The following is a 57,516-nucleotide window of genomic DNA, read 5'->3' on the forward strand; positions in this document are numbered from 1 at the left end:
ATTCATACATTCAGCTGAGAAACATACTGCGAAATATTTCATATTTCAATGGGGGACTACGTGGCCGAGTGGTTAAGGTTGTGACTTCAAATCACTTGCCCCTCACCGATGTAAGTTTGAGCGTCACTTGAGGCGTTGAATTCTTCATGTAAGGAAGCCATCCAGGTGGCTTACGGAAGATTGGTGGTTCTACCCAGATGCCCACCCGTTACGTAATAATGCATGGAGGGGCACCTGGGGTCTTCCTCCTCCACCAAAGTTGGAAAGTTGCCACATGATCTATAATTGTGTCGATGCGACAATAAATCCAACAAAAACAAAAAGCATAGTTACTATCAGATGGGAAAAAAATGAATAGAAATACCATTTTTCATGGTGAATTAATACATTAATCCCCATTTAACTTGCTCCATGATTTTATCAATAAACTTGGAGTATATACGCTGGGGAACAGTAAATATGTTCATGATTGCCTCGATTGAAGAATACATTTGGTTTGATCGGGCAATGTAGCTGGACAGATATATGACCAATTACACCATGTTCATTTGATGTGCTCCTACTGATTATAACGAGTTATACTTGTAGGTCCTCTCGGAGAATTTCACAGACCAATTCTAAATCATGGCATGCAAGTTGGTCGACTTTAAAAGTTCCACTCGATGTTTTGTATAAAATGTCCTTCATAAATGTGATTCACACATTCAGCTGATAAACATACTGTGAAAACTTCTATATTTTAACGGGGGACTAATTTCTGTGCATTTCATGGTTGCGCCAATCCATGAAAGGAACAAGCGAAGTTTCCATTCTTTTATGTCCACAAATGCATATCACGACAAGTTGGTCATTTTGAGTTACCGTAAAACAACAAAATTTTATATCCGCGAAATTAAATAATTTTTCAAAGTATATATGAAATATCCCTTTAATATTAGTTTGCATAGAGTTTTATATATAACAGTTACTGATTCTTGTCTATTGCTGAAATTGTTTGATTCCTTAATTAGTTGTCAGTCAATCAGATTTCTTTTCCAACATGGTGGTTGACGCAGCATACGCAGTGAGGACGTCAGATGGTAAAGGGGGTTACAGATATCCAATCAAGGCAGTGAATATACTCAAAGCACACGGACAGAGTTCCAGTGAAAGTGTTCTTGTCAAGGGTTACGCTCTTAATTGTACAGTTGCATCACAAGGTAAATATTTTAACAATGTTATTCATTTCATTTTATGCCAGACAGGAAGTTCCAGTGTATTCATTATTCATAGGTATGCCCACTTAGCTCAATAGGGAGAGCTGAGATCTATGGAAAGCGGGGTCATGAGTTCGAACCCTGGGATGGGCATGTGTTTACCGTGACAATTTGATGAAAGACATTGTATCTGAAATCATTCGCCCTCCACCTCTGATTCCTGTTGGGAAGTGGGTAGTTACTTGCGGAGAATGGGTTTATACTGGTACTGAATCCAGGAACACTGGTTAGGTTAACTGCCCGCCGTTACATAACTGAAATACTGTTGGAAAAACAGCATTAAACCCAAAACAAACAAAAAAACAACAAAGCTAGTTTGATAGTTACGGTGAAGTTGTTTGCATTGATTTGTTTTCAGCTCTACCAAAGAAAATAACTGGAGCGAAAATAGCATGTTTAGACTTCAGCTTACAGAAGGCCAAGATGAAGATGGGGGTGCAGGTGTTGATAGAAGATCCAAATCAGTTAGAATTAGTTAGACAGAGGTACGTTTCCATCATCTATTTCCGGATGTAAACAGTGCTGTAAGAAACTGAGACAAAAACGATGATCAGTTCTGTGGAAAAATAATTAATACTTCTTACACCAAAACATACAAGTTACGGTCAAATTATTATCCCCCGACGAAAGTCGGATGGATATAGTTTTGGCGTTGTCTGTCCATCCGTCTTTCCGTCCGTCCGTCCATCCGTCCGTCTGTCCGGAGCCATATCTAGGAAATGGTTGGGAACATTTATTTAAAACTTCATATACGTGTTCACCACTATGAGTTCTTGCGGCCCGTCAAGTTTCAGTCAGATTGCCCAAGTAACACCAGAGTTATGGCCCTTAGAAGTTTCTAGTGTTAACCATATAGGGTACTATAAATATGGCAATTTCTGCATCATAACTTTCGATATATTTGACCTTGAACTATGAAACTTTAACAGAATTTAGAGCGCTATAATGTGGTTGTGCACACACAATTTCGTGTGGATTTCTTTTGTAACTGCAGAGTTATTGCCCTTTAATTGTCTAAAAATCCACATATTTGTACATGTATAACAAACTTGCCATTTGGCAGAATTTCATTAAATTTCTTTCATTCTTTTCTGTGAACATTTATTATAAACATGTGAAGTTGCGCACCCACACCTGGTCGCCCACTTGCCTTGGTCACCCCGGGGTCAAAATTGACCCCGCCCCAGGGGTCACTTGATTTTACATAGGAAAATCTTCAAAAATCTTCTTCTCAAAAACCAGAAGCCCTAGAGCTTAGATATTTGACTTGTAGCATTGCTTAGTGGACCTCTACTAAAGTTGTTCAAATCATGACCCCGGGGTCAAAATTGACCCCGCCCCATGGGTCACTTGATTTTACATAGGAAAATCTTCAAAAATTTTATAAAAATAAACCAGAAGGCCTAGAGCTTAGATATTTCACATGTAGCATTGCCTAGTAGACCTCTACAAAATTTGTTCAAATCATGACCCCAGGGTCAAAGTTGACCCTGCCCCAGGGGTCACTTGATTTTACATAGGAAAATCTTCAAAAATTTTCTAAAAATAAACAAGAAGGCCTAGAGCTTAGATATTTCACATGTAGCATTGCCTAGTGGACCTCTACAAAATTTGTTCAAATCATGACCCCCGGGGTCAAAATTGACCCCACTTAAGGGGGCACTTGATTTTACATAGGAAAATCTTCAAAAAATTTCTAAAAATAAACCAGAAGGCCTAGATCTTAGTTATTTGACATGTAGCATTGCCTAATAGACTTCTATAAAATTTGTTCAAATCATGACCCCCGGGGTCAAAATTGACCCCGCCCCATGGGTCACTTGATTTTACATAGGAAAATCTTCAAAAATTTTCTAAAAATAAACCAGAAGGCCTAGAGCTTAGATATTTCACATGTAGCATTGCCTAGTGGACCTCTACAAAATTTGTTCAAATCGTGACCCCTGGGGTCAAAATTGACCCAGCCCCAGGGGTCACTTGATTTTACTTAGGAAAATCATTAAAAATTTTCTTAAAATAAACCAGAAGGCCTAGAGCTTAGATATTTCACATGTAGCATTGCCTAGTGGACATCTACAAAATTTATTCAAATCATGAGCCCTGGGTCAAAATTGACCCCGCTCCAGGGGTCACTTGATTTTACATAGGAAAATCTTCAAAAAATTTCTAAAAATAAACTAGAAGGCCTAGATCTTAGATATTTGACATGTAGCATTGCCTAGTAGACTTCTACAAAATTTGTTCAAATCATGACCCCCGGGGTCAAATTGACCCCGCCCCTTGGGGTTACTTGATTGTACATAGAAAAATCTTCAAAATTTTCTAAAAATAAACCAGAAGGCCTAGAGCTTAGATATTTGACATGTAGCATTGCCTAGTGGACCTCTACAAAATTTGTTCAAATCATGACCCCTGGGGTCAAAATTGACCCCGCCCCAGGGGTCACTTGATTTTACTTAGGAAAATCATTAAAAATTTTCTTAAATTAAACCAGAAGGCCTAGAGCTTAGATATTGCACATGTAGCATTGCCTAATGGACATCTACAAAATTTATTCAAATCATGACCCCTGGGTCAAAATTGACCCCGCTCCAGGGGTCACTTGATTTTACATAGGAAAATCTTCAAAAAATTTCTAAAAATAAACTAGAAGGCCTAGATCTTAGATATTTGACATGTAGCATTGCCTAGTAGACTTCTACAAAATTTGTTCAAATCATGACCCCCGGGGTCAAATTGACCCCGCCCCTTGGGGTTACTTGATTGTACATAGAAAAATCTTCAAAATTTTCTAAAAATAAACCAGAAGGCCTAGAGCTTAGATATTTGACATGTAGCATTGCCTAGTGGACCTCTACAAAATTGGTTCAAATCTTAACCCCCCAGGGTAAAATTGACCCAGCCCCAGGGGTTACTTGATTGTACATAGGGAAATCTTCATAAATTTGCTAAAAATAAACCAGAAGGCCTAGAGCTTAGATATTTGATATGTAACATTTCCTAGTAGACTTCTACAAATTTATTCAAATCATGACCCCCGGGGTAAAATTGGCCCCGCCCCAGGGGTTACTTGATTGTACATCGGAAAATCTTCCAAGAAATTTCTAAAAATCATCAGTTTGACATTAGAAACATGTAGCTCATATTACTCTGGTGAGCGATCCAGGGTCATCATGACCCTCTTGTTTTTCATTTTTTAGCTCATCTGATTTTTTGAAAAAAAATGATGAGTTGTTGTCATCACTTGAGCGGTTGTCGGCGTCGGCGTCGGTGTCAGCGTCGGCGTCGGCGTTGCCTGGTTAAGTTTTATGTTTAGGTCAGCTTTTCTCCTAAACTATCAAAGCTATTGCTTTGAAACTTGGAAGACTTGTTCACCATCATAAGCTGACCCTGTATAGCAAGAAACATAACTCCATCTTGCTTTTTGCAAGATTTATGGCCCCTTTTGTACTTAGAAAATATCAGATTTCTTGGTTAAGTTTTATGTTTAGGTCAACTTTTCTCCTAAACTATCAAAGCTATTGCTTTGAAACTTGGAATACTTGTTCACCATCATTAGCAGACCCTGTACATCAAGAAACATAACTCCATCTTGCTTTTTGCAAGAATTATTGCCCCTTTTGGACTTAGAAAATCAGTTTTCTTGGTTAAGTTTTATGTTTAGGTCAGCTTTTTTCCTAAACTATCAAAGCTATTGCTTTAAAACTTGCAACACTTGTTCACCATCATAAGCTGACCCTGTACAGCAAGAAACATAACTCCATCCTGCTTTTTGCAAGATTTATGGCCCCTTTTGGACTTAGAAAATATCAGATTTCTTGGTTAAGTTTTATGTTTAGGTCAACTTTTTCTCTTAAACTATCAAAGCTATTGCTTTGAAACTTGCAACACTTGTTCACCATCATAAGCTGACCCTGTACAGCAAGCAACATAACTCCATCCTGCTTTTTGCAATAATTATTGCCCCTTTTGGACTTAGAAAATCATTTTCTTGGTTGAGTATTATGTTTAAGGCAACTTTTCTCATAAACTATCAAAGCTATTGCTTTAAAACTTGCAACAGTTTTTCACAATCATAAGTGGACACTGTACATCAAGAAACATAACTCTATCCTGCTTTTTGCAAGAATGATGGCCCTTTTTAGACTTAGAAAATCATGGGTAGGACAATATTTCTATTATACAAAAAAAATCAGATGAGCGTCAGCACCCGCAAGGCGGTGCTCTTGTTAATTTTCCATCAATATTTATAATCAACATGTGAAATTTTGTTTCCTCTCCCGTTCCCCCGCACCCCCACACCCTTAAAAAATAAATATATATACATATATATATTTCCATTCCTTTTTTTTTTTTTTTTTTTTAATGTTCAAACCTTCAACATGTTAAGTTGTGACTGCACAAGCCTTGCCCTCAGTCATGTTCAAGATATCTTACCAGTGTTCTCATAAGGACATCTGTTTTTTTAAGTTCAAATGTACATGTTAAACAACAACACCTGGTGCCAAACCACTCAAAGACAATATTTCGTTCCAGTTAAACTTCAAGCTCATATTTCAATTAACTGCATTTAATTTTAAAAGCTAAGCTTATTACAGTAAGCATATCCCATTCAAAATAAATTCTTTAGTCAGGATCAAAGTATCATACATTTATTATGTACTCTTTAATTAAACATTTGTTTTCTGTTAAATTGATTTTGACCAATGAAATTATTTGCTTCTTATTAACATCCTTAACTTTTTGCCGGATATATTTTTTTGCCATTCCTCATCACAAACCCTTTCGGCGGGGGATACCAATTCATCGAATTTGCTTGTTTTAACAAAATTTCAGAACTACTGCTTGCAGTTGCCAAGGTTGATTGTTTACATCCACAGATTTTTTTGACGCATGGGAAAACAGACAAAAATACTATACTTCCAATTGTACGTTCTGAAAATAGGTTTCGGTACTCCATGAAAAATATGGAATTATAAAGAAAACAAAGTGGAATTTAAAGTCTGAAACTGTAAATAAAAGATATTAAATGCTTGCAATATCATGAAAGGTAACTTTCAGAAGAATGGAACCCAAATTGATTTTGCCGTAAGTGGATAAAAGAAATACTAGCTGTATCTAGCCCTTATCATGCTGGACACGATTGATTCTGCCTTTGTGACCAGTGCAGATCATGATCTGCACTGTTTTCCATTCAGTCAGTATCTTTTTGGTATGCACCCCTTTTAACAGATAATGGTACTGTCCAAACTGAAAGATGGACAAGTTCATTATTGAAATTTAGCTGGGTAAAGGGCTAGAGTTCTGTATTTACCGAGGCTTTTGTTATCTGTGCACTTAGTGTATTCATTTTACTGCATTTTTCAGGGAATCTGATATCACAAAGGAAAGGATAGAGAAAATTTTATCGACAGGAGCAAATGTAATTCTGACCACAGGAGGGATAGATGATTTATGTCTGAAGTATTTTGTTGAAGCAGGTGCAATGGCAGTAAGAAGATGTAAGAAGATTGATCTGAAGAGAATTGCTAAGGCAACAGGAGGTGAGTTGAATTATTTTTTGAGAGGTGTTGGGATGCAGCCAGTGTGGTCCGCTGACTTCAGATGACTTGCACCGCATCACCTCGTGTAGAATTCTGTCTTACGATGAAGCCATTCAGCTGCCTTGTCAGAGTTTGGTGGTTTTGCCCAGGTGCTGGCCCATGCCCATATTACCTGGACATGCATTTAAGGTCTTATGGAAGTCATCCAGCTGGCTAGCGAAAGACCAGTGATTCTACCCAGGTGTCCGCCCAAGATGAAACATTGCTTTGAGGGGCACATTTTAAGAATCTTTTACTTGTTGAAGGTGTGGATGGAAATATCTGGCTCGAGGATAACTGTTTAGGTGGTAACGAGGCTCTACAATCGCCTTAAACTTTTTCCTTGCATGCCATATTCTGCGATATGATCTATAATTTTGTCAGTTTTATCTTGAACCAAACAAAATGAATAAATAAATAAATTGTTACTATGTGTCCGTCTGTTCGTCCTGAATTAGTGTCTGGTCAGTAACTTGGTTGTCCATCAAGGGATTTTAATATATACTGTAAAATCATTAAATTTCGTGGTTTTGGTTAAAATGGCAATTTTGTGGAGATATGAATTCGTGGATTTCAACTTTTGAACATAAAATGAATGTGAATTTTACTTGTTTGTTGGGATTAAATTTTGTGGATTGACTCAACCACGAAATCTACGAAAATTAGTCCCCCACGAATATTAATGATTTCACAGTAACTTGCTACAACTGTTCCCCATAATGAGACGATGTGTCATGCGCAAGACCTGGATCGCTAAAAGGTCAAGGTTACACATAGGGTTCAACAGGGCTTTTTTCTGTCGGGTCCATAACTCTTGTCACTTTTTAAGGCATTCTAATATATGGCACAAATGTATCCCATACTGGAGTGACATGTTATGCGTGATGCCAAGACCCCTAGCCAAAAGGTCAAGGTTTTTTTCCTGTATGGCCCATTTGTCATCCATCAAAAGATTTTAATATCACTTAACACAAATGTTCCCCTCGATGAAACAGTGTGTTGTGTGCAACCCAGATCCCTACCTCAAAGGTCAAGGTCACACAGTTCAGATTTCAATACTGTATAGTGAGTTATATTCACGGTGCCAAATGTTCACGTTTTTTGAAGAGTTTTGAATTTGCAGTGTCTTAATTTCGTGGAAACTACTTCGTCCCCGAATTATAAACAATGGTTGTAAACAACAGAAAGAGACGTCTCTATTCCTAGAAATGCAAATAGTGATAAATACGTAAATTTTGAGGTAGATTGAAAACGAAAGTAGGATTTACATCGACACCTCCTTTGCGGAGAGTGGAATCGGTCTCTGTGAACTATCAATTTTTGTTTTCTTGGCAGTAAAACCAATAAAACATAGTTCTGTTTGATGTTTCGTTTTTAAAATTTAAATATTTTTATGTTTGTATAGAAAGCAAATTGCTTTAAGCAATTTATAATATCGGAATGGCATTTTTCAAAATGACATCAACTTCTCAATTCAAACCGATAACAAATGGTGTGATTGTCCTTTGTTAAACTTTATAGATGAAATGGCCAGTAATTATCGGCAATCTGCGTGACGCCTCCTGTTAGTTTTCTTGTTCAGTTTTATCACAGGTTAAAGATAAAAGCCAACCTTTATTAGCATTATAACATTTAGGATTTTTAGCTCGACTATTCGAAGAATAAGTAGAGCTATCCTACTCACCATGGAGTCGGTGTCATACCTTGGTTAAGTTTTTCGTACCAGTCCACTTTTTGACAGTCTTTTGAGATAAAGCTTTGAAACTTTCAACACTTGTTTACCATCACCATGTCCAGTTTTAGGCAAGGGTACATAACTTCATCAAGGATTTTGGCTGAATTATGGCCCCTTTTAACTTAGAATTCTTGGTTAAGTTTTTCGCACCAGTTCACATTTTGTGTAAAGTGTTTGACATATGACTTTGAAACTTTTATCACTTGTTTATTATAACAGTCTCTATCTGTAGGCAAGAGTACATAACTCTGTCAACTATTTTGGCTGAATTATGACCCTTTTTGGACTTGGAAATTGGTACAATTTTTGTACAAGTCCATGTTTTGTCAAAACTATTTGACATGTGGCTTTGGAAGTTTGAACAATTGTTTATCATCATGATTTACATTTGTAGGCAAGAGTACATAACTCTGTCAACTATTTTGGCTGAACTATGGCCCTTTTTTACTTAGAAATTGGTTCAGTTTTCGCACAAGTCCATGCTTTGTCATAACTATTTGACGTGTGGCTTTGAAACTTTGAACACTTGCTTATTATCATGATTTCCATCTGTAGGCAAAAGTACATAACTCTGTCAACTATTTTGGCTGAATTATGGCTCTTTTTGGACTTGGAAATTTGTTCAGTTTTCATACAAGTCTACGTTTTGTCAAAGCTATTTGACATGTGGCTTTGAAACTTTTAACACTTGTTTATCATCATGATTCCCATCTGTAGATCAGAGTACATAACTCTGACAACTATTTTGGCTAAATTATGGCCCCTTTTGGGCTTTGAAATCAGTGAAGTTTTTCGTATGAGTCTGTATTTTGCCTAACCTGTTTGTCATATGGCTTTGAAACTTTGACCACTTGTTTACCTTCATAGTCTACTTACCTAGGACAAGGACTTTAGCTCAGTTATAACCCTTGTTTGGACATAGAAATTAGTTAGGTTTTGCATACCATTCGATATTTTATCTATAAACTGTTTGATATATGGCTTTGAAACTTCTTACGAACATGGTCACACATTGCCATATAGTGCAAGACTTATCCAAATCCACAAATACAGGTACATTGTTTGTCTTACCTGTTCCTTTCCTTTTGTCTGAAAATCTCAGGTAATATTTTGACCCTATACTTCTATCAATGCTTCGAATAGTCGAGCGCGCTGTCAACAGACAGCTCTTGTTCATATCGCGGTGTTTAGATTTGCGCTGTCAATGTCAACCACGAATATAGCGAAAATTAAACCTCCGTGAATATATCCTACTATACAGTAGTTTTTTTCCTGAGCAGTCCATAAATCTGCCATCCATCAAAAGATTTTAATATTTGACACAAATATTTCCCAGAATGAAACAGCTTGTCATGTTAAACACCATGACCCCCAGTTCAAAGATCATGTTCATACTCTGAGGCCAAAGGTCAATAAGGGTTTTTCTCTGTCTGGTCCATAACATACAGGTTATAAAAATTTGACCAAACATTTACCCAGATATTACATATCAGTTACCACTTCCATTCAGATGAAGCAGTATAGGGGGGCATGCTGTTTTTCAAAAGTAGTTTGTTGTTGAATATTAAGATTAGTAAACAGTTTTGGTTTTGTGGGTATCATAGTATTGTTATTTGATATTTCATATGTCATCTTTTCTTTAGCACTATTTTGCTTTCTTTCAGCTGTTCTCGTGACGACACTGGCTAACCTGGAAGGTGAAGAGACCTATGAAGCGTCGTATCTAGGTCAAGCCGAGGAGGTTGTACAGGATAGAATCTGCGATGATGAACTCATTCTCATTAAAGGGTAAGTCCCTTATAACATTGGAGTTTGGTCTGAAATCGAATTCTTTTCTGTGACAGGCTTTTTCAGATTTGAAATTGGCTTAAAATCAGACCTTGGACTTTTTCAATACTGGTCCATATATATTTCAGGTTCTGGTTGCGAAAATTTTCCTATGTAACGGTTTTGAAAAAGGGATATTTTGGGATTCGAAAAGTAGAATTTCAAGCTTTTTATTTTGAAGTGAATCAGTGTCCTGTTTAAAATCCCCGACATTTACAGCCCCGACAGGGAATGTTTGTAGCAGGAGAGTGTCAAATAACAGTGCTACACTAGGCTGTTATTCAATATCATAAAAACTGGATTTAGTGATTCATTAGCAAAACGTGAACTATGGTCTTTGTAAGCCGAAGCAAGAGAAGTATCGTCTGAACTTCGTATTTTATTAGTCCCAATCTTTTTTATTTGCTGAATTTTCTAGGTATATTTTGAAGTTTTGAAAAATCAGAGTTAAATCAAATTCTACATTGTAGAAAAAAAAAAATTGATCCAAACGTGCAGAACTACCTTAATGACAACTAAGCTGTGAAATTTCTAGTATCAAGTACACTTACTTATTTCTGCCACTGCCAACAGGCCCATAATGGCATTATTGCTTTTAGATAATCTTAGTAGCAATTGTAGAAATATAAACTTATAAGGAAAAAAAAACATACAAATTAGAAACAGCCAAATGTTGGCTGATGGTAAGTTTATGAAAATGAATAGTAGTTTGGCAACTTGTCACGGGAAACTTAGGCTCGTATTTATCCAAGTTTGTAAGTATGAAACCTAGACATCAGAAGGCTAAATTTTTCTTTTTAGCTCACCTGTCACATAGTGACAAGGTGTGCTTTTGTGATCACCCTTCGTCCGTCGTCCGTCCGTCCGTCTGTCAACAATTTCTTGTCTGCACGATAGTGGTTTCATTTATGATTTTATTTTAACCAAACTTGCACACAACTTGTATCACCATAAGATCTCGGTTCCTTTCTTGAACTGGCCAGATCCCATTATGGGTTTCAGAGTTATGGCCCCTGAAAGGGCCAAAATCAGCTATTTTGACCTTGTCTGCACAATAGCAGCTTTATTTATGATTTGATTTTTACCAAACTGGCACACAATTTGTATTACCATACGATCTTGGTTCCTTTCTTGAACTGGCCAGATTCCTTTATGGGTTCCAGAGTTATGGCCCCTGAAAGGGCCAGAATTAGCTATTTTGACCTTGTCTGCACAATAGCAACTTCATTTATGATTTTATTTTAATCAAACTTGCACACAACTTGTATCACTATAAGACCTTGGTTCCTTTCTTGAACTGGCAAGATTCCTTTATGGGTTCCAGAGTTATGGCCCCTGAAAGGGCCAGAATTAGCTATTTTGACCTTGTCTGCACAATAGCAGCTTCATTTATGATTTGAATTTAATCAAACTTGCACAAAACTTGTGTCACCATAAGATCTCAGTTCCTTTCTTGAACCGGCCAGATCCCATAATGGGTTCCAGAGTTATGGCCCCTGAAAGGGCCAAAATTAGCTATTTTGACCTTGTCTGCACAATAGCAACTTCATTTATGATTTGATTTTAACCAAACTTGCACACAACTTGTATCACCACAAGATCTTGGTTCCTTTCTTGAACTGGCCAGATTCCATCATGGGTTCCAGAGTTATGGCCCCTTAAAGGTCCAAAATTGGCTATTTTGGCTTTTGCAGCCATATAGAGACTTCATTTATGGTTTTATTTGATACAAACTTCCAAAATATCTTCAACAACAATAAATCTTGGATTCCATGACAAATCAGATCCAATTGTAGGTTCCAGAGTTATTTTATATCTGATTACCTCCCCTGATTGTAGTCAAAATGGATTTATATCAGTAAGTACTTATAGGACTTGATTGAAATTTCATTATTGTCATTAGTTGGACTGAGCCAATCAGGGTAGATAACTATAGACTGATTTTATGTCAAATTACCTCCCTTTATTTCAAATTAAAATGGGTATATCTCCGTAACTAATGAAGATACTGATCTGAAATTTCATTTATGTCAACAGATTTATTTGGCAGATCCTTCTTTTGTACATTTTCTTTTTAATTACTTCCCTTTTACGTTACTATAAACAGCTTATTTACTAAAACTTTTTTATTATTGGCCGTAGGGAAAAACCGAAACCACTTTTCTGTGGTACAACATGGATGGTACCTCCAATTTTTAGGTGTATTTTGACATATCTGTACCTTGTAAGAATTTTTTTTTCTTTTTGGTTAAATTTCTTTCCTTTGTTGTTCCTGTCCTTTGGACTTAGATATTTTTTCTGAGGACCTTCTTGTCCTCAAGTGCAATGATAACAGGTGAGCGATATAGGGCCATCATGGCCCTCTTGTTTGTTCTGTGAACACAGATTGTTAACTAAAAACTAGAGCTCGACAAAATTTCAATAGTGTATCTTAGCCGTCAAGAAATTATGTCAAATTAAATCTTTGCAGTTTTCAAGTCTAAATCAAGTTTCATACTTTTCAATGATGATGAATCTGGGGCCCTGCAGCTTAGTTCTGCACATCATCTGAAGTGGGGATCAACCTTCCTTTTTGCTTGTATTGCGATAACGTGAGCGTCTCAAGAACGAAGAGTTTGAGTGACAGCATCCATATGAATTGAATGAATTGTGCTGATCTTTCAGTGATTGATGATGCACTGATTTTAGACATCTTTAATTTTTATAAATTCCTGAACAATGGCTTTCATGGGGTGGGGGTGTTGTGGGGGAGTGGAGGGACTCCATGGCCAAGTGGTTGAGGTTGTTGACTTAGAATCAGTTGCCCCTCGGGGGTAGAATGCTTATATGAGGAAGCCATCCATCTGGCTTTCAGATGTTGTTAGTTCTGCAGGACCTGGTGCCCATCATTGATGAAATAATACACAGAGGGGAACCCCAGGGGTCTTCCTTTACCATCAAAAGCTGAAAGGTCACTATATGACCTATAATTGTCGCTTTTTTTTTTTTTTAAGAGTACAGGTTTCATCAGTGAATGTCCTGGATTTCATATATTTAAGCAGAGCTCTGGTCCAAAAAATAACAAACTTTCAATTCAGAAACTGTTAATTAAACAAAGTTAATGTCATTTATGATCCCTGTATACATATAACACGAGGATTATACCCATTGAAAGCTTTTAATGTCTTAAATCTAGTGGGATTGAATCGCATTCAATTTTCTGTTTAAGTTACTGTTGGAGCAAAAAAGTGCTTTCGTAGGGAAAAAAATACATTTAAAACCAGAAATTTTCTGCTAATGGGGGAGAAAAAAGGAATTTCTCTTTCTGTTAGTTAGTGTCATAAAATTCTAAACCTGATAACTGTCTCATTAATGTAGTAATATTATTTGTGAACTGGTTGAATTGCTTTAACATGAAGTTTGTACAAACAAGAATTTTAAAAGGGATTTCAAATTATACTGTTGCATAAATGGGAATTAAAAAAAAAAAATAATGAAAAAAAAAGTTTAATATTTAAGTTCCATTTTCTCTATTTAACAAATGAATAATGTGATGAGGTGGAGCTTTAGTCTTTAGCCACCATGAAACCTAAATTGTCATATATGATTATGAAAATGTTTCAAGAACAAAATGATTGTATGAAACCCTTTATCTGTGCAAAAAGACTCGATGGTTAGTATATACACTAAATAAACAGTGTCTATATAGAGGATATTTGTTTGTTTTAGTGTAAGATTGAAATATCTTTCACGAGTTAACAATGGATGCAATATTTTCACAAGTGGCATAGCCACAAGTGAAAATGTAACATATGGTGTTCATGAGTGAAAGACCTTTTGATCTTAGTACAATGTTTTACTCATGTTTTTACTTAATCTACTCATTTTATAGTTTCATACCAGTAGGGTCTTCCTCCACCATTTAATAAAGCTTTAATGTCACAGTATGACCTATAATTGTGTCGGTACCATGTTAAATCCAATAAAAACAAACATTTTAACCCATACCAGTGAAAAACATATTTGATATTTTTCACTGTGAAAATACCAGATACATTTCCCTCATAATATTTCAATAATTCACTGAAAAACATTATAAATGGCCAGTATGTATATACAGACATACCTGTAAATGCCAGAGATTTTTCACTCTTATATTTCAGTAATTCACTGAAAAACATTATAAATGACTAATATGTACAGAAATAATACCTTTAGTGTTAACAGTATCTGATTAAAAGGCAGGAAACGTAATTAACCCTTAGCCTGCTGGCGGCAGGTGATTCAGCCTTTGCGACCAGTGCAGACCAAGGTCAGACTGCACATCCGTGCAGTCTGATCATGGTCTACACTGTTCGCTATTCAGACAGTAAGTTTTCAGTGAACATCCCTTTGATTAACAAGTGGTACTGCCCAAATTGAAAGATGGACCAGTCCATTTTAGAAATATACCAGGGTAAAAGTTAAGTAGACAGCTGCACAAATATTATCCACACAGACAGAAATACTGTAACTGCACAGTGATTCTATCAGTTGGTGTGCCTTTCCTTGCTTCGCTTGGCAGAAAACATAAATTTGATGTAAATCCCACACTTAAAATGGTTTCTTCTCATTTCATGGTAGATACTCTTATTTATGCCGTTGCAATCTGTCTGTAAACCAGTAAGCCTGTCTTGTAAAAAGTCTGGATGTGTACATGATTAACATACAAAACAAAACGCTACATAGGCATGAAAATTATATATTGTCTGCTAACATGGTCAAAACAGATTGAAGGGGTACTTTAGCGTACTGCTGGCGGCAAGTGATTTTGCCTTTGCGACCAGTGCAGACCAAGATCAGCCTGCACATTCGTGCAGTCTGATCATGGTCTGCACTGTTTGCTATTCAGTCAGTAAATTTTCAGTAAACACCCCTTTAAATAGTAAGTTGTACTGCCCAAATTGACTGATGGACCAGTCCATTTTAGAAATTTAGCAGGCTAAGGGTTATGGTAGTCTACCCATTATGACATTCAATAATTTCTATCTGACTAAGTATTCACATTAACCATTTTAACATTCTTTAGTTGTAAATGAAGTTCAGCATGAGACTGGCTTTCCATAAAGATCGAGAATGCCAAAATTGCCGACATACCCTTAAGTATAAAATTTGCCCACTTCTTCTAGTCTTTTGATGAGATTAGAATGACTTGTATAATAAGAGCTGTAAAATCGAATATTAAAGTGTTTAAATTGAAATTTTAATCAGGAACAGAACATAAATTGTGTGTCCCAGTACTTTGCCTATCATAATCTTGTGATATTTATAGGTTATACAATTGGGATATAGTAAAAAACAACATTTCCATGTTGGTAAAACCTTGCTGGTTTCATCAATTTCCAGAATGTTTTACATTAATTTTATACATAATTATATCAAGCAGACCTTTACTCGCTTACAACCCTATAATATGTAGAACTATAATGATTGTAACTAAACTTTCGGAGTGTATAATTTCGATCAGGTTTTTTCAGAAAAGATAATGTTCCCCCAAAGTACTACCTATGTATTTCATAGTACACAAGGTTATGCTGTTGGGATAAATCAAAAGAACATTTATACTGTTGTTTAGACTTTGTACAACTGAACAATTATTAAAATGTTGTACATAGTATTTTTAAGATGGATTATTTTATGCAAGTATTTATGAAATGCATTAATGAACTTTGTCTGCTAGTATAGTAGGAATCCTGATTCTTTTGAAATTACACTATTTAGATATAAGAAAACGATGTTTGAAGGTGTAAAAATTGTCCAAATTGCTTGTAAACTATTGATTGGGAAATAGGTTTTAGTTTTGTGTGCTTTGTTGGCAAATAAAACACGGTTTTGAGTTCAGATGCGTAGTAATATGACCATGAAGGCTGAATATTTCCATTCTAACATGTTTGAATTACACCAGGAAGGGATACTAGACTGGAATCCTTTTTCAGTTCGAATAGCCGAAAGTAGGTCATTTCGCGAAACATGATTTAATCGACAAGAAAATACACAATAAACTCCTTCTTTGTTTATATAAAAGAAAATCTTAGAAGTGTTAGAACTGGATTTTAATGAAACTTCATAGGAATATGTTGGGTAACTGTGAAAAAATACATACTGCAGTGTTCTTAAATTAGGAGCAGAAAGTTATTTTGTGCCTCAGCACTTCGCTTGTCATATCTCCTGGAATTACAGGTTAAATACAGTAACTGTTGGGATTATGGTAAGAAACATTTCCGCATCTTGGTCAGATTATGTTAATACTTCATTACTTTCAACAGCATGTATGCTGTAGAAGCTGTCCCAGAACTTTGCCTGTCATGTCTTCTCATGTAATAGGTTATACATTTGGGATATAGTTAAAAGTCAACATTTCCATGTTGGTCAGACTTTGTTGGACTGCCCGATTTCCAGAATGTTGTACATTCTTTCTTTTGCAGAAACTCTCCTTCAAATATTTTCTTACTACTTACTTACTACCTGTGTATTATTTGTACACGTGGTTATGTGAACTTGTAAAGGAACATTTCCATGTTGGTCAGACTGTTAGACTGACCAATTTCCAGAATGTTTCACATTCTTTATGTTGCGAAACTTTTTTCTAAACATTCTTTCTCCTGTAAAGCCTCTCTGTAAAATGTTATGTTGCAGTGGGTATTTAAAAAAAAAGGTTATATTCCCAACTTACTACCTGTGTATTTTATAGTGCACAAGGTTATGCTGATGGGATAAAGCAAAAGGAATGTTTCCATGTTGGTCAGACTTTTGACTGACCAATTTCCAGAATGTTGTACAGTCTGTCTTTTACGAAACTCTTTTCTAAACATTCTTTCACCTGTAAAGCGTCTGCAAAATGTTGCATTGATGTGGGTATTTCAAAAAAAAGGTTACATTCCCAACTTACTACCTGTGGATTTTATACTACATAAGGTTATGCTGATGGGATAAAGAAAAAGGAATGTTTCCATGTTGGTCAGACTTTGTTGGATTGATCAATTTCCAGAATGTTGTACATTCTTTCTTTTGCAGAAACTTTCTTTCACTTTGGTTCTCTGCAAAATGTTTGTGGGGGTATTTAAAAAAAAGCTTACTACCTGTGTATTCTAGAGTACACAAGGTTATAATGATGGGATAAAGCAAACATGTAAAAGAACAATCATTTCCATGTTGGTCAGACTTTGTTAGATTGACCAATTTCCAGAATGTTGTACAGTCTGTTCTCTTGTAAAACGTTACTGATGTGGATGTTTTAAAAAATGGTTATGTTCCCAACTTACTACCTGTGTATTTTATACTACACAAGGTTATGCTGATGGGATAAAGCAAAAGGAATGTTTCCATGTTGGTTAAATCTTGTTGGATTGATCAATTTCCAGAATGTTGTACATTTATTCTTTTGCAGAACCTTTCCTTCACATTACTTCCTGCTGTAAAATGTCCCTGCAAATGATATTTGATGTTTGTATTTTGAAAAAAGGTTATGTTCCCAACTTACTACCTGTGTATTTTGTAGTGCACAAGGTTATGCTGATGGGATAAAGCAACGCTTGAAAAGGAACATAAATTTCCATGTTGGTCAGACTTTGTTGGACTGACCAATTTCCAGAATGTTGTACAGTCTGTCTTTTGCAGACCTTTCTTTCACATAGTATATTTTATAATGTTCTCTTGTAAAATGTTCCTGATGTGGGTATATAATTTCAGAAAAGGTTATGTTCCCAACTTACATCCTGTGTATTTTATACTACACAAGGTTTTGCTGATGGGATAAAGCAAAAGGAATGTTTCCATGTTGGTTAAATCTTGTTGGATTGATCAATTTCCAGAATGTTGTACATTTATTCTTTTGCAGAACCTTTCCTTCACATTACTTCCTGCTGTAAAATGTCCCTGCAAATGATATTTGATGTTTGTATTTGAAAAAAGGTTATGTTCCCAACTTACTACCTGTGTATTTTGTAGTGCACAAGGTTATGCTGATGGGATAAAGTAAAAGGAACATTTCCATGTTGGTCAGACTTTGTTGGACTGACCAATTTCCAGAATGTTGTACATGAGTCTGTCCTTTGCAGACCTTTCTTTCACATAGTATATTTTATAATGTTCTCTTGTAAAATGATCCTGATGTGGGTATATAATTTCAGAAAGGGTTATGTTCCCAACTTACTACCTGTGTATTTTATACTACACAAGGTTATGCTGATGGGATAAAGCAAAAGGAATGTTTCCATGTTGGTTAAATCTTGTTGGATTGATCAATTTCCAGAATGTTGTACATTCTTTCTTTTGCAGAACCTTTCTTTCACATATTTCCCCCTGTAAAATGTCCCTGCAAATGATATTTGATGTTTGTATTTTCAAAAAATTATGTTCCCAACTCACTACCTGTGTTTTTTATAGTACACACAAGGTTATGCTGATGGGATAAAGCAAAACGTGTAAAGGAACATTTCCATGTTGGTCAAACTTTGTTAGATTGACCAATTTCCAGGATGTTGTACAGTCCGTCTTTTGCAGACCTTTCTTTCACATAGTATATTTTATAATGTTCTCAAAGACTTGTAAAATGTTCCTGTATTTCAGAAAAGGTTATGTTCCCAATTTACTACCTGTATTTTATTGTATTTTATACCACACAAGGTTATGCTGATGGGATAAAGTAAAAGGAATGTTTCCATGTTGGTTAAGCTTTGTCGGATTGACAAACTTGCAAATTTTTTCTTTCACATTCTTTCTCTTGTAAAAAGTCTTTTTACAAAATATTACATTGATGTGAGTATTTCAAGAAAAGGTTACGTTCCCAACTTACTACCTGTTTATTTTATAGTAAACCAGGTTATGCTGATGGGATAAAGCAAAAGGAATGTTTCCATGTTGGTTAAATTTTGTTGGATTGATCAATTTCCAGAATGTTGTACATGATTTATTTTGCCAAAAAAAAATCTTTAACATTCTTTCTCCTGTAAAAAAGTCTTTGCAAAATGTTCCTGATGTAAGTATTTTAAGAAAAGGCTATGTTCCCAACTTACTACCTGTGTATATTATACTACACAAGATAATGCTGATGGGATAAAGCAAAAGGAATGTTTCCATGTTGGTTAAGCTTTGTTAGACTGACCAATTTCCAGAATGTGGTACATTATTTCTTTTGCAGAACTTTTCTGTCACATTCTTTCTCCTGTAAAGAGTCTTTGCAAAATGTTACATTGATGTGAGTATTTCAAGAAATGTATATGTTCCCATATCACAGCCTGTGTAATTTTTAGCAGACATTTTAGGTCATGCTGATGGGATAAAACAAAACTTGTAAAGGAACATTTCCATGTTGGTTAGACTTAGTTGGACTGACCAATTTCCAGAATGTTGTACAGTCTGTCTTTTGCAGTACCTTTCTTTCACATCTTTTCTCTTGTAAAATGTCCCAGCAAAAAGTTGCATTGATGCGAGTATTTCAAAAAGCAGTTATGTTCCCAGCTTACTAAAGAAATGTTTCCATGTTGGTTAGACTTTGTTAGACTGACCAATTTCCAGGATGTTGTACATTATTTCTTTTGCAGAACCTTTATTTCAGATTCTTTCTCCAGTAAAAAGTCTTTGCAAAATGTTACATTGAGTATTTCAAGAAAAGTTTATGCTCCCAACTTAATATTGATGTGTTTTATAGTGCACAAAGTTATGCTTAACCTTGTAAAGGAACATTTCCATGTTGGTCAGACTTTCTTGGACTGATTTACTAGCGACTATTTCGATATTTCCAGTTCTTCCATGATTTCAAAATTGTGGGCTATAATGCTCCAAAGGACAAAACATTATCTGGAGCACTGATTTACAATAAAAGATACTGCTCCCATACCACTACCTGTGTATTTTATAGTACACACAAGGTTATGCTGATGGGATAAAGCAAAACGTGTAAAGGAACATTTCCATGTTGGTTAAGCTTTGTTCAAATGACCAATTTCCAGAAAGTTCTACAGAAGAATTTGATTGGTAAAATTTGAGTGTGTCCCAGCACTTTGCCAAAAATTACATGACATTGTGAAGTGCAAGTTATGGAAATAGGGTAATGTAAAAAAACAAAACATTTCCATGTTGGTTAGATTTTGAAGTGCTGACCAGTTTCCGTTAATATTGTCAGAATATAAGAAGCACTTTATATATCTTAGTCACTGTTAAAGGAACATTTTGATTAATTAGTTATGTGGTGGCTGGATTGAAATGTTCTCCCCCCCCCCCCCCCCCCCCCACACACATATTTATATTAAACATTACTTTTTTATCCATTTAACAGAGTTTTTTTTGCTAATTTGCAGCTTTATTTTGCAAAAACTTGATATAAACTAGACATCATTCTGTGTCCCAGGTGGTTCTGGGACACCTGTTGTCTATAGAAAAAATGGAACCAGAGTTTTACCTTTGCATTATCATAAGAGGAAACTAATAGGGTCAGAACAGTCTTGGTTTTGCTGTATCTCTGTGATTTATTCATGTGTTTATTCATGGATACCTTGTGTTTTTATTTTGATATATTTATAATGTTAAACCATAATTTTTCGTCCTTTTTAGTGCCGTATTATCTGTACTTTATTGCTGTGATAAATCCCAAATCAACACTGGGTCTTTAAGGGCATTTTTAAAATTTTTGAAATATTTTCAAGAATGTCAGTCTTATTGCTAAAAATGTATTTCATCATTTTAAGTTATTTTTGATTTTTAAAATAAAATTTACACATGGAACTGTTGCTTTTAAGCTAAGATACAGTTTAACAATCCATTAACAAATAAAGCCAAAATTTAAGTTAAGACTAACAACAACAACAACAACAACAACAAAACCCCCAGTATTGTTTGAAATGGATGAAATTAACAGATGAAAATACCCCATCAAAGTTGTTTCGTGAAAATAAATTCAAAACTGATCAAGGTATTTTTAATTTTAAAAGTTCCTAATTACCTCCCTTTTAAATCTTTTTTTTAAAAATGATTCCTGAGTGGTATGGGCATATATTTAAGGAGTACCAAAGGAAAAATGTTTTTATAGAAAAACTGGTTCAGACAGTAATTCATAAGCAAGTAGATCATAGTACATAATATAAAGATCAGTGAATGGTTTTGTCTGAACGAATTCTGAGAATGATGGCTTTTCTCTTTTTCATGTATCATCCTACATTGTTGCATGTCAGAGATAAATTAAGCTGGCTTCTTGAAGAATTTGAAGAGAATTTGGACTCTGGCCAGATACAGTAATGCTAAGAGGTGTAGCTAAAGTTTGCATCTAACATGAATGTTGGTCAATTGCCATATGATTAAAGTTTTCTTTGTGACCTTAAACCCATGATTTCTTCTACAGTTCAACTTTGGTCACTCAGACTCAAAGGGACAAGTAAAATTTGTTCAAGTAATTTTGGTTTGAGCGAATAAAGTTTGACTGTACATTCAGTTTCAAGATATTTTAAATTATTTTTTTTGTCGTGTCATTTTCAAGTTTTATGTTCCCAGACAAATTTTGGCGTGAAAAGGGGAGAATAAGTATGCAGATGAAAACTCATTTTTAGCTCGACTATTCGAAGGATAAGTAGAGCTATACTACTCACCACGGCGTCAGCGTCGGCGTCACACCTTGGATAAGTTTTTCGTACTAGTCCACATTTTGACAAAGTCTATTGAGATAAAGCTTTGAAACTTTCAACACTAAATGTGTACCATCATAAGAAATCTTGGTTAAGTTTTTCGTACCAGGACGCATTTTGTGTAAAGTGTTTGACGTACGACTGTTATTACTTGTTTATTATAACAGTCTGTATCTGTAAGCAAGGGTACATAACTCTGTCAACTATTTTGCCTGAATTATGGCCCTTTTTGGACTTGGAAATTGGTTCAGTTTTCATACAAGTCAAGTTTTGTCAAAACTATTTGACATTGGGCTTTGAAACTTTTAACACTTGTTTATCACCATGGTTTCCATCTGTAGGCAAGAGTACATAACTCTGTCAAGTATTTTGGATGAATTATTGCCCTTTTTGGACATGGAAATCATTTATGTTTCCCATACCATTCCATATTTTGTCTAAACTGTTTGATATATGGCTTTAAAACTTTGAACTCTTGCTTACCATCATGGTCACAATACATTGCCATATAGTGCAAGACTTATCCAAATCCACAAATGCAGGTGCATTGTTTGTCTTATCAGTCTGAAAATATCTGGTAGTATTTTGACCCTATACTTCTATCAATTCAGACAACTCTTTTTTTCTCAGCTTTTGATTATTTTCCACTCAGCTGAAATTTTGTCCTTTAAAATCTTTCTTGTTATCGAGAAGTTAAAAGTGTGAATAACATTAAGTATAGTCTATGGGGAAAAAAATGAGAATCTGATTCCAAGCAAGGGTTATTTAAGACCTATACAGATTTTCCCTGTTGTAATTTGTTGATGTCTTTATCACATGTGTTTCACATTAATGTATCAAGTGTGTTCCTGAATAAGCATCAGTGCTTTCAGAAACATTTCTAGCATTATTATCTTGGGCAGACTAAAAGCTAAAAAAATGTGTTTTTATGCCATACAGTTTTAACAACTAATTTTCCTGAAGATAGTTAAATGGTAAAAAGTTTAATAGAGTGCATTTTCCTAGACATATAAGAACTTTGTTGACAATTTTCACTTTTAAGGTGTGGGTTGGATTTCCTTAGATCTATTTTGCAAATGATCATCGAGGAAAATTTAACTGCGTAGAGATAATGTTAAGTGTACTTTTACTGGTAATCTGTTTTCACTTAGTCAAGACTTGAAGAGTAATTTAAGATTTCATTAGAACTTTATCAAAATGCAATAAAGGTATGCCTCTGACGGCAAGTGGTTAAGGGCCGCTGACCTCGAATCACTTGCCCCTCACCAATGTGAGTTCGGCCTCTCAGGGGACGTTGAATTTTTCATGTGACCAGGGTTTTTTCTTGCTGTTTTGGGAACATAGCCTATACCCTAAGCATTGGGAATTTTGACGCGTAAATGTTCCAAATTGGGAAATATTAAGACCCATAGGATATAGTAAGGATGTATTTAGGCACTTTCTCGTACACATTTTTCACATTGTACAACCTCTTTAACACACTGCCATTACAAAATTGTCCATAATATTTGTGCGATTTTGTTGATTTTATTTCTCAGAATGTAGATTGGGAATTTTTGCACTCATTTTGGGAAAAATACATACTTTTTGGCATTGGGAATATAGCCCAATAACGGCTATAAAAACAGCCGAAAAAAAACCCTGCTGTGAGGAAACCATCCAGCTGGCTTATGGAAGATCAGTGGTTCTACCCAGGTGCCTGCCCATGGTGAAATAATACACACAAGGGCTGGAAAGTTGCCATATGACCTTTGTGTCGATGTGATATTAAACCCAACAAAACAAACAAGTGAAATTATATTGCATTAGAAGTCTTGATGCAAGTTTGATCCTTGTGTAAGACAAATCTGTTTGTGGCAGCTTGAAATGAGACAAGTTCAGTGACTGTCACAGTTTTTGTGAATTTTTAGTCAGACTGAGTTGTTGTAAATGTTGGGAAGCTTTCAGTTTTGTCTAGAGAACAAGACAAGACATCCTTGACCATTAGGTTCTGAATTATTGTTTAATTTATATGGGTACAAAATTTCACGAATTTAACTAAAATGGGTAAAAGAATTGGTGGATTCCAAACTTTGAATATGAAATAAATAGGAATTTCACTTGTTCGTGGGGATTGACACAAGCTCAAAATCCCAGAAAAAATCGTCTCCCCACAAATTTTGTTATAATCAATGAAAAATGTTGAAAAGCAATGTTTAAACACAAGAAACGAACATTGTATTAATGGTAATATGATTTTGTTTTGCAGAACAAAGGCAAGGTCAGCGGCCAGTATCATCTTGCGTGGAGCAAATGATTTCTACTGTGATGAGATGGAGAGATCTGTACATGACGCTCTTTGTGTAGTGAGGCGTGTTCTAGAATCGAAGACTGTGGTGCCAGGAGGCGGGGCCGTAGAGGCAGCACTGTCAATCTATCTGGAAAACTATGCCACGTCATTGGTAAGTGAGAAATTTTGTATTGTTTAGGTTGTCAGAGGATTTTAGTGTCTCTATGTTTTTAATAAGAGACAGGTTGCTGACTTATAAATCACTTACCCGCCCGCTTAGCTCAGTAGGTAGAGCGTTGGTCTACGGATCGCGGGGTCACGAGTTCAATCCTCTGGCGGGGCATATGTTCTCCGTGACTATTTGATAAACGACATTGTGTCTGAAATCATTAGTCTTCCACCTCTGATACATGTGGGGAAGTTGGCAGTTACTTGCGGAGAACAGGTTTGTACTGGTACAGAATCCAGGAACACTGGTAGGTTAACTGCCCGCCGTTACATGACTGAAATACTGTTGAAAAAACGGCGTTAAACCCAAATCAATCAATCAATCAATCAATCAATATAAATCACTTGCCCCTCACTGCTGTGGGTATGAAACATTGCTCCATGCAGGAAGCCATCCATTTGATTTGTTTGCCTACAAAAATGAAGGTGTCGAGGTCATGCGACATTGTCCAACAGTGTCATCTTTTTGGTTATGTAACTAAATTATGAACTGATCTGTATTTCAGGGTTCTAGAGAACAGCTGGCCATTGCTGAGTTTGCACGTTCGCTGCTGGTTATACCAAAACAGTTGGCTGTGAACGCAGCACAGGACTCCACTGATCTGGTAGCGAAACTGAGGGCTTACCACAACATGTCTCAAGTGAAACAAGATCAGAGAGAACTAAGGATGTAAGTGTTAAGGATTCAAGAAATTCACTTGTCCGCTCATATATGTAGAAGTCAGCACCTGGCAGGTGGAACTTGCTGTAGTACTCCACCTGCAGGATGTGAGATGTTGGACCAAAAATAAAATAAATGCTGTTAAAACAGAGCTGTGCAGATAAGAAGTTGATTAATTGTTAGCAACTCAAAAATGTGACCAGTTTCATTATAGTACAAAATCATGATCACATTAGCTGTATGCTGCATAGTCCATGTCAAGATTTCCATAAGTTATGCTTTTACCAGACTTTAAAGACTCTGGGTAAACATCCTTTTTTCTTAGTGAATTGCAGGAAAAATTTGAAATTGCAGCAGTATTAGTGAGAATTCTTGGTAGTTCGTCATGTAGGATGACTCGCTTTCAAATAATTTGTCATGTTTTGTAGTCTTAGTTTGAAGACCAGTCTTAAAATGCAAAATGTTGTGCTCAGAAAACATCCAATGAGATGTCAGAATGGGTTTTCAAACTTCATATATATAGTAATATACATGTAAATACATTTGAGTTAGATGTTTGTCTGGTAGGGAATGAATGGCATCTGAGACTAAAGTACAACAGTACAGCAAGAGGCCTATCAAAGAGTTTGGTTCTCTAGTAATGTAATATAAATGCTGTAAGTGAGCTCTACGTACACGTAGTGCGACATTTTTAGCTCACCTGTCACAAAATGACAAGGTGAGCTTTTGTGATCGCGCGGTGTCCGTGCGTGCGTGCGTGCGTGCGTAAACTTTTGCTTGTGACCACTCTAGAGGTCACATTTTTCATGGGATCTTTATGAAAGTTGGTCAGAATGTTCATCTTGATGATATCTAGGTCAAGTTCGAAACTGGGTCAAGTGCCTTCAAAAACTAGGTCAGTAGGTCTAAAAATAGAAAAACCTTGTGACCTCTCTAGAGGCCATATATTTCAAAAGATCTTCATGAAAATTGGTCAGAATGTTCACCTTGATGATATCTAGGTCAAGTTCGAAACTGGGTTACGTGCCGTCAAAAACTAGGTCAGTAGGTCTAAAAATAGAAAAACCTTGTGACCTCTCTAGAGGCCATATATTTCATAAGATCTTCATGAAAATTGGTCAGAACGTTCATCTTGATGATATCTAGGTCAAGTTCGAAACTGGGTCACGTGCCATCAAAAACTAGGTCAGTAGGTCAAATAATAGAAAAACCTTGTGACCTCTCTAAAGGCCACATGTTTCATGGGATCTGTATCAAAGTTGGTCTGAATGTTCATCTTGATGATATCTAGGTCAAGTTCGAAACTGGGTCATGTGCGGTCAAAAACTAGGTCAGTAGGTCTAAAAATAGAAAAACCTTGTGACCTCTCTAGAGGCCATATATTTCATGAGATCTTCATGAAAATTGGTCAGAATGTTCACCTTGGTGATATCTAGGTCAAGTTCGAAAGTGGGTCACGTGCATTCAAAAACTAGGTCAGTAGGTCAAATAATAGAAAAACCTTGTGACCTCTCTGGAGGCCATATTTTTCATGGGATCTGTATGAAAGTTGGTCTGAATGTTCAACTTGATGATATCTAGATCAAGTTCGAAACTGGGTCACGTGCGGTCAAAAACTAGGTCAGTAGGTCTAAAAATAGAAAAACCTTGTGACCTCTCTAGAGGCCATATATTTCATGAGATCTTCATGAAAATTGGTCAGAATGTTCACCTTGATGATATCAAGGTCAAATTCGAAAGTGGGTCACGTGCCTTCAAAAACTAGGTCAGTAGGTCAAATAATAGAAAAACCTTGTGACCTCTCTAGAGGCCATATATTTCATGAGATCTTCATGAAAATTGGTCAGAATGTTCACCTTGATGATATCTAGGTCAAGTTCGAAAGTGGGTCACATGCCTTCAAAAACTAGGTCAGTAGATCAAATAATAGAAAAACCTTGTGACCTCTCTGGAGGCCATATTTTTTACACAGGATCTGTATGAAAGTTGGTCTGAATGTTCAACTTGATGATATCTAGGTCAGTTTCGAAAGTGGCTCACGTGCCATCAAAAACTAGGTCAGTAGGTCAAATAATAGAAAAACCTTGTGACCTCTCTAAAGGCCATATTTTTCATGGGATCTGTATGAAAGTTGGTCTGAATGTTCATCTTGATGATATCTAGGTCAAGTTCGAAACAGGGTCATGTGCAGTCAAAAACTAGGTCAGTAGGTCTAAAATTAATAAAATCTTTTGACCTCTCTAGAGGCCATATTTTTCAATGGATCTTCATGAAAATTGATCTGAATGTTCACCTTGATGATATCTAGGTCAAGTTTGAAACTGGTTCATGTGCCTTAAAAAATAGGTCAGTAGGTCAAATAATAAAAAAACCTTGTGACCTCTCTAGAGGCCATACTTTTCATGGGATCTGTATGAAAGTTGGTCTGAATGTTCATCTTGATGATATCTAGGTCAAGTTTGAAACTGGGTCAACTGCGGTCAAAAACTAGGTCAGTAGGTCTAGAATTATTAAAATCTTTTGACCTCTCTAGAGGCCATATTTTTCAATGGATCTTCATGAAAATTGATCTGAATGTTCACCTTGATGATATCTAGGTCACTTTCAAAACTGGGTCACGTGCTTTCAAAAACTAGGCCAGTAGGTATAAAAATTGAAAAACCTTGTGACCTCTCTAGAGGCCATATTTTTCATGAGATCTTCATGAAAATTAGTGATAATGTTCACCTTGATGATATCTAGATAAAATTCAAAACAGGGTCACGTACCTTTGAAAACTAGGTTAATAGGTCAAATAATAGAAAAACCTTGTGACCTCTCTAGAGACCATATTTTTCAATGGATCTTCTTGAAAATTGGTCAGAATTTTTATCTTGATAATATCTAGGTCAAGTTCAAAACTGGGTCACATGAGCTCAAAAACTAGGTCACTATGTCAAATAATAAAAAAAAACAACGTCATACTCAAAACTGGGTCATGTGGGAAGAGGTGAGCGATTCAGGACCATCATGGTCCTCTTGTTTAATTTTTGTTGGCAGAAACTTGCAAAACTACCGTACTTTTTCATGGGGACAAAAGTTTATTGGTTTGGAAATTATTATTTTTAAACCTGAAAATTCCAGTTTTGAGTTTTCTCACAATATATACGCTGTTCCTTTTGTAGGGTTGGACTGGACTTGTACAAGGGAGTCGTCAGAGATAACAAGAAAGCCGGTGTCCTAGAACCAGCCATCTCAAAGATAAAATCCCTGAAGTTTGCCACCGAAGCCGCTATTACCATCCTCAGGATCGACGATATGATCAAATTAGCGCAGGAACAGAAACAAGGCAGTGCTTATCAGCAGGCACTCAGATCTGGACAATTATAACTTTAATTAATGAATAGTCGGCTTATGTTGATAGTAGAATTTTTTTTCGAACAAATGAGTAAAAGAAGGCCAATAAAAATGCATATTTATAGAATTCAGACATGAAATGGTACTCGGATAAAGAAGTACACAAAGCAATGTGTTGAGATATGAGAGTGAAAATAACGGAACTTCAATCAGTAACACAGTAAATTGTAGTTTTGTCATAAAAATACTCTAAAAAATTCATTGAAGAAATTTGCAAATATGAAGTCTTGGGCAGTAATATTGGTAGATAGGATGAGATTGATAATTCAGTTTGTTTATCTGTGTATAAGGTCTAAGACTTCTCATATAATGTCATTCTTTTGTGAGTGAAAAAAAAAACAACATCAAAATATATATGTTTGGATATAACAATATTTGATATATATTTGTACTGTTTTGTCATCGGTGAGCATTAAGAAGTGATAAGCGCTATTTTGGGCTGTCAGTTGAATGGCTGCCATGTCTGTTTGAATTTACTTATTTAAATGATACTAAGTGCTAAATGCATTTTAAAATAATTGAATCACAATTTTCTAGACAGTCTATATATGCAAACTGTCTATATTCAGAGAATGTCAAATATGTCTGGGAGAATCTTTAAGTACTTTACTGACAGTTTTAAGTCATCTGGAGTAAATAGATCTACATTTTGAAGGGTATTTATCACTTATAAAATTAAATGTGCTGTAATGCTGGAATACAAATAATGTGTTCGGATTATTTTTGTCACGATTTATTTATTTACAAATCCATCCTGTCATTATTTCATTGTGATGCTTTTCTCTTTTTTTTGTATGAGCTAATAAAAGTTTTTATAGTATTTACAGTGTTGTTGAAATTTTATAATAAAAAGCTTCGAGATAAAGCTGGAAATAAGCGCATCTGTTTATGTTGCAAAGTTTGTTAAAATGAGCCGCGCCATGATAAAACCAGCATAGTGGCATCCGCTCAGTCTGGTCAGGATCCATGCTGTTAGCTTTCTAAGTCTATTGCAATTAGAGAAACCGTTAGCAAACAGCATGGATCCTGACCAGACTGCACAGATGCGAAGGCTGGTCTGGATCCATGCTGGCCGCAAAGTCACTATGTTGGTTTTCTCATGGCGCGGCTCAAATGGTATTGGTTCTCCACGCAAAGCTAAAAAAAAGAAAATCGAACTAAGATTCTGCATGGGCCTTACAGTTTTCAGTGAATTTGGTATTTTAACTTCTTGAGTTGGTGTAAAACAGTTACACTCGAATGCACCAAAGTGGATTCTAAAGTTTAAAATATCGGACCCTTTTTATAAACGTATGAATTGCTTTATGCATAGTTCAGTCTGTTGCATCCTGTTAAATGGTAAAACGATGTTTCACTCTACTGCACAAATGTGCAAGAGGTATAAATACTGTATACCTGCAATGAACTTCTCTTGAACAAATTGACTGATCTTCACCAAACTTGTCTGTAACTAAGCATGATTACAAACACTACACAGGGACCAGAAAGGTGAAACTCTTCAAAAAATTTGTTTGTGAAGCCCTTGAGGTTTAGGAGTATATCATCAAAACGATATATTTATGTCTCCAAAATGGGGGAGATATTGTTTTTACCTTGTCTGTCCGTCACACTTTATTTCAGATCAATAACTGGAGAACCATTTGACCTAGAACCATGAAACTTCGTAGGGCGGTAGGTCTGACGGAGTAGGCGACCCCCAATGTGTTTTTCGGTCACTCTATTAGAGATCAAGGTCATGGGCCTCAACATGGAAAACCATTTCCGGTCAATAACTTTAGAACTGCTTGACCCAGAACGTTCAGATTTCAAAGGCTGATAGGTCTTTCAGAGTAGATGACCCCTATTGATTTTGGGGTCACTCAGGCAAAGGTTAAGGTCATAGGGGCCTGAACATGGAAAGTCTTTCCGATCAGTAACAAGAACCACTAGACCCAGAATGTTGAAACTTCATAGGATGATTAGACTACCTGTTTTCAGACCAGTTACTAGAGAATTTATAGCATACAGCGGTAAACGTTGTTGTTGCAGACCAATGCGCCAGATTGGTTCAGGTCACTGACTTCTCATCACTTGCCTCTTATCGCTGTGTTTTAGCTCACCTGTAGTGAAAAGGTGAGCTTTTGTGAACGCCCTTCGTCCATCGACAATTTCTTGTGAACACGATAAGAGACCACATTTTGTAACCGATTTTAATCAAACTTGCACACAACTTGTATTAGCATAATATCTCGGTTCCTGTAGAAAACTGGCTAGATACCTTCATGGGTTCCTAGAGTTATGGCCCCTTAAAGGGCCAAAATTTGCTATTTAGGCTTGTGAACACGATATAGACCACATTTTGCAACTGACTTTAATCAAACTTGCGCACAGCTTGTGTTGGCATAATATCTCGGTGGTCCTTTCGAAGACTGGCCAGATTCCGTCATGAGTTCCAGAGTTATTGGCCCTTAAAGGGCCAGAATTTTCTATTTTGGCTTTTGCAGCCATATAGAGACTTCATTTATGGTTTGATTTGATACAAACTTGCAGAATATCTTTACAACAATAGATCTTGGATTTCATGATGAATCCGTCAGATCCAGTCATAGGTTCAGGAGTTCAGCTCCTGATTGACCCCTGAAAAAAAAAAAATTTGTTAATTTTTACCTTGTGAACGCGTTAGAAGTGACATTTTACATTCGATTTTAACCACATTACATACAACTTAAGTCGCAATAAGATCTTGGTTCCTTTCGAAAACTGGCTAGATTCCATCATGGGTTCTAGAGTAACTGCCTCTGAAAGGGGCAACATTTTCTATTCTGGCCCTTTCAGCCATATAGGGTTTCATTTATGCTTCGATTTGATACAACTTTGCACAGAACGTTTATCTTGATGATCTGTAGGCCAAGTTGGGTCATGTGGGGTCAAAAACTAGGTTACCAGGTCAAATCAAAGGAAAAGCTTGTTAACACCATAAAGGCCACATTTATGACACTTGGTATCTTCATGAATCTTGGTCAGAATGTTGATGTTGATGATTCCAAGGCCAGATTCAAAACTGGGTCCTCTAGGGTCAAAAATTATGTCACATGCGCTAATCAAAGGGAAAGATTGTTAACACTTGAGGCCATATTTATGACCCTATCTTCATGAAACTTGTTAAGAATGTTTATCTTGATGATTCCTAGGCTAAGTTCGAAACCGGGTCATGTTTGGTCAAAAACTGGGTCACCACTCAAAGGAAAAGCTTGTTAACATTGTAGAGGCCACATTTATAACCCTATCTTCATGAAACTTGGTCAGAATATTTATCTTGATTCCAAGGGTAAGTTTAACAGGTGAGTGACTGAAAGAAAAAAAAGCTGCAAACCAGTGGCAAGGGAATGCATGGGCCATCCAGGAAAATTACCCTATTGTTTCGGTGGTCACGAGGTCGATCCCCAAGTGATCGAAAACGGTGCACGATTGTTTTCGCCAAGTACAGTCAAACTTCATATCACGAACGCCTGTGATTAGTAGATAACCAATAAAGGTGAAAAGCCATATTGACGTTGAGGGTTCAAATGATTTTGAATAAGAATACTTTGGCTAGGACTGTCGGACTTTGCAGAATAATTTCCAGAGGGCGTGGTCACTCTTCCCTATATGTATATAGTGGAAACTTAAAAAATCCTCATATATGAAACGGCTGACCCGATTTAAAAATAATTTCACACGAGGGCTCAACGCGAAACTAGTCTAAGTGTATATAAAAATAGAAGCAGATAGACTAGTTTCGCGTTGAGCCCTCGACAAATGGTCCTTGTATGACCTTCTACCAAGATTGTTCAAATTATTTTGATTCGTCAAAAAACATGGCCGCCAGGGAATGTGGCCATTTCCCCCTACATGTATATGTTGGAAACTTAGGAAAATGAATTAATATTATTGTCAGAAGGAGCAGGTCCAATTTTGAAATAATTTTACACAAATGTTTCTTGGGTGGCCCTTTACAAAGACTGTTCACATTACTGTAAACCTAGAAACGTTCGCGAAAACTATATTTCGCGTTTTTATGACGACAGACGATTTAGCGGCTACAAAGATTCGCGGAATACGTCTGTCGCGAAATACGCTAAAACTTAATAGCTTAAGCACATAACAAACGGTCGCAGGTAAAATTACAAGTAGGGCTGCACATAAATACTAGTAATTGGTCACTTATCCTTAACACATTTTCAATTTACCCTACTTTGAGATCATAGTGGATTCCACGTTACACATTATACCATTTGTAATCACAAATCACTGTATAGCATAAGAAAAGGAAAGCAGATCAATAATTATGTCTGTACGGATTTTTTTTGTAATCAGTTTTGATCAAACAAACCTAAGCATTATTGTCTGTGATAACTGGACCATGGCTGAGCAATGTTTTAGTGTAGCAGTGTTTTAACAATAGATTTATTGTTTGATACGGTGACAAAGCCAAGGGGATTAAAATAACAGGCTCAAACAAATACATCACTATTGTCAGTGTTTCACATAATTACCAATTTTCGCTAAAATAAAATGTTTGCATATTGTCCCATTATACGATGTATTTGCTTATATCACATTTTTGCTTAAATTACTTGATCCGTGATATCATTATAATATAATATAAATATTCTATAACAAAAGCTTTCCTCATTATAAAACATTTCAATTAATAAAACTATCATGTCAATCTTTTCAGATGCCAAGCAGATTTCTATTACCGGCTTAGAATTAAACGGCAAATCATAGCATTATTGTCATGTACAATGAAAACTACAAACTTTCGCGTTTTCTAGGTAGCTAACTGGTTCGCGGCTGCAAAACTACGCGGATACACATCAGCCGCGGAAGTCGCTAACTTAAATAGCGCGAAACCATTTCTAGGTATTCTGTTTCATTAAAAAGCATTGCCTCACTTTACGCCTTATTAATGTAGTGGAAACTTTAAAGAATCTTCATGTTGATATATTGTCACATCACATCATTCCCCTAATGTCTTACCCCACGTTCACCCCCTGCCGCCCCACGCCACTCCCACCTCGACGCAGAGTACCTGCCTGTATTTACTTAATAGAATTTTTAACTGTTTAAGCAAGCAACTAAACTCAGGTGAGCGATATAGGGCCATCATGGCCCTCTTGTTTTTTTTTTGCGAACAGTTCTGATTTATTGAATGATGAGCGATTTAATAGGTCCTGTATTTTAAGAAACCTGAAATTGTTCATATGCTTCATTCAACTGCATCATGGATACAGTTTAGCGTCAACATTAAATCTCCCCTATTGGATGTATGCACGTATTGAGTTTACTATATACTGACTAAAGGTTAGAGTTAGCTTTAACATAGGTTTAATAGTGTACATTCAATGCTTGCGTACACTCAATGAGGAAGATTTAATGCCGTGCAGTTTAGTGGACGTGGCTGTTGTAGTTATTGACATCGACTTAAATTATGACGGTAGAAATAAAGGTACAGTGAACTGGATAGGCCTATATTGTCACGTTTCTTTTGTAAACAGTCCGACAATCTCGTTATCATCTGATCAAATGCAAATATACAAAGTTAAATACGTAATTGTTATTATTACTAAAATGACATGGTGGTTTTTCCCAATAAGAAAGGTAAATACCAAAAATTCTTGACCTTTCACTTTCATATAAATATTAGACGTCCTCGCATCTTATCTGCATATTGAAGATAATTCGAGTGCATACTGATCACCCTATTGCTTCAGAACTCGTACGGGAAAGGTTACTTAAAGGTTATAAAACAGAGTCAAAGGGCTGATACGGAAAATATTAACTAATGTTCTAAACCAGAGTCGAGGGTCCGAGATAGAGAAAGGTTGCTGAAGGTTTATAAAAGTAGAGTGGAGGGTCATTTACGCAGCTATGTTGTATTTTTTACTCTTGCATGTATATACAGTGCATCACGAAACGTTACAGACGACGTATACATGATATAGATTACAGCAATCATTCCCAATACTTATATACACACTGTGATAAATGATACAATATCTAAGTCAATACAAATTGAGAAGTAAAACTTCCAAAACCTCACACACCAAAAAGCACACATATACACTACACACAGCCCTCGGACGAACAAAACTTCAGTCATGTAACCAATGTTTTTTTATTCACTTTTTAATGAAATTGAGGCGAGATTCACTTTGACTGGTTTAACGAGTTAGAGTTTTGCAGCGTCCCTTATCTTCAGCCTCCTGTTAGGATTATCCGCCTTATGCATCCTTATTGTCTCCGTCAAGTAATCGTGACACGCATTCCTGTCCATAACTCTCAAAAAGAGGGGTGTGACAGTAAACGATAGATAGCGTCTTTCTTTATTGAATTAAACGAGCTGGGATTCTACAACTGCAGTGCGTTTATTCTGAAATTGTTGCCGCACACCGTGTCATTTATAATTTGGAAGATTCTGGAAAATCATGGACATGGACATGTTCATTATAACTCTGATTTGAATCAGTAACACAAATGAAAATGAACTTTACTGATATCCGTATCTCGTGTTGGACATCGTTCGTTTGATGTAAATCATTAAATGAGTTAAAGATTTCCAGCATGGTTATCAGTTAAAGGCCATTTCGAAGTTGTTCTCGGGCTGCACGGGATTAACGTTATGCAGTTTATCATCACCATAGCAACCATTCTGTACGTCTTTCCTGCTATCGTTTTCTGTATCTTTATTAGTGTCTTTCTTTTCTTCTATACTGTCCCCATGTTTCTCTTTCTCAGTGTTTATACTCGTTGTACTCGGGTCAGAGCTTGGTGGCAATAAAACTGTTGCTGCAGAATCACAAGAACTGAAAATAAATCCGAGAATATACCAGTACCGGATGTTTATAAGCTTCTTTGAGAATCTGTTTATACCCTTATACCAGGTGACCATGAGAAGCTTCGAAAGAATTTTCTTTTTCAAATTGTCTATTGACTGATTGCTTCTCGAAATAAAATTATGCTTAACAAAGAAAACATTTCGTTACTTAATCTTATTTAAAATGTTATGAATTAAATGTAAAAATATTAAGCAAACGATCTCGCTCCTTAAAATATATACCTTAAAGATTGCTGTTCATCGCTCACGTTTCCTTGACTACATTTTGCACGTCTACGTACATACAGCCCAATTAGGACAAGTGTTCCTATTAGCAATACCACGGCGAAACACACAGATACTATCAGTCCAACTTTTAAATCTGTAATGTAATGTTGTTACTATTAATAAATGTTCTGTTCAAAATGAAAAGATATGAAGCAATTTTTAATAAGGAATGGTGATTCAACTTTTAAATGAGCCGCGCCATGAGAAAACAAACATAGTGACTTTGCAACCAGCATGGATCCAGACCAGCCTGCGCATCCGCGCAGTCTGGTCAGGATCCATGCTGTTCGCTAATGGTTTCTCTAACTGCAATAGGCTTTGAAAGCGAACAGCATGGATCCTGACCAGACTGCGCAAATGCGCATGCTGGTCTGGATCCATGCTGGTCGCAAAGCCACTATGTCGGTTTTCTCATGGTGCGGTTCAAATATCTTCGGTTTTTTAGATCAAGCTAAGTTAGTTCTCAGTTTATGCGAGTTTATCTTGTTTAAAATTTAGTATTATACCTACTTTTGTTTACTTTTTCAAGCACGGACTTTTCTTGTTCAAGGTTCTGTATTTTTGTATTTTCCGTTCTCACCTCTTTCATAACCAAACCTGAAAGATATTTCGTTACATGAATTATTTACACAATGAATGTAAACGAAATAAAAAAAGATGCTCGAAATATGCAACACATGCACAGATTGTTTTCTTGAAAACGTTCCTTTAAACAAATCTTGATAGTGTTGTCATATTTTCTGGTCCTTTGGGATCACGTAGTCCATTTAAATATATGTATGTTCAGAGTTCCACTAGAGGGGGTAGGTTGTGGGGTGGGGGCGGGGGGGGGGGGGGGGGGGGGGGGGGGGGGGGAATGGGAGGGGTGAAAGGGGACATGCAGGTCGTTGCATATTTCATTACCTCTCTTGAGCAGACTCTATCAAATCGAGTTTGCAGTTAGTTTGCTTGAACCCTAAGGATCTTTTTAGAGATTTACATAACATTTGAGGTAGACCTACTGAGCATAAATTATGAGTTTTGAAATTTAACGATCATGGGCTAGGGAGGTTACAATGAGGCCCATGCTGGTTTACAAAAACACCCCAGCATTTATTTTAAGTGTCCCAATTGAAAGATGTAGAGCAAAGTCGAATTATTTGCACCGCGAACCCAGCAAACGTTTAAACATAATTAGGTAGGTTAAATACGTAATGCATTTTACAGTTTAGTTTTCTTAGGCTTATAGTCTTTGACCAGCATAGACTGCATATCGAGAATTAATATAAATCTTTAAAAACATATATTAACCACGACAAGTTGACAGAGGATTCATGAAGTGTGATTTTATTATTTGTTCGTTTTAAGTTAAACGCCGTTTTTTAACAGTATTTCAGTTATGTAACGGCGGGCAGTTAACCTAACCAATGATCCTGGATTCTGTACCAGTACAAAGATGTTCTCCGCAAGTTACTGTCAACTTCTCCACATTAATAAGTGGTGAAGGACGAATTATTTTAGACACAATACGCCTCGCCCAGGGCTCTCTGCGCTCTCCCTACTGAGCTAAGCGGGCGGGCGGGCTTTATTTTTATTCAGGTTGAAGAAATATTCTTACCCCTGCAATAAAGATGGCAGCCATTTTGTTGGTCTGCGGTGCCACAAGTTCCTTCAAACTTTTCACACGGTATGCAATATGAATCTGGCTGAGTCAAAACGAGTGGTGGAGATATACAAACAGTGTAACCTTTATTACATATATCCTGTCCACATGCAAATGTTTCAGCTTTAATGGGAGAAAGTCCATAGGGAAAGAACGCGAAAAACACGAGTGCTTTTGCAGTAAAATAATCGAAGCAGTGTATTAAATGCCTATCCATTTTGAGATCATTTGTTTGTGAATACGCGTCTTTATTTTTTTTCCATGTAAATAACTACTGATATCAGCAGGTAACCATAACGCTTCAAATGTTAAGCCTATATATTACACGGTCGATTGCTTCTCCCTCTTGCTAATGGATTTTCCAACGTACTTCTGGGTGGATTTTCCAACCTAAGGATTTTCCAAGTGGATTTTCCACTACCTCATATACTACGTTTCAGATAGAGGTTGATAAAAGACGAGAAAAAGACAGTGTCATACGGCGATAACACGTTGTATGCAAGTTGCTAATCGGCGATCAAACTTGATCGAAGGTAACATTTAAATGACCGAGCAAGAATATTTTGATTAGCTTTATTTTGCTTAATTACTTAATTTTGAAAGCGTTTATTGCTAAAAAAATACAACCATGTAAATAACTTTGGAAGATATGGTCCATCTTTAAGACCAGGACAAACACTATTTAGAGGAAATCTATCACCTAAAAATAAATTACGACTTGTTATTTTGTATCAACTAAGTTGCTAAACTGTAGGACAATTGCTACGTTTGATGTTAAAATGACAATTATTTGTAAAAGATGATTAAGTACTAATTTTGTTCACTTTAGCAGTTTTTTTTTATTTCGCCGATTGCGTTGAGCAGAAGATGTTGGTCCAATTCGATCCGACGAGGCGAGTGTTCCTTTTTTTCTTCTCGTAGAATTGACCTGGGAACTTGCGGAGAACAAACTAGTTATGGAAAGAATTCAAATACACGAATTGAGTTTATGATTGATATAACGTAATAATTCAACAAAATTTTAAATATCTACCTTTCTACCGGGAAGTAATAAATGAATTCATAAATTTAAGTACTGCGTATGTAGTATATGTACTGATTGTGAATCGGAAGTTTATTAGGGATTTCCAGGTTAAAAGTAGATTATATTTTCATGTCACCATTACGTAACCTCTGCACTGCATGGATCTTTTTCAAGTCTTACGTTATTATTACTATGAACGATATTGATAAAACGATTTACAGTTTAACTGTAAGGAATCAAGTATTTTCAATTGTTTTGACTCACTTATTGGTTTATTATGCCAGGTTACATAGTATATATATTTTATACATATTAAATTAATCGATTAAGTAGATCACTTAGTGGGTGATTATAAGTAATATTTGAATTTTATAATACTGTTAAAGCGGTCGTAAGTGCGAGTTTTGTTTTAGATAAAAAAGGAAGTTTAGATTATTGATCATTTATTGCCCTAATGATATTGAGTTCGGCAGTATCGTAGCGTAGCGGTGTGATAGCAATAACTTACTCATTTAGAAAGTCAATAAGTTAATTATAACCTTTTTAGCTCACCAGAGCACGAAATGCTCAAGGTGAGGTATTGTGACCGGTCATTGTCCGGCGTCCGTCGTGCGTCGTCCGTCAACATTTGCCTTGTGAACACTCTAGAGGCCACAGCTGCGACCCAATATTTATGAAACCTGGTCATAATGTTTGTCTTGATGATCTCTAGGTCAAGTTCGAAAATGGGTCATGTGGAGTCAAAAACTAGGTCAGTAGACCAGATCTGAGGAAAAGATTGTAAACCCTCTAGAGGCAACAGTTGTGATTCAATTTTTATGAAACTTGTTTAGAATATTTGTCTTGATGATCTCTAGATCAAGTTCGAATCTGGTCATGTGAGGTCACAAACTAGGTCACTCGAACAAATCAAAGGAAAATCTTGTCGGCACTCTAGAGACCACAATTTAAATCTGAAACTCATGAGAATTAGTCAGAATGTTGAATGTCTTGATGATCTCTAGGTCTTTAAATCTGGGTTATGTGGGGTCAGAAACTAGGTCACTCGTTTAAATCAAAGTAAAACCTTGCTAACACCCTAGAGGCATCAGTTGTGTCCCTATCTTTATGAAACTTGGTCAGAATGTTTGTCTTGATGATTTCTAAGTCAAGTTTGAAACTGGGTTATGTGGGGTCAAGAACTAGGTCACTAGACCAGATCAAAGAAAAATCTTGGTAACACTTTAGAGACCATAGTTTAAGTTTAAAACTCATAAGAATTAATCAGACTGGATCATCTGGGGTCAGAAAGCTAGGTCCCCCATCCAAATCAAAGGAAAAAACTTGCGAACACTCTAGACGGCTCAGTTTTGACTTTATCTTTATGAAACTAGGTCAAAATATTTATCTTGAAGCTGGGTTATGTGGGATCAGAAATAAGGTCAGTAGGTCAGATCAGAGGAAAAGCTTGTGAACACTCTAGAGACCACAGTTTTGACTCAATCGTTATGAAACTTTGTCAGAATGTTTGTCTTATTGATTTCTATGTCAATATTGAAACTGGGTCATTAGGGGACAAAAACTAGGTTACTCGGTCAGATCAAATGAAAAATTTGTTCACATTCTAGATACCACAATTTAAGTTTGAACCTCATGATAATTAGCCAGAATGACTGAATGGTTGTTTTCTAGGTTAAGCTTGAAATGAAGTCATGTGGGGTTAAAAACTAGGTCACTCAGTCAAATCAAAGGAAAAGCTTGTGAACACTCTAAAGAACACAATTGTGACCCAATCCTTATGAAACTTGGTCAGAAAGTTTGAAACTGGATCATGTGGGATTAAAAACTAGGTCAGTAGGCAAGATCAAAGGAAACTCTTATCAACACCCTAGAGTCCACGGTTTAAGTCTGAACCTCATGAGAATTAGTCAGAATATCTGCATTGATGACCTCTAGGTCATGTTTGAATATGGGTCATGTGGGGTCAAAAACTAGGTCACCCGTTCTAATCAAAGGAAAAACTTGCTAACACTCTGGAGGCCACAGTTATGATCTTATCTTTATGAAACTTAATCAGAATGTTTGTATTGATAATCTCTAGGTCAAGTTTTGGGGTAAAAAACTAGATCACTAAGCTAGATCAAAGGAAAATCTTGTCAACACTCTAGCGACCACAATTTAAATTTGAAACTCATGACAATTGGTCAGAATGTTTTTTTTGATGACCTCTAGGTCAAGTTTGAATCTGGGTTATGTAGGGTCAAAAACTAGATCACCCGTTCAAATCAAAGGAAAAGCTTGTTAACACTAGAGGCCACATTTGTGACCTTATCTTTATGAAACATGGTCAGAATGTTTTTCCTGTTGATCTCTAGGTCAAGTTTGAAACTGGGTTATGTGGGATCAAAAACTTGGTCAGTAGGCCAGATCAACACTGGTGAGCGATATAGGGCCATCATGGCCCTCTTGTTACAGTTTAACATGTAAAACTTTAGGTAACCAATAGCAACTCACATATTTTCACCAACAGATCTACTTATTGGATTCGTTTAATGAGTACTGCGTGAGTCAAAATTCTGAAAATTCCTGGCTTTTGATTGGATGATAAGTTATACAGTTGCCTATTATTTTACAAAGCCGGGCGTCCTTCCGTACGTCGTCCGTTCGCCGTCCACACTTCTTCAAACGACATCTCTGAAACCGTGTAGTGGAAGATGATGAAATTTGGCCATAACTAAAATAGAAAAATCTTCAAAAGATATCTCCTAAACCTCTGGTCTGATTTTGAAATAATTCCACACAAATGTGTAACCCTCTACCAAGATTGTTCAAATTATTTTGATTCGTCTAAAAAAAAAAAAAAAAAAAATCAAACATAGCCGTAAGAAGGCGTGGTCACTTTTCCTTGTATGAATATAGTGGAACCTTAAAAACAACTGGCGCGATTTTAAAATTAATTTCACACAGATGGTCCTTGTGTGACGTTTCACCAAGATTGGTTAATTTTTTTCGATTTGTGAAAAACATGGCCACCAGAGGGCGTGGTCACTTTTACCTATATGTATATGGTGGAAAATTTAAAACTTTTCTTGTCAGAAACAGTACACCCAATTTTGAAATAATTTTACCCTGCATGAAAATTATTCAAATACTTCCGATTGGTAAAAAAGGGCTTCATGAAGCATGGTTATTTTTCCCTATATATATATTATACGTATATAGTGGAAAATGTGAAAATCTAATTGTCAGAAACTGCTGGCAAGTATATTCAACATTTTCTTTGGCGGCCCGAAGATTATACAAAATATTCTGTTTCGTTAAATAAAAAAAAAAAAAAAAATAACATGTCCGCCAGGGTGTGTGGTCACTTTCCAATGTATGTATGTAGTGGAAACTTCTTGTTTAGTATCCTATGTCATCATTCCCCCAAGTTCTTACACCCAACCCCAAAATCGAAATATTGAACACGCACGCACACACACACCCAAACATATTACACGTCCGCATTTAATTAGTAGAAACTTGTTACAAAATTTTTGTCAGAAAACACTGGCACTACTTTAAAATAATTCACAGACATTTTCCCACATAACCATCTACCAAAACTGTTCAAGCAAAAGTTGTAACTCAGGTGACCGATCTAGGGCCTTCTTGACTCTCTTGTTTTAATGAAAACGAGTAATTAGACATACTATTTTTGCACTTGACAAATACCCCAATATATATTTTCTAACGTTTTTGCAATGATTGTTTACAGTTTGACATATTCTTGTCTGGGTACTGGCACTAAAGTAGTGAAATTTGGGATCGCAGCAGTTACACAACAAACGCGTCCAACATATCTGAAAATACTTCCAAATATTAAAAGTCGACAGTATCTAGCTCTCATAAGCACAGACTCTTGTGCTTGATATGTGGCAGTAATACTTTTAACACTTGAGACAATCTTGATAAAACTTGGTCAGAAAGTTTACAAACGAGATGATAATGGGCTATCTTGATGTAAAATAAGTCACAAGGTCAAAGCAGATAAAACACAATAAGATTATTAGATTAGTGTGTTTCTCTTCTGTCTATATTACTCATATGTCTCCAAATCGGAGCACTTTTAAAGGCCATAATCTTGTTAATAATCTGGCTGTCACGGGGGAGGGGAGGGAGGAGGGGGGGGTCGAGATCTCCGTGACCAAGGGGTTAAGGGTCTACCCAGGTGCCAGTTCGTGATGAAATAATGTATGGAGGGGCAACTGGGGTCTTCCTCCACCACCAAAGCTGGAAGGCCGCCATTGTGTTGGTGCGACGTTAAACCCAACAAAAAATGTCGGTATTTTTGAGCCCCACCCCTCTACCCACAAACAATATTTTAGTGGGACTTAGAGTTGCCCTTGTCCGCTTGTTGTCCGTCCGTCCGTCCGTCCGAGTTTGTGTCGTTCATATCTCAAAAAGTATTTGACTGAGTCATCAAACCTCACAGGATTGTTATTCAGCACGGGAAGCAATGCACCAGGGATTTTAATTTGAATCTCACACAGTCCGACCAGAAATATGGCCCTTGACTTAATCACAATACGCATAAAGAGGGCCTAAGTTTGTGTCGCATGTATCTAAAAATATTTTGACCCAGTATTATGAAACATTACAAGAATATTATTCAGCCTGTGAAGTTGTGCATCTGGGGTTTTGTTAGAGATATCACTCAGTCAGACCAGAGTTATGGCCCTTGACTTAGTAAAAAGTATGCATGAAAAGGCATAAAAGTTGTGTTGCACATATCTCAAAAAGTATATGTACAGTGACAGGAGTGTGTGGGTGGGTGGGGTTGGGGGTGGGGTGAAAGGCTGTGACCTATGGAAACACAACTAGTTTCATATATTTGTCATAGGTTTGGATATTATATTCACACAGTAGAAAGTATTAGTGAATCCATTGTTTTGTTTATCCCCCTTTGTTGCTCTGACACTATAAATCCATTCGCAGTATTGAAAGTAGTGCTTTTCTAATCATGTAATGATGCATATTTTGTACTAGTGCAGCTGCTTTATTTGTTTTTTAGCTCACCAGAGCCAAAGGCTCAGGGTGAGCTTTTAGGATCACTCACCGTCCGGCGTCCGTCGTCCGTCCGTAAACTTTTACTTTAAACAACATCTCCTCATAAACCGCTAGGCCAATTTCATCCAAACTTCACAGGAATGTTTCTTGGGTGAAGCCCTACAAAACTTGTTCAAAGAATTGAATTCTATGCAGAACTCTGGTTGCCATGGCAACCGAAAGGAAAAACTTTAAAAATCTTCTTCTCAAAAACCAGAAGCTCTAGAGCTTAGATATTTGGTGTGAAGCATTGCCTAGCAGACCTCTACCAAATTTATTCAAATCATGACCCCGGGATCAAAATTGACTCCGCCCCAGGGGTCACTTGATTTTACATAGGAAAATCTTAAAACATCTTCTCAAAAACCAGAAGCCCTAGAGCTTAGATATTTGACATGTAGCATTGCCTAGTTGACCTCTACTAAAGTTGTTCAAATCATGACCCTGGGGTCAAAATTGACCCCGTCCCAGGGGTCACTTGATTGTACATAGATATCTATAGGAAAATCTTCAAAATTAAAAAAAAAATAAACCAGAAGGCCTAGAGCTTAGATATATGACATGTAGCATTGCCTAGTGGACCTCTACAAAATTTTTTCAAATCATGACCCCTGGGGTCAAAATTGACTCGCCCCAGGGTCACTTGATTTTACACAGGAAAATCTTAAAAATTTTTCTAAAAATAAACCAGAAGGCATAGAGCTTAGATATTTCATATGTAGCATTGCCTTATAGACTTCTACAAAATTTGTTCAAATCATGACCCCCGGGGTAAAATTGGCCCCGCCCCAGGGGTAACTTTATTGTACATCGGAAAATCTTCCAAAAAAATTCTAAAAATCATCAGTTTGACATTTGAAACATGTAGCTCAAATTACTCAGGTGAGCGATCCAGGGTCATCATGACCCTCTTGTTTAACATACTATGAAATGTCTGTGATGGAGCTCTAAGGGAGCTGATTTCTTTATCATGCCTTCATATTTCTGATTTATGACTTACATTGCATAATAAAAGTAAACATAGCTGTTTTCACTTTGTTTCATGGCAGTTAAGTTTTGAACCGATGAATTATCTTGTAGCAAGTGTTTTCGTTTTAAGTGCTAGGTTTGACTAAAAAGGATATCATATTCTCCATTTTGATATATTTTTGATTTTGTTGGTTTAAAGGTCACACCGACACAATTATAAGCCATACGACGACTTTCCAGGATTTGATGATGAAGGAAGACTCCACTATAGTGTTACACCTGTCCGTGTGTGTGTTTATGTGCGTGTGTTTGTGTGTTTGTGTGTGTGCGTTACTGGAAAGAGAAAGACTGTTCGGGAAAGAGTGGTGTTCGTGTCCGGGCCATAACTTTAACATGCATTGTCCAATTTCAGAATAGTTTCACAAAAATGATAAGCATGGGGAGATAATGTGTCATGCGCAATAATCAGGTCCCTAGGTCTAAGGTCAAGGTACCAGTCCTTGGTTGAACTTAGCCAATGTTCACTACATATATACTGATAATGTGGTCTTCGTGTCCGGTCCATAACTTTGACATGCATGGTCATTTCAAAACAATTTGACACAAATAATAAGCATGGATAGACAATGTGTCATGTGCAAAAACCAGGTCCCTAGGTATAAGGTAAAGGTCACACTTAGAGGCCAAATATCACATACAAGAATGACTTTGTCCTGAGTATTTTTTCTTCATGCATAGAGGGATTTTGTTATAAGTTGGCTCAATTGTACATCATCATGAGACAGAATGTCATGCGCAAGAACCAGATCCCTAGTTTAGAACTACTTCCCTTTGTTGTTACTATAAATAGCTTACATTGTAAATATTTTTATTACAGATCGTAGGGAAAAATTTCAGACCACTTATCTGTAGTACAACATGCATGTTACATCCAAATTTGAGATGTATTTTGACCTATCTCTACCTGGTAAGGATTTTTGTGTGGACATTTTTTAAGATCAACCTCCCTGGCAAAGGATCCTTCTTTTTGTTTGTGAGCAGTACCATGCCTGTGACCTTTCTCATGTTGCGGGGGCATCCGTGTCTGTTACACATTTCTAGTTTTATATGAAAAGAGTGCTATATAAAAGTGGTATATAATAATAGTAATATTATTATTATTAATAATAATAATAATGATAATAATAATAATAGAAATAAATGAAAAACTCTACAGCGGGGTATTTTTTTCAGCGTTTTTTGTACATGTTCAGCAGGCGTTAGGATAGCCGGTCCAGTGTGATTGGATTTACTTGAATTATGCATTAATTCTACAAGTTCGGGTTAGGCCACGCCTACATATTAAAAAAAATATAAGGGAACAGTGAAAATGTTTCTAAGCGTGCATACTATGGACAAAGTTTTCTAATTGACAAAAATACAGACAGAACTGATCATATACTGTAAAAGCTAATACATGCACGAGTTCTTTCTTCAAAATTCATGTTTTACAATTTCTACACAATTTTGTCTTAAAATTATCAGAAGTAGCGCTCAGCTCGATAATTTTTCAGACAAGTTTTATGTTTAGTGATTTTCTACATGAATGAGTACACGAGTACAAATACCCTTTCTATAAAACATAGGCGGTTGACATACATGTAGTTTGTTTCATCCTAAGTCACGATCGGACATTACTTAAAGTTAGGACTTGTCTTATGCTTGAACCTAGTTAAAACAAGTTTCGTGAAACAGATTTTTGCAAATCTCAAATGTGAAACGGGCTCCTGTGCTCTACGAATTTCAATATATCTATCCAAGATTTAGGTTATTCAGGCGTTCCATAGATATGATACGAGTTATCAGCACGAAAATATCGTGCATATATTTTATAAAAGTATAAACAGGTATGTGTATTTGACACTCGGGATTAACATTGATAGGAATAATACTAGTCTTATGTGTAGTATCGATAAGTTATTGAGCAAGATCTTCTCGACGGAAAATAGATCACCTTGTGTTGAAATCTGCCTTAGATATTCGAAAGAATTTTTTTTTTTGCAATTATTTGATTCCAAATACTCCTCAAAGCCAACGTTGGCCGAAAAGAAGATTGCGTCGGATACACTCTGAGAAACTACCTATGTACTGTCAACAAAAAGGTAAACGGGTAGAACGACGAACGAGAAGTCACATCACATAGGTGAGTATTTTTTTTTTCTATTTATTTTGAATTTGTAGATCCATGCCTTGCTCTGATATTGTGCCGTGCTTTTAACACGTTACACAAGTTTACATTTGCCTCAACAGCGCTACTATTATTATGCAAAATAAAGTATTTTAAGTAGTTCAGTTACAATAAATTTGTCATTATGTGCATTTGTAGGTGTGAAGACACTTTATTTTATTATTTTATTCGGCAAAATTTCAGAATATGTACTAGTATTTTTCATTGTGATGCGTCTTCTTAATTCTAAACACGGTTTCAATTTGCCGATGATTTATGGTAATGCTTTATTTAAACATTATTGTGATAAAAGTTGAAATTATTTTATGTACAAATATTTTTATTGACTGGGGTCCATATTGCACGTTCGTCAGTATCAGACGAAGGAAGTGTTAAGAGAGACCAGCAACAGTTTTATGTTCCCATACGCTTGTACAAGACTTTTGGTTGGTATTAAAGCAGCATGCCTTCAGATTTGGCTAAAAATAATCTTTCTTTCAAATTGAAGTTTTATCATATTATGAACATTAGAATATGAATTTTTGTTTCTAAAATATTTTAAAAGTTACAAATCAAGAAAAAAATATGACCGCGCCAGGAATCGAACCCTGGACCGCCGCGGCAATAAAGACATTTTCCCGTCGTCGTAAGCAATAGCGCTATAGCTGAAATAGTGAATAATGACTTCAAAATATAGATATTTATAAACTGGAGTAAAAGCGTGACAAACGCTTTTCGATTTTCATCGCAAAAAGTAGTAAAACAGCAAATCCTCATGTGTTTCCGTAACATAAAGTTTGCCAGTAATTAAGTTTTAAAGCCTGCTTAAGAAATATAGCATTTATTTCAAGATATCTAAAAAAAAATATTTTTTGTTGTCGAACGATCTGGAGGCATGCTGCTTTAAGTTTACATTTTTAACAAGGGAAGTTATCATGTTACAACTAGAATATGAAAAGTATAATATTATCGTCAACCTTTTATGATAACTTGGTTTTAAAGAAGGGATTGTTTTCAGTTTTTACCTTGCTATCTTGTTTGTTTAGATAGTGAATTAATAGATTTAGCAGAAATAAGGACATCTGTTTAGGATTTGTCTATCCTTTTGCTTAGTTTAAGATACCGATTTTAAAACTGAGGGGTTAAGACCGTATTAAAAAAAAACATCTTCTCTTCTGTGCACGAGAAAGCCATCATGATATTCTGCATTGGATAAGATTAATTGCAATTTTCTTTGAAAGGCATTTACTTATAAGGCAGGTATATGAAAAGAGGCTGAGAAATTGTAAGAAATCTTGATATCGTCAGACAAAGGAATGGTTTTTAACATGTATTATTTACATTATCAAATGATTGTCATGGAATGCATTTAGGTATAAATAAAATCTGGAAAGTAGATCCCATTCCTCGGTAGCACCGAGAACAAGGCAAACAGTGAAAATTGCATACCAGCTTGTGGTTTACATTGATACTTGTCATAGGGAAAATGAATAAATTTGAACTAGTCTTTGTATAAATGTATTTTGTGCAGTTATTTTCAAAATAAGTTTTCATGGTATATCTAATGATATTTACTTATTCAAAACATATTTGCATTAATCATCTATTTAAGGCATTAGAGGACACTAAAATATGACACTGCTACTGGTGACATTTCGTCTTTGGACTTGAAATAATCCTATTATGCTGTTCAAAGTGTAGAGGATGTTTTGTTTTTGGTTTCCAGTGTAATATCGAAATATGACGTCACCGATAAAGGAAACAGTTCAATATTTTTACGAAGGCGGAGTTTGAAACGATGGTAGTAAAGAGCTGAAAATTATGAAGAAAAACAAGCAACGAAGGTAACATTTCTCGAGCATTACTATTGTTTCTTTGAAAATATAGCTAGGTTGTTCTATACATGATTGTTTAGCTGTACATGGCTTGTGTGTAAGGCTAAAATGCCATAGGGTGGCCAGTATGTCCAAAGGAAACAAAGGGAGGAAATTATGGGAGTTTTTTTTTGAGAAAAAGTTCGGCATAATATATCTCCCTGACATTTTCAGTATTACCCTAGTAAGCATAAAATAAAGATAGAAACTTCCGATTTCCATACATATTGTTTGATATCATAAAAATATATCAACATGTCAAATGGCCTACATATGTTAGGGCGAACGATTACTAGTATGTGTCAAACGAAACCATTAGTAACTGGATTGTACGCATTACACACAAAAAAAAGAAAACGTTGAACTCGATTTCCTAGTGCATGTTCGGACCAGTATAATCCGTGTTTATAAAATCAAACCTTTCGGTCTGATTTTATCGACTTTGTTGTCATTAAGAAAAGACACAGTCGTTTCCACTGCCACTGCTGCTAATACCCCTGTTACAAATAACAGCCGAATATTTGATCAAACTGTACGCACTGGTCTGCGCAAGGATGGTCTACATGGACGTCGTCCTTACGTTGTCTGTGTTAGGCAACATTTGAATAGCGTTCTGAAGTGATAACAGGGTTCGAGTATACTGTAGAACATTATGCCGACTGCTGTGTACTTGAACGAGATCGTTTTGGGGTGGAGGTTCCGTCTTGGTCTCGGCAGGAATTGCGTACATTGTATGGTTATCGTACACCTCTCGTCGTATTCGATCAGAATTTGAATGCCCAACGCCGCCGAGACGAGATTCTTGTGAGGCTTGTCATTCCACTGTTTCAAAATAATGCCAATATCACTCAGTTTTAACAGAATAATGGCACACATCATGCAGCTAGAGATACTGTGAATTTCTTCAGGACGAATAACATTGCATTTATTAATGACTGATCAGCCAAACACCCAGATCTGACCCCATCGAACACCTGTAGAATAATTTAAACCAGCGTGTAAGACGTCCCCTTATTACACCGTCGAACGTCAATGAAGTAACACAAGTCAGAAATGGCATAACACCATACAGGCCGAAATCAACACACTTGTCGATTCTATACATCAGCGATGCTGTACCTGGTATTAAACACTTATTTATCCCCCCGCCAAAGGCGATGGGGGTATTAGAAATGCTCTCGTCCGTGCGTGCGTCCGTCCGTGCGTCCGCAACGATCTTTGTCCGGAGCATAACTCCAAAAGTACTGGAGGGATTTTCTTCAAACTTCATACACTGATAGAACACATTGGGAGGAAGTGCAGTGTGCAAGAACAATAACTCTACCTTGCCTATTTTTTGAGCTATTCCCCTTTATCATATTTTCTTAAAAAATTTTGTCCGGAGAATAACTCCAAAAGTACTGGAGGGATTTTCTTTAAACTTCATACACTGATAGAACACATTGGGAGGAAGTGCAATGTGCAAGAACAATAACTCTACCTTGCCTATTTTTTTGTGTTATTCCCCTTTATAATATTTTCTTAAAAAAATTGTCCGGAGCATATCTTCTTCATGCATGGAGGGATTTTGATATATCTTGGCACAAATGTTTACCACCACGAGGCGGAGTGTCGTGCACAAGAACCAGGTCCCTAGGTCTAAGGTCAAGGTCACACTTAGAGGTCAAATGATACAAGAATAAAAACCTTGTCCGGAGCATTTCTACTTCATGCATAGAGGGATTTTGATATAACTTGGCACAAATGTTCACCACCACGAGACGGAGTGTCATGCGCAAGATCCAGGTCACTAGGCCTAAGGTCAAGGTCACACTTAGAGGCCAAAGGTCAAATACAAGAATGACTTTGTCCGAAGCATTTCTTTGGAGCATTTCGTCTTCATGCATGGAGGGATTTTGATATAACTTGGCACAAAGTTCACCACCACGAGTCGGAGTGTCCTGTGCAAGATCCAGGTCACTAGGCCTAAGGTCAAGGTCACACTTAGAGGCCAAAGGTCAGATACAAGAATGACTTTGTCCGAAGCATTTCTTCTTCATGCATGGAGGGATTTTGATGTAACTTGGCACAATTATACACCATCATGAGACGAAATGTCATGCGCAGTTCCCTTCTTTAGAATTACTTCCCTTTGTTGTTACTTTAAATAGCTTTTATTGTAACTTTTTCATTACTAGTAGCAGGGAAAAATCGAGACCACTTTTCTGTAGTACAACAAGCATGCTAAATCCAATTTTGAGGTGTATTTTGACCAATCTCTACCTGATAAAGATTTTTGTGTGGACTTGCAATTTTTTTTTTTTTTTTTTTTTTTTTAAAGATTAACTTCCCTTAATTGTTACTATAAATAACTTATATTGTAACATTTTTATAATTGACCCTAGGGAAAAAACAAGACCACTTTTTCTGTGGTACAACATAGATGTTACTCTCCAATTTTAGGTGTATTTTATTGTATATAAGGTATCTCTACCTGGTAAGGAGTTTTTTTGTGAACTTTAAAAAACAAAAGACTTACAATGATTACTAAACAACCACAAAATTAACATTCCATTTGCAAATACAGCTGCTAGAGTAATTAAAGAAATTTGCTTTGACGGGCATATATTGTGACATTCTGGCACTCTTGTTCCCTGTTAGCTTTCCATTCCTTCTTTTTACAGTAGCCATATAAACTTTAGCCTTCAATTATAATATGCCCGGCGGGGGAATTAGCCTTGTGTAACATGGCTCTTGTTAAATTTGTTATGAACACTTCTGCTCTGCTAAAAAACCTGCAAATGCTAACTGTCAAAATCTAGGACAACTGAGCAGAGGAGGAAACTAAACTTTTAAAGAAAACAAATTGAAATGAAATGTATACACTTTTTAAAAAACAATGCAATTGCCAAATCCTACGTAATTGTTGCTGTTTCTTGTTGCTGAATTACCTGATAAGTGGAAGATATTTTTTTCGTTTGAGCAAAACGAATTAGAAAATAAGATCAAGGCTGTACTTTTCGCCGTAAAACATTTGGATAAAGATTTGACCGGTGGTGCATATCTATGCCCGTGAGAAGTAAGGGGTACCATTAGGAGTAGGACCAACACCAACCAAAGATTTCTTAACATCATGATTTTTACTTAATCCGAAAGCTATAGACCTTTTTACACTGACCTATTTGCTTAGCAACGGGAAACAATTTTCGCGCATGCGCACTCTACGTAGGGCAAAAAGATATGACTGCACAATATAAATTACGTTAGAGATATATTCTATTCTGGTCTTTTCGATCAATAATGAATTTGTTTTACAGTAAATATCCGCCGAAAGACAAAGGAAAATATATGTAGATCTTTGCAAACCCACAGCTTTAACTAATTTGCATTATCATTGAAGAGTTATAAAAAGTACTTTATACTTCTTTGGATTAATAGACTATTCATTCGGCAATTTTGATCTCGGCAAATTAAGGTTAAGAAAAATGAATAAATAAAATTATATTTTCCATGAATTTATGAAGTAATAACAAAGATTTTGTTTTATTTTCTAACGTGACCTCCCATAACTTACCACGTGTCGCAGTTAGCTTACATGATACTTGAATCATAATTAAAAGTCGAAATTGAAAATAAAATGTTCAGTTAATAAAGTTCAGCCTTTGGTTTGTATCCGATTATACTCAAACGGTGATCAATTCATTCAGTATTCAGATAATAATAATAATAATAATAATAATAATAATCTTAAAATTAGATCAGGTACTTTCCTTCAGTGTGTATAGTTACAGTCATTGATTTGATAAATATTTTACGAATTTAGATTTTTTGTAACTACACTTTCATCGTTTTAAAACGAAATGTCCATTAAAGTTCCAAAGTATATTCTTATAGATTTTGAAATACTAGATATCACGTGAAATGTTTATTTTTTGGTTCACAAAACAGCTCCGCCACGTGATATATTAATCAGAGTGCGTTCTTAAATGACCGAAGGCATTAATGTATATCAGATCAAAGCCATCTTATTTGCTTCAGTAACTTTTATGGTCCGCTCTAATTAGGAGACACTCTCGAAATTAACTTACGGTCTTGATTACCCAGGCGACCAATGTTTTATCGTGTCAGTTGCATAATAGTTACGCAATGATTTCCGGTATATCACTTTTAAACAATAATGAAAAATATGAAATTTTTAAATGTAAGGAACAAGTTTTTTATTTGTATGATGTGTGGAATATAAACTGGAATTGCATGTTCTTTTCTGACGAAAATAAGAATAAAGCAGTCGTTTCAGGTAAGATATGATTAATTAACATACATGTCTTTAATCAAAGTATACTGTATAATAAATTACTTGACTGAAATTATCTTTATAATGGCAAAACAATTAGTAATATAATGATAATTTTATGTAGGTTTTTTTTATCGTTGAGAGTTCTTTTGCCACACGTAAAGCGCGCATGCGCGTTAAAATCAAAACATCCACGGATTAGCGTAGCAACCAATAAATTGTGTAAAATCATCTATTTCTTCAACAAAAACCAATGTACAGTTCGTAACCGCCTCGGTAGCCTGTTAGTCTTAGAGCAAAAAAGGTACTAGCAGCTTCCTCGCTTGGTGCTCAGCATTCAGAGGAAGCTGTCCGCTTATCTCAGTAGGTAGAGCGTTTGTCTACGGATCGCAGGGTTGTGAGTTCGATCCTCGGACGGGACTTATGTTCTCCGTGACGACATTTTATCTGAAATCATTAGTCCTCAACCCCTGAAAATTCATGTGGGGAAGTTGGCACTTACTTGTGGAGAACAGGTTTGTAGTGTTACAAAATCCAGGAACACTGGTTAAGTTAACTGCTCGCCATTGAATGACTGAAATACTATTAAAAACGGCTTTAAACCAAAACACAAACAAACAAACAAATAAAACCAACTAACAAACAAACAAACAAAGCATTAAGAGGATAGTGAGAGATCCATCAGCCCGGTGTCAGTATGATGTGACTGGGTGGGATATCATGTCATATATCTATGGCGTAATATTCCAGTGAGGCGGCAATATAAAGTTGGACATTGTGCTTACTGCTACAAGAAGAAACCGTCGTTTATATGAGTAAAAAAAAAACTGTTAAAAATGACGTTAATCCCGAACATTGAACACAGAAACAGAGAATACCAGGTTATTGTCTTTTGAGAAAGGGTTTCTCAGAAGAGGCTAGATATGGTCGTGGAAGGAGCGAGGCTTGCAATAATTTATTAACAACTTTTATCATACCATTATACGAAATTAAGTGCAAAAAGTAGGGGTGGACCAAATTTTGCTGTTTTGCCGGTCTTCCTTATTTTGATTTATTTTCTTAAAAATGACGCTATCTTGTTTTTCTAGGGTAGCTGCTAAAAGACATATTTACGCGATTATTTTTATAAACGCGCTCTTAATAGGTACGTGAGAACATGTCACTAATGTATAGCGTATGCCTACCGTATTTGCAATTACCACAAACATGTTTTATAACGGAAACGCTCGTAGAAAACGGAAAATGACTCATGCAAAGCGTTTGTTCAGGTGGCAGTAAACAGTTTTTTTCGCAGTCCCAAAACAAGTCGTGGGGCCCCAAATAACCCAACCGGTCTGTAACTGTAATGAAGCACACCTTAAAAAGAAAACATACATTTTTGGATTCACAATGACTGACTTCATTCAAAACATAGTCAAACAAATTTCCATTTGTCATCTGGGGTATAACTAAGGCTGGACCTCTGTTGAAAATGGCCGCGAAATCTGGTGACAAAACACACACAACTGCCAAACTTCAAATATCCATAGGAACTTCCCTGCAAATGATAGAATAATTTAGTTTACTACTCTAGAATGCAAAGACACACCAGAATCTGAAAATGTATTCAAAAGTACGTGCCATCCGTACCGTTTTTGAGCTATTTACAATCTGCTGAGGTCCCTGTCAAATGAGCGTCTGTTTTCCTGACTAGCTGAAAAAAGACATAGTTTCGCATTCTCCGCCATTTTTCAGCAGGTACTCGCTATACAGCATTAACTGGCTGATCAATTAATTTTCAATGTCCTCTGATTCTAATGATTTACAGATAACTTTCATTCATTTTTATTTACATGGCCAATAATCTACTCAATTTTTTAACTTGCCTTATATTTCTGATTTTGATTCGACTGCAGGGCTAGAAACGGTTTACTGCCTCCTCAAAATTTTAGCTCTCTGCACTTATATCATGGATTATTGCATCTGGAATGGACTGTTACGGAATAAAATCAACGGTAGATGAATCAGTACTGCCTATTATTTTCTGCCAAGCGGCGTTATGGCGTGTGTATTTAAATCATTTCAAACATTTGCTTGGTGGGAATGGGTATCCGTGTAACAACTGAACTTCGGATAAAATTTCACTTGGCAACAAATTGAAATTATTCTTTCGCGTGAGCAGAACGGAGATGTCGGTTACAAAACACAAGATTAGAATTTGTTTTTTCCCCGCTTATTCATATTTTGGGATTTTAAAGACCTACTTCAGTGTCGTATGAGGGCGTAATAATTTTTAAATGCGAAATATGATGTCCTTGGATTTAATCATACTAGGTTTAAACAGTGCAAAGTGTTCTCAAGTCACTGACCTGAGAAAGCCTGCTTTTCTCAGACAGGCTTTATCAGGCAGTTGTTATAGTAATGGCATGATAAATGTACGTAGTGTTATATCTGTTACATCCTGATACTTGCCTAGTTAACTTAACCAATCAAAATTTGAATCGCTTTAAGTATAGTTGATTAACCAATCAAATTAAAAGAATCTGCTATAGATCGTTTAAATCATGCATAACATTGGCCAGGATGAGGTAAAATATATCACACTTTATCGTAGCCTCATATAAGATATAGCACAATATCGACCTACCTTATAAACTTCGCTTTATTTAGTCAGTGTCAATGTATCACTTTTGAAATCACTTATTTTATCAAAATTTTGCATTTAAATCATCACCATTGTATTGAAAATGTCTTAACTTAGAAAATGAGTGGTCAAATCAAAGGCTTTTATCCTGAAACAAAAATGTTATTGCTAGTTTTCACTTTAATAGCACTTGAGCCGGAAATTTTGAAAACAACATTTTTTCCGAAGTTTTCATTGGAACTGTTATAATTGTATTGGAAATGTTCTTACTAAGAAAATAAGTGGTAAAATCAAAAGTTTTTATCCAGAAACAAAAAAATTCTTGCATTTTTTTTCAATTTTCCTCAAACTTAATTACACTAGCAAATGTCATATTATGGAGACAGTAAACAGTTTTCAGCTGTTAGTGTCGAATTGGCCAGATTTACAAATAAGAGGCAATTTACGGAATGAAGTGCATATTTGAACTTCTGAATAATAATAATTGCTAGAATTGAAGTTTCAGCGGCTAGAATTGCGTTTCACTTATTAAAAAATTAGTTAAGTAGCCTTGATCTTGATATTATGACGTAATGACTTGTAGATGCGAATACATTCCTCCGCTGAGCTAGCTGAAAGTGGAGTTGTCATTTTAGCAGGGGCCTCAGGAAAACTGGAATAGTGAAAAAAAACGGTACGGATGGCAGATATATTTGAGCTTATTTTCAGATTTTACAGTGTTACCAGTGTATGAAACTGTGTAGCAGTTGGGGCTATCATTTACAGGGAATTTTCTACAGCGATTGGAAAATTGGCAAATTTAGCTTTTTTCGTCACCGGGAAAGCACAAAATTCAGGTCTTGTAAACAGAAAACTAGATATTAGGGATGTATTGCAGATGGTTTGTAACGATAGACATACAGTCATGTTGCAATATCTGTATTTCAGGTGTGTGAGTTGGGTAGGCGGCTCTAGGCCGAGAAGCTCTGAAAACTGTTTACTGCCTCCTATATGACGTCAAATCTGCACGCCGTTGCTCTTTAGAATATTAGATTACAAAAAAAAAAAAAAATAAATGTATTAGGCTCGTCTACGAAAAAATATATGGCTCGAAAGAGCCTCGCGTAATATATTTTCTTCAACTCGCCTAGTTTTGAATTCATCAGACAGTAACCTAATATTTTCTATTCATCATCGTGTATTTTCGGCGATTTGAGTATAGTATTACGGAAAATATCATGCAGTTAATTTAAACTGTTATACGAACGTGGAACAAATGCGAATCGCTTATTGAAATTGAATAAATGTTATAATAAACATCTAAATAGCATGTCGCCAGACTATGGTTGTGTAGATTTGAAATCTCGATGGAAATCTCCTTACTTGTGTTGTCTGCAAATAGCTAAAGAATTTATCGTCTATATCGATACCGACAAATATAAAGTTTAAACTCCTTTTCTGTGTTGTATTCGTTTCTTCATGATGTTGCACATGCTAGCACTTTCATGACATCTTGTTTAAAGTTATGATTTAAGGAGGTTTATAAAGGAATCTTATTGTAAGTGCAAATGATATGCAAAAGTAAAAATTGCTATCCTTAAAACTAAAATCGTTCACTATCTCGGCAACTACCCGCCCGTGAGTTAATTTCATCATAGACCGGGTCTCATTTCAGTTTATACATACATGTAATTTATTTTAGATTGACTGTGAAGTAAGTTCTAAAAATAAAATTAATCACTCTTGACACCTCATTCCTGATGGAATCAATCGCCACGAGGTTATGAAGGTCTTATTTTGCACATCATTTTATAACTGATTTAGAATTAAAGGAAAATCAAATTTGTTTTGATAATGATTTGAGATCATTAAGAACAGAAAATTCTCTTTTTGAAAATTACTATAAAGCTTTTGATATATTTCAGCCTTCATTTTATCGAATTCTATATTTTCGCAGAAGTGCAGTCCCAGTTTTCTAAAGCGCATTTTCTTATTGGACATATCGATATCGATTTTCATACGAATGAAATAGATTCTTTTCTTCCTCGTCAAAATTTCTTTGGCAAGCAAGGAATCTAATTTAGAAAATCTGGTTGATGAAACTATCATAAAGAATTCAAATCTGTCGACCTGGATAGCATTCAAG

General features: G+C 36.1%; 2 protein-coding genes across 2 annotated transcripts; one reads left to right on the forward strand and one right to left on the reverse strand.

Moving 5' to 3' along the window:
- Positions 1-1,017: 1,017 nt before the first annotated feature.
- Positions 1,018-29,407, forward strand: LOC123539771 (T-complex protein 1 subunit alpha-like; the record flags this gene model as incomplete). Its single annotated transcript, XM_053532453.1, is given in 7 exon segments — positions 1,018-1,199; positions 1,615-1,741; positions 6,624-6,799; positions 10,238-10,361; positions 24,282-24,474; positions 25,037-25,200; positions 28,356-29,407. Coding segments are annotated over 7 exon segments (1,171 nt in total), but the record flags the coding sequence as incomplete, so codon positions are not given.
- A 4,658-nt stretch (positions 29,408-34,065) lies between these two features.
- Positions 34,066-37,677, reverse strand: LOC123541176 (uncharacterized). Its single transcript, XM_045326580.2, has 4 exons — positions 37,311-37,677; positions 36,224-36,310; positions 35,669-35,807; positions 34,066-35,414 (listed from the first exon to the last, which is right to left on the reverse strand). The coding sequence occupies exons 1-4, from the start codon at positions 37,570-37,572 to the stop codon at positions 35,180-35,182; spliced, it is 723 nt and encodes a 240-aa protein (XP_045182515.2). The 5' UTR covers positions 37,573-37,677; the 3' UTR covers positions 34,066-35,179.
- Between the last annotated feature and the right edge of the window lie 19,839 nt (positions 37,678-57,516).

This window comes from Mercenaria mercenaria, unplaced genomic scaffold (assembly GCF_021730395.1).
Source record: "Mercenaria mercenaria strain notata unplaced genomic scaffold, MADL_Memer_1 contig_1259, whole genome shotgun sequence".
NCBI classification, from domain to species: Eukaryota; Metazoa; Mollusca; class Bivalvia; order Venerida; family Veneridae; genus Mercenaria; species Mercenaria mercenaria.

Excerpts from the sequence above, each read along its gene's own strand:
- LOC123541176 (XM_045326580.2), bottom strand. The coding sequence starts at position 37,572 with ATGGATAGGCATTTAATACACTGCTTCGATTATTTTACTGCAAAAGCA. Across the intron at positions 36,311-37,310 it reads CTGCCATCTTTATTGCAGGG|GTTTGGTTATGAAAGAGGTG; the intron begins GTAAGAATATTT and ends AATATCTTTCAG. Across the intron at positions 35,808-36,223 it reads GCTTGAAAAAGTAAACAAAA|ATTTAAAAGTTGGACTGATA; the intron begins GTAGGTATAATA and ends ATTACATTACAG.